This window comes from Tauraco erythrolophus, chromosome 5 (genome assembly GCF_009769465.1).
Source record: "Tauraco erythrolophus isolate bTauEry1 chromosome 5, bTauEry1.pri, whole genome shotgun sequence".
In the NCBI taxonomy this organism is placed as follows: domain Eukaryota; kingdom Metazoa; phylum Chordata; class Aves; order Musophagiformes; family Musophagidae; genus Tauraco; species Tauraco erythrolophus.
Window position 1 is genome coordinate 72,363,361 of NC_141469.1, and position 56,436 is coordinate 72,419,796.

The window sequence follows — 56,436 nt, forward strand, 5'->3', positions numbered from 1 at the left end:
CAAAAAGAAGGCTGAGCGCCTTTCCTGTCACTGTGCTCAGGGTCCTGGGCTCCTATGCTGCTCTACTCCAAGGTCGAGGGCTGGGCAGAATAACCTTGATGGTTTGAGGACTTTTTTTTTTTTTTTTCTTTTTCTCTTCTTTCTTGATCTGCTGCTGGCTGGTGAGGCTGGACTGGGGACCTGAGGCACAGGATAATTCAAAGATGTGGCCACAGCCACACCGGGGCACCCAATATGTGGCATGGGACATTACCACCAACTCATCCTCAACAGCTGCTGGTCAAGAATTCTCCCCGGTGTTTCAGGTCGCTGCGAGCTGACCTGCACGGACACAACTCTCCTCTGCCACCGGAGGAACTGCCAGGACAGGTCAGGTCAATGCACCACCAGGACACAGACTCACCATCAAGTTTCTGCTCCAGCGCCAGTCATTCCAGGCAACCCTCAGCAGTTTATCTACAAGATCAGTTAAGACAGTTGCTGGTGAGGGGAGTTAATGGGCAATTATGAGCTGTGAATCACAGGAAAATCAGCAGGAAGCAGATGCTCAAAAACTTCTGGTCCATTAGCCCTGCTCCTGGCCCAATGCACCTCTCCCCACCTTACGGGCTATTTTGGGAACATTAACAGTGGGGAAAATTTCAAACTTTACATGGGACTTGTTCTGCTCTTGCCATGAAAAACAGTGGCCATTTTCCTAGTCTGGAAAGTCCCCGGCCATGAGCAGCTCCGAAAAGGGAATAGCCACTGGGCAGGGAAGGAAGCCGCTTTTTTTTAATAGCGTGAGCTGGCGCCGCATGGAACGAGTGCCAAAGCAAACCAGCCCACGGGCTCCCAGCCGCGGCGGCACGTCCCTGCTTGCATGGTGACGGGGAGATGCAGCTCTCCCTTGCCTGGCCCAGTTCTGCATGCTGCACTGTTCTGTGCTTTGCTGGGAAGTTTGGGAGCACCCCTGTCCAGGTAAACAAACACCCCCGGATGATGCAAACCCCCGCCAGCTCAAAGGCATTGCCAGCCGGCTGTAGCTGTTATACGTTTAAATCTGTCCTGTAGGATTTTACCTGTATTTTAACTACCCCATCCTAAGCCATGAGCTATTTTTTTTGTGCAGTTCTCCAGCAAACTGAGTGGGTCTGCTGAATACACCCTTCTGGAGCAGCTATAAATGATTGCACCCAGCTAGTGCACACTGGGACACCCATGAAAAGCAGACCTTCCCAGCAGACCAGCCCTCTCCTTGTGCCTCATTTTTTTCACACAGACTCAAATCACCTTTGCTTTTGTGCTAAAATGAAAACAGCCGTCGTCCACAGGCATGGTAAAAATTGTCTTACCTCTCAGGCTGTCTGGCATAAATCAGACACAAACCCTCCCTTCAGAGAAGCATTTCAGAGCAGGTCTTCAGCTCCGGTGTAATTCAGCCCTGGGAGCTCATAAAAGGCCTGTCTATGCTTTCATTGAGGCACTAATTGCTTCCACATTACAACCTCCTGCGTGCCAGGGTTCAGCATCCCTCAGGAGCACCCATTTTTGTTCCCAGCTGGGGCTGTTGCTAGCTGGCTGCTGCTCTGGTGGCACAGCGTGGCTTTTGCAAAAGCTGCTCAGCACCCACACACCTCAAGCCTCTGCGCTGCCCCAACCCACCACTTGCACCTCAAAGTTGGACACAGAAGGATGCTGAGCACAGGAGCTGTGCGTGCCTCCTCCCTGCATGTCCCCACGATGGCAGCAAGCCTTTCCTCCTTTCCCGACACAAGAAGGACATGCAGCTGCTGGAGCGGGTCCAGAGGAGGGCCATGAAGATAATCTGAGGGCTGGAACACCTCTGCTATGAAGACAGGCTAAAAGAGTTGGGGCTGTTCAGCCTGGAGAAGAGAAGGCTCCGGGCTGATCTTATAGCAGCTTTCCAGTACCTAAAGGGGGCCTACAGGAAAGCTGGAGAGGGACTTTTTACAAGGGCGTGTAGTGACAGGACAAGGGGCAATGGATTTAAACTGAAAGAGGGTAGATTTAGATTAGATATAAGGAAGAAATTTTTCACTCAGAGGGTGGTGAGGCACTGGAACAGGTTGCCCAGAGAAGTTGTGGATGCCCCATCCCTGGAAGTGTTCAAGGCCAGGTTGGATGAGGCTTTGGGCAACCTGGTGTATTGGAGGGTTTCCCTGCCCATGGCAGGGGGGTTGGAACTAGATGATCTTTGAGGTCCCTTCCAACCCTAACCATTCTATGATTCTATGATTCCTCCCCTCCAGCACTCCCTGAACCCACACACACCCACCCGTCCTTGTCAAAAGGCTTTTTTTTTTTTTTAATTTCCAAAACCGGGGGACCTACTACACCAATCACTTCCCTTGGCTGCAATTTGTCTTGTCCAGCCCTGGGCTGAGGACCACCGCTGTAACAGACGCAGGTCTTCCATTCTCTTTCTGCTTGTGGAGCAGTTTGCCTTTCATGCTGTGCCTTTCCCAGATGTACAGCAGCCGAGGAATGTTACGGGGGATGCCTGGTTTGGATTTGTCAAGCTGGTTTGAACACACTGCAGCTAGACCATTTTCCTGCCTCCTGGTTCGGCTGAGCACCCTGTGCCTTTTTCCATGCCAGCTTTCCCGGGGCTGCCCCGCGCAGGCCCCCCAAAACGACGAGGTGCAAGCTTCTGCTTTCCATTGTTTTCTCCTACCCCCTCTGTTAAAGCAAGTGTGTTACTGGCATGAGACAGGGTCTCCTCAAGGCACAAAACGTTGTCTGTGTGATGGTGTAAGTAAAAACCGATGCCCGTGATTAGCTCTGGCTGGAAACGTTGTTGTAGGCAGCCAGACGGGGCTGGTGCCGGGTTTCTGCAGGCTGGCCCCGCGGACTTGCCTAAACATAGCTGCAGTGCAGGCCAGTGAAGAGGCATCTTTAAGCATCATCCAAACTAAAACAACTTCTCCAGTCCAGGCTGCGCATCCACAAAGGAGCACACAGAGACAGTTGCAGGAGGGGAAACCCAAATAATGCCCTGACAGGTTAGTCCCAGGCCTATCACTGGGGCCATCAGCCCATCGGCACAAGCCTAGAGCAGCACAGGGGCACAACGGCAGACAGGAACCCAACTGAAGGACTCCTGAGGAATGAGCACCCTGTCTGGATCCCTTTCAGGGCTGTTCTTGCAGAGCCATCAGCCCCTCTGTCCAGGAGTGAAACCCATCACTGTAAGTCTTCGTCTTGAGGGTGTCTTATCAATGTATATAAACACCTGAAGGGAGGGTGCAAAGAGGACATAGCCAGACTCTTTTCAGTGGTGTCCAGTGATGGGTCTGGAGGCAATGGGTACACACAGAAACACAGCAGGTTCTCACTCTGAGGGTGACAGAGCACTAGCACAGCTTGCCCAGGGAGGTCATGGGGTCTCCGTCCTTGGAGATAATGAAAAACCATCTAGACACATCACTGGGCAGTGGGCTCTAGGTGGCCCTGCTTGAGCAAGGGGGTTGGACCAGATGACCTCCAGAGACCCCTTCAACCTCAACCATGCTGCAAGTCTGTGTGTCATGGAGCTCTTCAGGTCACGTTTTAGGCTAAGGGGTAGTGCTCTCTGGGGGTGTGGGACACATTAGAGGATGCAGAGTGAGAACATTTTGAAATTGCACAGGACTTGCTCAGGGGAGGAATCAAAGGTAGGAGAAGGGAGGGATTTAGGTAATTTGGGGAAAAAGTGTGGGAAATAGAGGAGTAAGAGGCTAAAGGGGGCTAGTTGTGTGTAAATAGTTGGCTAGCTGGAATGCTTCTCTGGCGATGCTCTGCACCTGATCAGCACCATCTGTGTCCTTATTTTCTAACTTTCCAGGGTGAGGGCTGTGTATTGTGTCCTTTTGTGCATACAGAGACGTGAGGGCAGCAACTGGAGTCAGATGGTGGGTCAGAGGAGCTGCATGTCCATGGTGCAGCAATTGAAGCGAGGACTGCTGTGTGATCGCCAGTGAAGATCAAGCTGGACTGGCTGGACAGCAGGTGAAATGGCCTGGCAGAAAAGGGGTGTGGGGGTCTCTAAGGGCCAGCTCAAGGTGTCCAGAGCACTTGGATGGCTCTAAGAGCAAGAGCACAAGGTTATGTACGGGACTAGAGGAGTCCTGGCCAGTTGTGTGTCAGTGAGCAAGACCACTTGTACCAGTAACTAATGGGGCTGCAGTGTTCAGGTGCCAGCAACTGGGAAAGTGGTGTCACCGAGTGTCTAGCTGAGCAGCTGGAGGGATCTACCACATGCATCTGTGTGCCCATGTGATACAGACCCCCAGCACTGTCTGCGTTTGCAATAAGTACTGTGTGTCTGTCTGTGATCTGCGTGGCCAGATGTGTTAGGTGCTCTGTACCTACTGGGAATACATCTTTAGCCTCACGAGTGCCTGGACCTAGCAAGACAGAGCTGCAGCAGCCTCACCTCTCTTCAGCTCTCAGATCCAGCATGATACACTTTCCTCCAACACTGGTCTTCCCGCTGGAGCTTTCGTGCAGTTAGCAGGATGCTTACACCCACACGAGTGTGCTTTGTCAGCGATTTGAAAAGGATACAAAAGGACTGTCTTTGAAAAGTTTTATTCTACACTCAGTTTTAGAAACCTTTACACAAGCTACAGAAACCAAATCAAAGCAGTGACTTGCGTAAGTTTCCTCTTCAGGCATATGAGCAGACCTGTTTTCTCATTAATTCACCTGTCCTGTGTCCGAAAGCAGGGCGTGGCACTCTCATCTGCCCTAGACGTTGAAGGACTGCAAGGACCTGATTTTTGGTTCATGTTGCTGAATTACTATCAGCCATCAGGAGGGTCATACCCACCCCAGAGCATTCCCTTCTCCTCCCCACTCCCTCCACCTCCTTCAACTTCAGAAACGCCATAAAGCCTCCAAGAACAAGGGGAAGATTTCTGCCCTGCGGGAGCATGTCTGCAAGAGAAGACCTACTCTATGAGCAGCAAAGCCAGCCCAGGGCAAGCAGGTGAGTTTCCATCCTGTATTTCAAGAGAGAACAGGTAAAGGGATTTGCTCATAGATACCAGCAGGTCCCAGGGAGAAGCTGTTTCACCTCTCACAGCGAGGCACCAGCCACTCAGCTCATTCAAAATGGCTGCAGTTCAGCAGCTGGATCAGGTGCGGACTTGTGGAGTTCCTCCAAGTCCTCCCAGGCTTTCAAAAATGTGCCTGTCTGCCTTTATAAAAGCAGTCCAAGCTCTCCTGAATATCAATAAGCAACAAGGTTCTCCAGAGGCTGTTGTGTCTTCTGTCTTGCTCAGATGATGAGAAGTGCTATCTCCTCGTGTTTTTCAGGTTTTCCACCAGGGACGGAGGTTTTTTTGGTCCTATAGGCAGCAGTGCCTGCAATCCGGGGCCCTCTGATGGCACTGATGTATGGCAAAAGGGGAGGCTCCCGCACCACCAATGCGGTGCCCTGGGGAGTATAGGCTCGGAGCAGCAAGTTCTCTTCTGCGTGAGCTGTCACTGCCACCCAGCCTGCACAGCCAAAAAAAATACGGACAGTCAGCGAGACGAGTCACTAGGATCAGAACGAGGGTTCTGACACAAACTCAGTGTCTTCCATGTTGGCTAAGAACCTGAGCTACCCAGGTGTGATTTCTTTGAGAAACCACACTCAAAGGTAATATCCAGCCCTTTCACAATAGAAAGCAAGAACCTAAAGCCACATCTTCCTCTCCCAGACACAGCTCTTTCCTGGTGAACTTAAGAGGGATGGTGGGAACTACCAAAACCACAACAATAAAGCTTTCCAGTCCATGGCCTTTTCCCTCTCACCTGGACAGCCAAACAGTGTCACAGCCATCCCTGATGCTGTGGAACCTGTATGGCAGCCAGAGCATAAAGTAGTCCAATGTCATCATGCTGTACAAGCATGGCTGTCAATCTCCATTCTTGGAGGTTGCCAAGCCTCATCTGGACAAAGTCATAGCTGCCCTGATTTTGTGTTGGTGACAGTCCTGCTCTGAGCAGGTAAATATGGCTTCATCCCTTAGAGGCCTCTTCCCATCAATTGTTTCTCGGATGTTGACCCTGCAAAGCAAACTAATGAAGAAATACTAAATTACCTGCAGAGGAAAGCTTGATATCTGCAACTGCCTCAGTGGTACCAATTCCTTTCAGTGTAATGTCCTGAGAGACAAGTGGAGGGAACTCCTTCATTCGCTCTTCCCCGCCCATGGGAACCTGAGATCAAAACATGCAGAAAGATTTAACAGTCAAGAGATGTTTCAGCACTCCTACCTTAAACTGGCGAGCAAGGCACAAGTGGGAATAAAGATATCAGACCATTGTTAGCCAAGTAGAGCTGGCTTGAATACCCTACAGGAGTACTTCAGGTTTGCCAAGAACTGAATCAGGATCATATCCAGAGCAACCCAGTGGGAGCTCAGAGGTGAGCAAAGATGGAGTGCTCACTGCAGGATCCAGCTGGTGCTCCAGCCAGCCTCTTTGATATGAGCAAGAGCACTTGTTCTTGATGTGCACAGGAATGGAGCTGCCAGGACAAGAAGAGCTCACCCCGTGCTGCCTCAATCTGCAAGTGCTACACAGTATGTGGTAATATCAAGGAAAAAGCCAGACCACCAAAGATGAAGGGACATGCAGAGGATCCAGAGAGGGGAAGAATAAGAAAGATACATTTTCAACTGCAATCCGTTCTGAAACCCAGTCTGAAGTTTGCCATGGAAAGTATCCCTGTTGCTGGCTGGACTTTAAGGCTTTTCACAAAAAGCCAAGCATCAGAGAACAGAGTGCTGCAAATCTTATTAGCTTGAAGCTCTGCTGAAAATGCATCCTCTTGGTGCTCTCTCCTATCACAGCTGCCATGCAGTCTGTGCAAGACTGCTCCACACTGCAGATCTCCACTCACCCACTGCAGGTTTCCACTTACCCACTGCATAAGTCCCAACTCCTGACACGTGCTGGTCTTCCCATCAATTGTGCCCCAGACTGGGCACTTCACCAGGTGAGACAGCCTGCCTATCTGCAATCAAGAGCCCACAACAGCACCTCTTCTTACCTTTAGTAATTCTTGGCCAGCATGCTGCTCGTAGAGGGCATCTGCATTACTCAGGGTAGCAATGCGGACTGGCAACAGGTTAGAAGCCACAACAGAAAACCAGGCAGGTTTTTCTCCCTGAAAAAAATAACAAGAAGAGGATGTTACTTATTATAACAGAAAAGCACCCTGAATTGCTCTCCTCCTCTGTTTCTTTCCTACATGTTGAAAACCTGTTTGACTTATGTCCCCTCCTTGTTTGAGGGTCCTTGCCTTTGTCACTGTAGAGCAGCCAGGGTTTATATAAACAGAGGAGCTGAGCTTCCAAGAGAGAAGCCCACGATGGAGCAGAGAAGCCTGTGGAGAACCTCATGCCAGAGTGGGTGGCAGCTCCCTAAGAAGCCATGACTCTGTGGGGAAGAAGCTCACGCTGGAGCGAGGGTAAGGATTGCATCCTGCGGGAAGGACTCATGTTGGAGAAGTCTGTGGACTGTCCCGTGAGGAGAGGATCCATTGGAACAGGGAAAAGAGTGTAAGATGTTCTCCTCTTTTAAGAAAGGAGCGGCAGAAAACAATGTGTGATCAACTGACTTGCAACCCACTTCCCTTCCCTGTCCCCCTGAGCCACTAGGGGAGGAGGTAGAGGCCGGGAAAAAGGGAGGGGTGTGGGGAAGGTGGTGGTGGCATTTTTTTTTTGAGATCTGGCTTTGTTTCTTGTTATCCTCTCTGAATGAGCCATTAACAAATTAAATTGATTTGTCCCCAAACTGAGTCCGTTTTGCCCGGGGCCATGGTTGGTGGGTGATCTCTCCCTGTTCTTTTCTTGACCCTCAGGCCTTTTCTCCTCCTCAGCAAGCACCCTCATGGTAGCTTAGCTGCCAGCTGGGCTAAACCACTGACACTCAGGCAAATCATCCAAGAGGTATCTTTGCTCTTGTTGATTCCAAGATCAAGCTCAGCATGGTTATTTAGCATGAAAGGTGATGAACACCTCCTGTCTGGTGCTTCTTCTCCTATCACTTCACATTTGTAACATGCACCTCTCATTGAACCATACTTGGTTCCAATCTGCTCTCAAGCTATGCAAAGACTGAATGTGGAGCAATTTCAGCAGGCACTATCATAACTTGTGCATGCAGAGAAAACAGGATTAGAGAGAGGAGAGACCTCTACAAACACTGCCGGCAGCCTGAAATACGGAAACCCAAGTGCAGCAATTCCTTCAAGTTCATCGAAGCTCTAATCTGAGGCAGGGGCTCCTTTGTGACGATCTGAGCACAGCTGTCTTCCTTAAAGGCTTCTGGAGGATGTAGACACACAAGACTGACATAGCAATGTGCTGAGGTATATACCGAGGACCTGTGGGGCTCTGAACACACACAGCTCAGCTTGCCAGGAGCACCATTACATGGAGAATGGGCTTATAGCATGAAGCCCTGCTGCACTGGACATGTCTATGAGTCTGATTCTCTCCTCAGGAGATGATGTGACACTTCTTTACCCTGACCTCAGGTTCCCCAGGCTGCCAACACCAGCTGCATTCTCCACAACTCCCAAGAACAAAAATCGTCCCTTATGACAAAACCACCCCTCAGGCAGCCCTGTAGCTGCCTGATTTCACAGCATTTCTGCAGAGGGTGTTTACTGCAAGCAAGACGTCTCCTCTGTCACTGTCCTGCTTTGTCAGGGATGCAAATCCAGGCACTTTCTCGAGTCCCTGATAGCATCCAACCAATACACCTAGGAAGTTCTTTTCTGAGAGCTTTGCCCAAGACAGTATAGATAAAGACAGTTTTTCTTCTGCTGGGTTGCTCTCCTCACAAACAACATTTTTTCCTAAGTGAGCCACTACTCCTCTGTACTGCCAAGATCTTTTTCAGGATGGGGCTCTGGATTCTCACCTTAACTACGATGGAGCTATCGTGCTATACTAGTACATTCACTTACAGAATCCTGCTCCCTCCACCTTTCTGGTTTTCTTCCAGCAGGTCAAGAGTGTCCTTGGCAAAGTACCAACTCAACATTTCTATGATGATCTTGGAAAGCTGACTGAAACAAAGGAAGAGCCATACACACAGAACCTTCCCAAAATGGGGCAAGCTACTGAGAAAGGCATTATTATAAGTGCTAGACCCATATCTGGAAGAAATCACTCTTTTCAGAGGAAGTATCACGGGAGGTCAGCTCCATGCAGTTCAATAAAGGTGTACGGCATGGGATTTCTAATAAATGGAAGAAACTGGCAGGGGGGACACACAGCGCCTTTTAAAAATATTTTTACAGAAGCTAAAATACATGTACGTTTAATTGCTTCTTCAGACGAATTCTTCAGAGAGGTCTGTGTCAGGAAAGAAAAATGTCCATGCTTTTCTCTTTGGCAGACAGCTTTCACGAAACACAGAAATGAGGAAACCCACCTATTTTCTCAGTTAATTCTGGCACTTTCCTTCCTCCCTCGTGCCTTTGTACATTATGGGAAGCACATTAAGCTGAAGGCGTTCGTCAGCATTCAAAAGCAGTTACTGTTATACAATAAAAAATATTGCACGCTGGTAACAAGTATCAAACCTTCCAACTGCAACTCCCCATGCCAAGGCATTTGGCTCTATGTGGTGCTTTACTAACAGATTCATAACCTCAAAAATTAGCAAAGAAATGGTCTGGGAAAGCTATCCAGGAAGCCTTTTATCATCTGGTACTATGAGAGACGAAGCAGCTGCTGACAAAATCCTTTCTTCCCTTACCTGTAAGTAGTCTACACGTCCCAAGGCTGCTAAAAACAAGACCATTCCTGGCTTGAGAATGAAGGTCCGTGGAATGATGGCATGTGTTGGCAAAACCAGCTTTACTTCTTTCTCTGTCAGGAGATTTAAAACCTGCAAAATAAATTGTACTGCTGTAACTCATTCCAGATGTTTCAATGGGGACAACAAAATCAATATTAGCATTACATTGATACAGGAAAAAGATTAAGTAGAGCAGTGTGAAGAATGTCTAACAAAAACAGTTCAGTTCTGATCCACACCATGAGAAACAGGAGGAGGTAGGGATGTCAGTAATCTCCATGGCAATGCAGGGTCCATAACAAAGTGTAGCAGCTGCCAGCAGCCTGTTGGACCATAGATTCAGGAATATTGAGTCTGGCTGGAATAAACTCACCCACGATTTACTGTACTGTAGCATGAGTGCAGCCATATGCAGAACTGGAGATCACCTTCAGCTATAACATTTGAGTTACTCCACTTACAAATGCCAACTCAACACTAGTAGCAAAGCATCTCACTGAGAGAAAAGTGCTTGATCACACTGTGAAACAACTCAAACTATAGGTTGACCAGCCTGCCACACAACATGGATGTCTACCCTGAGCACAATGAAACAAGGTCTTCCCGGTGCAAGGGCTCCCTAAGGCTCCTGCTGCCTGTTTTCCTCTCCTCCCTCTTCATTTCCATCTCCTTGCTGAACTGGCTCCTCTGTTTAGCTGCTAACCTGTTTCAGTGAAATGATCTACCCCAAAGTCTACTTAAAAGCCAGCAACTTAACTAGCAGTGCTGCAGCCATAGTGGTCTGATCGCTTTCTACAGAAGCGCTGTTCAAACCCAGCTACGAAATGTGCAGGCACAAAAGTTCAGGAAGCAGCACCTTGAAGGAAACAACTAGTCTCCAGGTTGATGGTGTCTCTTTCCCAAACACAGGGAACTGACAGCAGAAATGCTTCCATTTGTGCCCGCCCCACAGGCCAGAGTCATGCAAACGCACGTTTGTAGCAGTCTGGTTATGAGGATTAACCTCAATTCAGCACTGAAAGACTGAACTAACATGGGTTGTGGTGCAGTCAGAACCCCTAATGCTATTACTATGTTCACAAGCAGACAATCTTTAGCTTGAAAGTCAGGACAGCCTTCAACACCGATTCTGAAAGACAAGGAGGCTTTGCCCTGCTAGCTGCAGGTTTTCTGATGTGTTTGGCAATGCTTAAACCAAAATCTGAGTTATCAGTAATCCTTTTCTAGGCTTTCTAGAAGTTCAGCTTTGGTAAGAGTCATGAGGAAGCAGATAAAAACAAACTTCCAAGGAATAAGGACAAAAAATTAATTCCACCATATGCTAACAGCCATTTTCCTTCCCTCTTCTTCTTCTTCAAAAAAAAATCTGCTCATAACTCAAAACCTTCCTTGCCAAAACCTGCCACATAGTCAATCTGCTTGTCCTCCAGTGAGATTGAACACCGACTGCAGGACAAAATTCATCTGAAACTTGGCATGCAGCTCTCCAAAGGCACAGCAAGGATAATCAAAATCAGAAATGGCAGCAAGTACTTCTGGATGCAGGAAAGCCCACTAGTTTTCCACACTTACTCAGCTCCAGAGGAGGGCAAGAATATATTCAATCCCCAGTTACCAGACCAGGTCTCTAAGCTGATGACTGTCTTTACACTGGCTATCAGAGAGCAAAGTGCCACAGGAAACTGGGTTACAGTCTGGCAAACATAACTACCAGAAAACTACTAGTTTTCATGAAAGCAGCATCTACGCTTAAGCCGTGCAGTCTCAGTACAGTTCTTGCACTTCATTCTCTTCAGAACTTCCCTATCTCCTTGTACTTTTTAATTTTCCTCAAAAGGCGACCCTCAGCTCTGCACAGATATCAAAGTAATCAAAAATCAAAACACGACTGTTTTGGATGTGTGCACTACATCAGCACTGGCTTCAGAGCCACTGCTCTACGAAAAGCAGGCTTGAGGTACTGGAGCTATTAACAGAAACACTGCACATCCTGTTCGCCTCAGGAGAATGCTTCTTCAAAGATACGTTTCAGTCGCACAACACTGGTTATCCTCCTAAGTTCCACCTTTTTCAGTAGGCTGGCAGAGCTAAAAAAAGTGCAAACTTCTTTGGGTGATGCTGGTATAAACTTGCTTACAGCACTATTGCTTACTTCCCTTCATTCAGATGTTAAGAAAGTTTGCTGTCGCAGTCACACAGTTCCTTTGCAAACATCACAGTACGTACTATGCAGAAATGCAACAGCGTCAACACAACGAACCCTTCCCAACTAAATACAAACCATATTTTAACACAATTGTCCAAACCAAAAGAATCCTAACCCCAGGACTGCAGCAGAAATACTCTCCCATGTGCACACCTACAGCAGAACAGTCCTCCCAAACCCTGACCTCCCGAAACACAGCATAACAGAGTACCTACACAGTTTTCCTTTACAATCCCTGGAGTGTCAAAACACCAGCGAGCATCCTTCACTTCGTTGTGTGTGAACTCTTCCCTTTTCTCATGCTTCCTAGGGGAAGGTCTGGGATCTTCATCTATGCTGTACGAGAGCATGTCAGGGTCAAAGTCAACCACAGTGCTAGCCTTCTGCCGTTTAAATGTTCTTCCAATTCTTCCTGGATTAAAATGAAAGGTTTCCTGGTAATTAATTTGCCTTTCCTTCAACTGGACATCTGTCCCTTCTCTTGCTTAAAAAACAGACGTGTATGGGTAATATAAAGGCGACAAAGATGCTATGTGGCTAGAAATTTATGTGTTCAAAAGCCAAAATATGAAGAAATTCCTTCCATAATTATTGCTTAGCACTCCTCAAGCCCAAAAGCCTTAGCACGGAACAGATCACAGATACCCCATTATTTCTGTTTTACAGTAAAGCAGGCTGACCTCTTTTTTCAGTGCCTTAGACTGTCAAACATAGAATTATTTGAAAATCAGAGCTATCTTCTGGCAACCTCCTCTTCTGGATACATACTAAACCAATGCACAACCACTGTGGCCTGCAACCAAAACGTTGACTATTTAAAAGTGAAACTTGTTTTCTTCCTTTGGGAATGAGAGATGGCCTATAATGCAGTATCATTTTAAACTACTAAGTTATCTGAAAAGGGTTAGCAAATCCTGACGAAACCTCTGAAATGCTACTACAACAGCTGAAAAATAAGTACTCAAAAGAAACACTCATGATGTTACTTACAGAGGAGCTAGAGGTCTGGCACTCATTACTCAGGAAACAAAAACTGGTCAAAATAACTTGAATGCAAGTTGGAAATTTTTTATTGCTACTACAGTTCTTCCCATAATTAAATGGAAATATGTTTTTTTCAGAGTGGGAAGAAATTACTTGTCAAAACCAGCTGGATTCTACATTAAATTAAGGAGGTAAGAGTCCTCTCTGTAACGCAATATTTTCATCAGGGCAGAGGGCAATACTCAAGCAATACTTACCCACTAAGTACCCTTGCTTTTTAAGGTGATTAAGGTACTTTTTTTCTTCACTGCTTAGCTCATTTTCTGTTTTTGTCGCCTCCTCTTTCAGCCTCTCCTCTCTTCGGAATATCCTGTCACATGTAGGATTAATAATTGGAAATTTCAACAGGTTCAGTGTTGTTCCTGGAAAAATAGAGGGCATGTTTGGGCCTCTTGAGTGCCTGACACACTTAAGCTCTGAGGAACAAGAGGAAAATATAAATTGCTTCTCCAACTTTTGGGCGAAACCCAGTAACACAAAGTGGAACTACAGCTGCTCCCATAAAGTACTAGCCCCACTGGCCAAGGCAGCGGAAATGAGGCATCCATCCGCTTAAGAGTTGCTCTCACCTACGGTTTGATGAAAATGAGTCTCAAAGCCGAGCGGTGCGAGACTGACTTAATATACCCATGGCAAGTCCCACCTCCACGTAGCTTGCTTAGGCCTACGATTTTTTTACAGGTGGCCACCTGTCCACCTCCCGATCTCTCTCTGGACTGGACAGCACCCCTCATTTATAGGAAGACAGCAAGGCACACAGATGGGGTACCATGCCGACTGGCAGGGCAGCACGCGGGCCGGCTCTAGTTTACCAGCCCCCTTAGTGCTAAGAGACACGCAGCACCCTCTGCGCACACCTGCCACCCTCGCTGCCCTAAGGAAGGTGACGACTTGAAGCATGGCGCGGCACTGGATCTCACTGCCCACAACGGTGACGCTTCAGGGTGGTGGGCACCCGTTTGGTGGCAGGTCTCCCTGCCCCGGAGGTGGCTGCAGGTAGCCTGACAGGAGGTCCAGGGCTAGCTGGACTCTGAGTGCCCAGCACCACGCATCGACCGCCACCACGACGGGCAGAGCGGTGCCTCTGACCTGGCCAGGGGGAGACGGTGGCCCTGTCGATGGCATCGGGGGCACGGGACTTGCAGTAGTCAGAGCGCAGCAGGGTGTTGAAGAGCGTTGACTTGCCGGAGTTGGTGGCGCCCAGCAGGTAGACGTCACCGGCGCACCTCCAGGAGCGCTGCAGCCGGCTGACCAGCCCCTCCAGGCCGAAGCCCGTCTTGGCGCTCACCAGGCGGACGTCCACCAGCGGGGCTCCGCGCAGCCCGGCCTGCTCGCAGGCTGCCGTCACCCGCTGCCGCAGCCGCCCCAGGTGCCCGCGGGAGTCGGCGGGCAGCAGGTCCACCTTGTTGCCCACGACCAGCAGCCCAGCGGCGGGGGACGTCGGGGCCCAGCAGGCCCGGCAGCTGGGGCAGCACCGGGTCGGGCAGCTCCAGCACGTCGAGGATGTAGAGGAGGAGCGGGCCGCGGCCGTGGCGCGGGGGGCTGCGCAGGGCGGCGCTCACCACCAGGCGGTGCTGCTCGGGCGGCAGCTCCACCCGCAGGGCGCGGCCGTGGTGGGCCAGCAGCCAGCACCGCTGGCACACGGCGCCCCGCAGCCCCTCCGCGCCGGCCGGGCCCTCCGACAGGCTCCGGTACTTCTCTGCCGGCACGAAGCCCGGCGCCGCGCCGTTGCAGCACTGCAGCTCGGCCCCGCAGCCCGAGCAGCTCACGCCGCTCGGCGGCACCGACGGGTCGGGCCGCCCGACCGGGACCCACTCCCGCCGCTTCCTGCCCAGCTCCTGCTCCCGCTCCCGCTCCCGGCGGGGCAACGCTGCTGCTGCTGCCGCTGCCACCGCCGCCGTCTCACTCTGCTCCGGCTCATACTCGGGGAAAACAAACTGCTCCTCCTCGCCGCTGGCTGCCGCGCCGCGCCGCAGCACCGGGGCCCAGGGCCGGGCGCGGGCCAGGCGGGCCAGGAGCGGCGGGGCCAGCCGGTGCATGGCAGGGCCGGTGCCGCCGCCGCGGGGCAGCGAAGGGCGGGGCGGAGCAGCCGCGCGTGCGCGCGCCCCTCCCGCGGCCTCCCGGCAGGCGGCGCGCGCAGCCGCTCCGCCCGCGCGTGACGCGAGCAGCGCGCGCAGGCGCCGCTCCGCCGCCTTCCCGCCGTCGCTCGCACGGGCGCTCGGTGCTGGGCCCCGCTGCCCTTCTCGCTTCTCGCTCCCCGCTAGGCCGCCGCCGGCCGCGGCTCTCCCGCCGCCACCATGTACGACGCGGACGAAGGTGAGGGCGCTGCGGCTGCCGGCCGTTCCCCGCTGGGCCTTTTCCCCGATTCAGCTGGGCGAGGGGGCGGCAGGGCCCGCGGGAGGTGGGGGCGGGGTGTGCTCCGGGCGCGGTGGCGTCTCCCGCAGGCTTCTGCGGCCCTCGGGCGGCCAGGGGCGCCGCTGGGGTCCCTCAGCGTCCCTCAGCCCGCCGTGTGCCGGCCCTCCCCCTCAGCAGGCGGGGAGAGGCACCGAGGTGGTTGGAGCCTGACTTAACCGTTGTGCTTCCTCGGCAGATATGCAGTATGATGAAGACGATGATGAAATCACCCCCGACTTGTGGCAAGAAGCCTGCTGGATTGTTATTAGGTGACTTTTTAAAACTCGCTGTTCTTAATGCTTTGGTGTACGTGCTCTTGGTCTTACAGGTAGCATCCGGTTCGCTAGCAGCGTTGTCATGGAAGTTGCAGGCTTTGTTGTGCTAAATTGTGTGGTTTAGCACTTTCAGAGGAGAAGAGCTTTAAGAGAGACAGCAGGGTTGTCATTAGGGACTAAGAAGCCCTACTGACCCCCTGTGGGGTACACTGTGCTGGATGAAGTAAGAAGTGATTTTGATTCCGTATCCAACACGTGATTTTGCCCACTTATCTGACGGCTGATGCTGGCATTAGGAAATCAGTACTTGGCTATTTCGCCACGTTAATGTTTTTCTAGCCAGACACAAACATTGAGGATCTGCAGCTTCTTGTGACTGTTAAGGAGTGGGATGCTGTGTGGGACTGAGTAAAAAGTGTTTCTCTTGGTAATCGCATCATTCATAATATGTATATGACTGATGTCTTAGGGCAGTAATTGCAAACAAACCAGTACATCTGCACGGGTGGTTCCACAGGCAGCCTGGATGGAGAGCAGAGATGAGAAACTTTGGAGGCAGGAGGAGGTCCTTTCTCTTACAGCCCAGTAAAGAGTACTACCTTTGCTTTCAGTCAGGTGGGAGGTAACTTGAGGCAAGTCCTTCAGCTGAGGCTACACCTCCATGAGGGTGACTGAGCACTGGCACAGGTTGCCCAGAGAGGTTATAGAGTCTCCATCCTTGATGATATTCAAAAGCTATCTGGAGATGGTCTTGGACAGTCATCTCTGGGTGTCCCTGCTTCAGCACGGTGATAGGACAAGATGACCTGCAGAGGTTCCTTCCAGTCTCGACCGTTCTGTGATACAGGTTGCCCTTTACCTTCCTTCTTCCCCTCGTGCAATAGCAGACCATGCTGGCAAGATTCACTCTGGCAACAGCCCGATATCCAAGAGTGTGTTCCCTTTCTTGGGGAAGCCTGAGGTTATTGGTAGGGAGATAGTTCTTACCAGTTTTCTCTAGAGATCTTGGCAGCAACAGGGCAGCAGCTGAGGTAGTGTGGGTTCCCTGGCTGGTTTCAGGAATGTGAGGTAGAGGAGCCTGCTGGCAGGAGCTCATGCAGCAGACATGTTTAGGTCATCTCATTAAAAGTTAGGATGTGGGGCTTCGAATTTGGGCTTTGATTTTTTTACAGTTAGGTTGTGCTGGATTGAAGCTAGGTGATACAAAGGCTAGGGGAAATCTGAGAAGGAGTGAAGCTGGGAATCCCTGTGTGGCTGGAACAGAGGGTATCCAAGCTAAGAAAAGTTCTGAGAACTGTTACCTTGACTTGAGGGCATGCACTCAGTTTACTGCAGCTTGGAAAATTAGTTGAAGTGAAGTAATTTACATACATTGTGGAAACTTTAGCTGAAGCCACTTTTACTGAGGTTTCAGTCATCATGTTTCCCTATTAATTTAAGGTAAACTATGTGTACAGTCATGGCTTAGCCAAGAGGTGGCAGCAAGTCTGTCACTTTGTGGTGTCTGTGCCCTCAAACACTGAGAGATAATTGTTTAGTGGTTTTGAGCATCTGTGTTTGAAACTCATGCCTTGGGAGAAGTGAATGTGTTTGATTCTGTACTATATTTCATGGCTTTTGAAGGATTTGTAATAAATACCTCTTAAGCTTGTTGATTTATAAAGTACATGAATTGAGATCTCTTGTTCATTAAGGCACTTTTTTTTTTTTAGCTCCTATTTTGATGAAAAGGGTTTAGTCAGACAGCAGTTGGATTCTTTTGATGAGTTTATTCAGATGTCTGTGCAGAGAATTGTTGAAGATGCTCCACCAATTGATTTACAAGCTGAAGCCCAGCATGCCACAGGAGAAGTGGAAGAGCCGGTAAGTGGAGACCCCCAGCAGAGGTGACGTGTTTTTACAATGCAAAATGATTTTAGCTGGGTTTTATTCAGCCTCCATCTCAAGAGATGGAAATATATGTGAGTTATGACACTGCTTATGCAGTCAATAGGACAGAAGCGTGAACTCATTGGAGTCTATGAGGTACCTGCAAGAGTTTTGTTATCCATGGAATCGAATTTCCTTCTCCTATAGAGTTACTCACTCCTACTGGTTGAATTTTTGATTGAGAAATGACCAAGAACAATTGACTGCTGCAACTCATGTTGTCAGTTACTGTACGAAACCGCACTAACAGATGTAGTAGAGCAAGTCAGGTAGCCAAAAGCAAACCATGTTTTGGTGGGATTTTGATTTTTCAGTAGCTTTACCATGGCAAGAAAGATTTATGGCTGGAAAGTTCTCTGCTAGGTTTCTTTGGCCGAAGTTATGTCCAGGTTTTCAAAAGGTGCCATAGCTCATCATCTTCCATTGGCACCATGTTCCAAAGGAGAACAAATTGTCTACATTCTGCACTGTGTGATGGCTCTTCTGCAATGAGGGCCTATCTTCTACAGTGGCTGTGGTGCCTTTATCCTTGTCCCTCATGTCTAGTCCCTGTTCCAGAAGTGATCCGTTCCCTTGCTGTCAGTCACAACCTTGCTGCTTACCTGTAGAGATTTAAAGGAGCTTTAGGACACCTGAGCATTGAATTTTTACGCGTTTTGACTATTCCTTTGCGTTTTTTTATTCAGGCAAACAACTATCCTGTAGAGAGAATAACAGATTACTTTTAGTTTCTTTTTTAGACAAGCAGTTCGTAAGCATTTATCTCACTGTAATTCTTTTCAATGTTTCTTCTGTTATTCTATGTGTATTACTGTGAAATTCTTTAGCTGTGCAGTTCTGCAGTTGCTGTATGCACTGTAGGTAGTTAAGGTTCAGATCACAAGAATATGTGCCTGGCTTCATTTTGCCCAAAAGCTAGTATTTCACTTTTTCAAATCAGAGAGGTTGGTTTCTTACTCTTATCAAATTGAAGTTTGAGGAATAGGTCTAGATATGAGAAAAACGAAACTTCCTTTTTCCTTCAGAGTCGCTTGCAGGCAAACTCTTGCCTTGTTTGAAGATACTGGATTAATTTAAGGGGACTGAATATATTGGACTAATTTGACTTCTTGTTTCTTTCTCCCTCCACTTCTCAGCCTCAAATTTTGCAGGCAATTTATAGCATATCGGAGGGCTTAACCCTACTCAGAGATAGGAATTACGGTAAATGTGCTTTCCTTGAGAGCACTTGCATGAGAACCTGGGAAACTTGGTACTATACATGGCCGCTGCTGCAAACCCAGGAAAAAGGTGTTTCTTTGGGTAGGAATAAAGAGAATTTTTTTGGCCTACAAAATGTTTGACAATGAGTCTCTGTCACCTACTGCTGTAAGAAGCTTTTGTGCCTTTTTGAAATCAGATTGTTTTCCAATAATTCAAGTCTTACTTTGTTTACTGATCCTATAGAATCATCCTAGAAACTAGTGTTACACAGCTTGCTGTGTTTTCAGTTATTGGTGATGGTTATCCTTCTCCAGTAGCAGTTTTGGTTAGTAATAAGTAAGAGAGAATATCTTGAATACAGAAGGCTAGTTGTTAGTATATCTTGTAAACAGAGCAGCAGTGGCACTTCAGTTTGTCTGAAAACAGTTTTTTGATAAATTGATGCAATAATCTGTTTAATCTCTAGTAGAAACAAAACCACTGCAGCGCAGATGTTGAAAAGGTGGTTTCTGTGGCTCTCTGTGAGACAAAATGTATGGGATGGGTAATTTGCACCTTTGCCTTTAATGAGTCATGGAAAGGGATGAATATGAGGACTACGAAAATATATTTTAGAAAGCCTAAAACCACTTGCAACATAAATCATTAACTTTTTTTTTTTCTCTACATTGGAGCTTGTTCTGCTAGAGCAAGTGTTGCTTTGCTGGTGTGCTACAGCAGAGTCCTTATGGCTGAGATATGGTAGAATGCCTACATGGAATTCAAGTTGTGTTTTATTAATAGATAATCTCAGCTGGCTTCTAGGCAAATGCTTACTTGGAGTGGCAGCACCGTAGTTCTTTGGGTTAGGTTCTGTTCTGCAAAGGAACATGGTGGGAAATAGCAACTTGAGGCAAAGGCGGTGAAGCAGCAAGCCTTTCAAATTGTATGCATGCAGGTCTGATTTCCTTATGTTTCCCTACCCCTTTGATTTTGTTCTGTGAAGGAACGCTTTGTGAGTACAGCAGCATCTCTCTAGGTCCTTCGCATGCAAGGAGGCCAAGAGCCAAGTTGCCTCAGCATGGTTGTGCACCACACACACACGATATGAAACACTTGAACAAAGCTACTGTTGTGTAACTGCTTGCTTGCTTTTAAGTTCTGGCTCCCCCTACCAGATACACAAACGCACTTTGATAAGAGCACTGTTCTAAAACTTTTATCCTTTTCTTTTAAATACAAGGCTTTTGATTTAAGTGAACTGAATGCTCTAAATCTCATTGCAGTAGGATTCGGAGGGATGAGTGGCTTTCGGAGCAAAATGAAGATCCTGAGAATCGTTCTGTTGCTGAACGATATCTGTCCTTTCATGCCCATTGTTTCATTGTAACACGTGGAAGGATTTCTGTGGAACTAAACCAAAGCTATTAAATTCAATGTTTTATGCATGGGAGCGAAGTCTTACAAAAACTCGCACCTTTTTTGATACGTCAGTTATCTCATTGTGAGTGTTGAAGCAGATTCACCTTTTTGCATCATAAAACTAGCAGTTTTATCTAAAGTTACGTAAGTGATAAATATCTAAATAGGTATATGTAAGGCATATTCTGTCTGCTAATATATTCACTGACTTGGCAGATCTTGAATTTGTTAGCTATTTTATAGGGAGACGACCTATTTGGATACTTTATTCTTCTCTTACAAATAGCTTTGACCCGTTAGCTTCCTCTGTTTTTTTTTTGTTAATGAGATGTTCAGAAATTATTGGAAGCTTTTGAGTGCTTTTTTGATCTGGTCATCTGAAGCAGGATTGTTTCCATACATTGAGCTGAGGACATGCAGCAACACTGGGTATTTTAAGCTCTAAGGCTGCTTTTGAACAAACAAAAGAGATGTTTCTTCCGTTACAGGTAAATGTCTTCTTGTTTTCCAGCCCCGGTATCTGTTGAAATTTGAACAAATCTATCTCTCCAAACCTACACATTGGGAAAGAGATGGAGCACCCTCACCTATGATGCCCAATGAAGCTAGGCTGAGAAACCTTACGTAAGAATAAACTCTGTAGTGGATAAACACAAGGGAGGACTGGCCCTGCATTATTAATTGTCTTTTTCAATTTAGTAGTGCCTTGAAAATGTAGTAATTACTGCTCTATTTAAGTTGCAATGTCTAGTTGTTAAACCCAGATGGTGATTTGGTAACAATGCTTAGTATTACCAGTGAGTGCTTGAATAACTGCATCCATTGTCCTTGTGTACAACCTGGAGTAGTAACTGATAGATAACACAGTGGTGTTTTTATTCTGTAGGTATTCAGCCCCCTTGTATGTGGATATAACTAAAACAGTTATTAAAGAAGGGGAGGATCAGTTACAGACACAGCATCAGAAAACTTTTATAGGAAAAATTCCTATTATGTTACGTTCAACATACTGTTTATTGAATGGCTTAACTGACCGTGATCTTTGTGAATTGAATGAATGCCCACTTGATCCTGGTGGCTACTTTATCATTAATGGATCAGAAAAGGTAAGGGATTGTACCTTTCACAGCCGTCCTTACAGACACTGAAAGTTCTGTTACTTGTTTCCATATGTTTTGCCAGGAACATAAGCACTTTTATTGCAATATATTATAGTTACTGCATGCACTTGTAATCTTGTAGAAAGATTGGCTTTTAGTCCTCTGTTAGGACTTTCTTGAGCCATCTTTTTTTTTTTTTCCCTAAGGCACGTTCCCCTTCAGTTTCCTAAGCTGCTTCGCATCAAATGCCATTAAGTACTGTAGGTTTGCCTTTCCATTTGCAATGTTGCAGAGCAGCATGCACTCTACAATAAGGCACTTCTTCACTTAAGAGTCTCTTCCATTTTGTTCCCAGCTGTATAGATGCATTTTATTATAAGATTAGGTTCTTCCCTCTGTTGCTGTGGATTCAGCTTTAGCAGATCATGTTGTCTCCACGCTTGTGCCTCACCAATGAAACTGCTGTTTTTTTGTAATGTACACCTGAGCAAACGCAGCAAAAGAAATAGAATTGTGTTTTTCTTCTTGAGGGGGGGGAAGAAAAAAAATTAAATCTGGCCTTGACCATCAGAGCTGGCATTTAAATTTAAATGCCTGTGTACTGTGTTGGCCTTAGAAGTAGATAGTGAAATACTTTCTTTATCAGTGTTGTGCCTAAAGCTAATGCAAATGTCTCTGCACAACTAGCAGATGCAGTAAGTAAATCACAGAGAACAGTGTTCTTGGAGTCTTTTGGTTTGGTTATTTTGTCTTAACTAGGTGTATGTTTTGCTTACTCTATGTTTTAAAAATATAGTATTGTAATCCAGCTGAGTTTGGCAAACTGACTTCATGCTGTGCAGTGCTCTTAAAGTTAAGGCACCTGAAGGAATAGTAGAAGCACACTGTGCTTGTTAATTTCAGCATGCCCTTTTGTCAGTTATTTACTAGTGTTCTTGTTTCTAACACAGGTTCTGATTGCTCAAGAGAAAATGGCTACAAACACAGTATATGTTTTTGCAAAGAAGGATTCAAAATATGCCTACACAGGAGAGTGTAGATCTTGTCTGGAAAATTCCTCTCGACCGACAAGTACTATATGGGTTAGCATGCTGGCCAGAGGTGGGCAGGTATGCCTAAGCAGTAATAACCCCTGCCCTGGGGCTTACATTAAAGATTGTTTTAGGATTTTTATTGCTGCCCTGTCTCTTCATGTCACTTAATTTTGGGATTTTTGAGAAGAAATTTATTCTGGGTTTTTTGAGAAGAAATTTATTCTGATGCTAAGTTATAGAGAAGATAAGATTAAATGAAAATGTATTCTGTCTGTCATAGATTATGCCTGTCTCTGGGACAGACAATTTGAGGAAGACTCAATTTGTGGCAGGCTGTACAACGAGGCTAAAAAATAATTTTAAAATTACTGTAAATGAGTTTTCAGAAAATCCAAACAAGCTGCTTCCTGTTTTTTTGACAAAGAACAAGAATAGGAGCAGGGACCCTGTCTTTGATGACAGCCAAGGTTTAGATACGTTTTGCAGAACACACAGTAATTCATATTTAACATCTAATTGTGCCACCTGTGAGGGAAAAAAGTGCAATTCATAACTTCAAAAGCAGGAGGTGTCAGTACTTGTTTATGATTGCATTGATATTTGGGAACTCCCAAACGTGTTCAAAGAGTAACTTCAATAGCACCCTTATGCCATTCCCGCTCCTGATGGCTGGGGCACTCTTGAGTGGTTGTCCCTCTGCATCCCAAACAATGTCTGTTTCCTTCTGGGAGAGGGGAGCAGCTTCTTGAATGATGGGGAGAGTGAGTGTCTTACACAGTGGATTAGAAAAGCTGGACTTAAGCTGACAGAAGGAAAGCTGAAGGTGGATAGGATTGCTCTGCGAATGCACAAGGGGAGAGAAAGGATGCATACGAGTGAATGAATTATATTATTTAAATTCCTTCGTATCAGCAAAAACCTTCCAAGGTTTTGCAGACTTCTAAAGTCTGAAATATTTTTAAAATAAAACAGTCACTGCTGGAGTAAGGTTTCAGAATAGCTCCTCAGTTGGCCTGCTGAGAAGTCATGGTTTCCTGTAGTGCTTGAATAAATATGCTTATGCTGTATTGTCCAAGTCCAGAGAGATATTTTTATTTAAAGGCAAGATCATTTAGGACTAATGTATGTTTTTCCCCATCTTTTCAGGGTGCGAAGAAGAGCGCTATTGGTCAGCGCATTGTAGCGACTTTGCCATATATCAAACAAGAAGTTCCCATCATAATTGTCTTCCGTGCACTAGGCTTTGTGTCTGACAGGGACATTTTAGAGCACATCATATATGACTTCGAAGATCCAGAAATGATGGAAATGGTAATATATGTTAAATAAGTTATTTCCTGGCTTGACATTTGGTGATGCTCAAGGGGAGGGCCTGTGCAAACCTCATGAAGTTCAACAAGGCCAAGTGCAAGGTCCTGCATGTGAGTTGGGGCAAGCCTAAGCATAAGTACAGGCTGGGTGGAGAATGGATTGAGAGCAGCCCTGAGGAGAAGGACTTGGGAGTGCTGGTTGATGAGAAGATGAACATGAGCTGGCAATGTGCGCTTGCAGCCCAGAAAGCCAACCGTATCCTGGGCTGCATCCAAAGAAGCGTGGCCAGCAGGTCGAAGTAGGTGATTCTGCCCCTCTGCTCAGCTCTCGTGAGACCCCACTTGGAATACTGCGTTCAGCTCTGGGGCCCCCAGCACAAGAAGGACATGGACCTGCTGGAGTGAGTCCAGAGAAGGGCCATGAAGATGATCCGAGGGCTGGAGCACCTCTGCTATGAAGACAGGCTGAGAGAGTTGGGGTTTTTCAGCCTGGAGAAGAAAAGGCTCCAGGGGGACCTTCTAGCAGCCTTCCAGTACTTAAAGAGGGCCTACAAGAAAGCTGGAGATTGACTTTTTGCAAAGGCCTGTAGTGATAGGACAAGGGAGCTTTAAACTGAAAGAGGGTACATTTCAATTAGAGCTAAGGAAAAAATTTTTTACGATGAGGGTGATGAAACACTACAACAGGTTGCCCAGAGAAGTTGTGGATGCCCCATCCCTGGAAGTGTTCAAGACCAGGTTGGATGAGGCTTTGAGCAACCTGGTCTAGCGGAGGGTTTCTCTGTCCAAGGCAGGGGGTTTGGAACTAGATGATCTTTAAGGTCCCTTCCAACCCAAACCATTCTATGATTCTGTGTGTGGGTGTGGCTAATTGTCATTCAGAGTATTGTTCATTTTCCAATTGCAATTTATTACTTTATTATTTTTGTGCATTGTCTATTAGAAATGTCAAAAGTTACCTGCCTAAACCTATTCTAATGAGTATTTTAAGTGAATGAAGTGCAACGGATTGAGTGTCTTATCCTGCTGCCATTGACTTTAATTGTAAAATCCCAATTTATACCTGAAACAGCAACAGGCCTAGAATGTACTTGAATGAGAACTATTTCCTGAAGTCTAAACTATTTTTTGTGTGGTTCCTGCATGCTCCATTAGTGATTGCTGCTGCTCTTGAGAAAGCTGCTACTGTGTCATGGTTTAACCTGGCCAGCAACCAAACACCCAGCAGCCACTTGCTTATCCTCCCCCACCCCCTGGGGAATGGGGAAGGGTGAGAGAGCGGCTGCGTGGTGTTTAGTTTTCAGCTGTGTTAAACCATGAGATACAGTAAAGCCAGAAAAAAATGGATCAGTAGTTAGTAGTTCCTGAAAAGAATTATCAGTGAACTACTGAGTAGTTTCCATTAACCCCAGCAGGCACTGGATGCTACAGGATTTTGCTGTATTTTGTGCATTAGGTCAAACCTTCTCTGGATGAAGCGTTTGTCATTCAGGAGCAAAATGTTGCTCTAAACTTCATTGGATCAAGAGGTGCAAAGCCAGGTGTCACCAAAGAAAAGAGAATCAAGTACGCTAAAGAAGTCTTGCAGAAAGAAATGCTCCCGCATGTTGGTGTCAGTGACTTCTGTGAAACCAAAAAGGCCTATTTTCTAGGGTATGTCAGTATTTTCTGTCACACATCTGCAAACGGACACTGAATACAGATTTTATTCACATATATGTATTATGATTGGGAGAATGCACTGAAGAGGAGTTTGTTTTTAACCTCAGTCTTCTGGATACTCAGTGATAAACTTTAGGGCACTTATCTTTTCCTAGCTAAGAAAATGCAAATGCTGATAAAATAGGAAAAAAAAAAAAAAGAAATAAAACTCCAATGCATTCTAGATCTTAAGTTAGATGTTACAATAGTGATAAATTACTCTTTTTGACGTGGTGTTGCATGGACAACATATAGAGGTTGGTAACTAATATGTAGATAACTACTGATAAGCTGTTTGTAATGTAAACCCACTCTTTAGAGCTATTAGCACATCCTCTTGATCACTGCTTATTGGTATGCAAATGAACCATAGCATCTGGAGACACCATATTACTCCTGATTCCATGTGCTTAAACATAGTCCATATTACAGTACAGGACAGACATAGCAGAAGACACATTGCCATCATGATGTAAATATTACCTTATCTGTGTAGTTATCTGAACTTTCAGTGAGTCGTGCACCTCCACATGTAGGTGTGTTTTAGATTTAGAATAGCAGTATCCAAAAGATCTAGAATGGACAACCTTTAGGAAACAGCTCACTGATTTATCTATGGAAGTGTGTAATCTTTGTGATTGTCTGCTCTGTTTAAAACACAAAATGTCTTATTTGCTTAGGTATATGGTTCATAGATTGTTGCTAGCAGCACTGGGAAGAAGAGAGCTTGACGACAGAGATCATTATGGCAACAAAAGACTGGATCTTGCTGGGCCACTGTTAGCTTTCCTCTTCAGAGGGTAACTATAATATATACATTTTCTTTGGAGATAATTAATGGTAGAGGCATTGCCAACTCTGTGCTTCTAACTCTGTTCTGTTGTGTCTGATACCCGGCCTTGGGCAAAACAGTCTGTATCTGATTCTGACTTTTTCATGGAGTGGGTAAGTTTCCTCTAATAGTAGGTGGCTAGCATCAGCTTCTTTTGAAGCATATTTTGTGAATGTTCGCAAACAGGTTAGTTTGTTTTGTTTTTTTTTCCCCCTTCCTCCTCTAGTTACAAATTACCTGCTTCTGTTCAGGAGGCCAGTGACGTTTTTTCCAAATAGTGCTGGGTAGGCTGAATTGCTGCAGTACTGTTTAATCATGTTTCTTGGCATCTTCTTCTACAGAATGTTTAAGAATTTGCTGAAGGAAGTGAGAATATATGCACAAAAGTTTATTGACAGAGGGAAAGATTTCAACTTGGAACTGGCAATTAAAACAAGAATTATTTCAGATGGTTTGAAGTATTCATTGGCAACTGGAAACTGGGGTGACCAGAAGAAAGCTCATCAGGCCAGAGCAGGAGTGTCTCAGGTACAGTAGCTCAATAAGGCATGGTAGCATTTGCCAGGTTTACCTAATAGAATCATAGAATGGCATGGGCTGGAAGGGACCTTAGAGGTAACCTAATCCAACCTCCCTGTCATGGGCAGGGAGTAGTAAAACTATGTAAAAATAGTATAGCTGTCATGGCAGAGTTAAACATTGCTTGACAGCCATACATGTTATATGTTAAAGAGAACCATTTTTAAAAGGAAACTTCCATAACTGAAACAGAAGATCCAAATAGCTGAGTCTGGTGTGGGTTTGGGGTTTTTTTGTTGTTGTTTGATTTTAGCTATTGTGTTCACTGCGAAACAGTTGGTGCAACTCTTGTAAAAGACTTTTTGTGTTAGAGCGTATGCCTTAGTGTCTGGTCACGTCCTAGTCCCAAGGAATCTTTAGGGGGAGGATGGATTTCTTTCCTTTAGTTTCTTCCAGTGCTTCACAGGTGGTTAAAGAAACCTGAGGTACACCTTGTAATATAACATATTCCACAGCTAACAATGAGGAGCACTGACTTTATTAGCCTAGAGCCGTGCTTAGTTGGCTTGTTTCCCATAAAGATGGGAACAGAAAAATGGTGAGAGTTTTTAAATGCCTGCGCATTTTGTTGTCTGGAGCCGTGGTGAGATCATAATTTGGCGTAAGCAAAGTTAGGAAAGGGGCAAAGATGGTAGCTGTCCCTGGTTGTTGTGGTGTTGATGTATGTGTATGAGGGGGTTATTTGCTTTTTAAATAAACACGTTTCAGGCTGTAAAGTTACGTTTTCTTAAATTTTTGAGAAGCCTTGAGCAGACTCTGAAAAGAATGTAAATGCTTATTTGCTCCTAATAACTGAGTCGTCTTAGTTTTTCAAATCAAGTTTGAAAAGATCTCTGTGTTGTTGTACTGGCAAACTCTCCTGGTGAAAATGCATCTTAAAAAGTACTTTTACGAGTATTGCTCATTCTAGTTACCTGATCAGAGTTAAGTATAGTACAAACCCCAGATTTTAAGGGTAAACTTAGTCTAATATTAATGGAGGTGAACTAAAAAGTGTGCTAACAAAAATCAGAGCTATTCTAGTTCTTTTGAAGTACGTAATTTCTAGAGAGCATTGATCCTTTGCTCTAATGTGTCATGATGCCTGTCAACCACACACTCGAGGAGGTTTGACTAACTGAATTCCTGGCTCTGTGCAGGTGTTGAACCGCCTGACTTTTGCATCTACACTTTCCCATCTGAGACGCTTGAATTCTCCAATTGGTAGAGATGGTAAACTAGCAAAGCCCAGACAGCTGCACAATACGCTGTGGGGAATGGTTTGCCCAGCTGAGACTCCAGAGGTAATGAAAGCAGCATTTATGTTGGTACTTACTCATGCCTAATTGGTTTTTTCTGCTAGTTGTTGGCACTTGTCATGATCACTTGTACTTTTTTTTTTTAAATGTTGACATGGATATTTAATTAACAAAGGAAACAGCATGTTTGTGTCCGGTTCCTTGAGAAGTTGAAGTTCAAATTTGCAGATCTTCTTGGAGGAATCCCTTGATTTGGAAATGCAAATTAACTTTGTGTTTCTACTAGGGTCATGCAGTAGGACTTGTGAAGAACTTAGCCTTGATGGCTTACATTTCTGTGGGGTCTCAGCCATCTCCAATTTTGGAATTCTTGGAAGAGTGGAGTATGGAAAACCTGGAAGAAATATCTCCAGCAGCAATAGCTGAGTATGTGCAAATGAAACTATTTAAATAGACTTAAGATTTTTTTTTTATCCTGCACAATACTTCAAGGGTTTGTTTTTTTTTGTGGGTTTTTTATTTGTTTGGTTTTCCCTCTTTCTAGTGCTACTAAGATCTTTGTTAATGGCTGCTGGGTAGGAATACACAAAGATCCAGAGCAGCTCATGAATACCTTAAGGAAGCTCCGTCGTCAGATGGACATTATTGTGTCAGAGGTATAAATTTTACATCTAGAGTTTGGGTGCCTTTTTAGATGAGAGAGGATAAGGACTTGATGCTACTTTGCAAGCTCCAAATAGCATTATTTGCAAGTCTCTTTCTGAACATACTTCACATTGTTTGTTTTGGGGGGGGTGTTTTTTGTTATTTTGGGAGTTTTGGTGCTTTTGGGGATTTTTTTGTTGTTTTGTGGTTTGTTGTTTGGTTATAGGTTTTTTTGGTTTGTTTTGATTTCTGTTGTGTTTGTAGGAGTGTTAATGTTTATTTCGTGCTGCTGATAGCTTCTGTAAGGTTTTGCTTTAGGGAACTTTGTTACCCTGTTTCGTGTTCTGTAGTTCTGATTCCAGGCTGACACTTTGTACTCCTGGGATGCTGCTTTCTTGTACAGGTCTCAATGATTAGGGATATTCGTGAGCGAGAAATCCGCATCTATACTGATGCAGGCAGAATTTGTCGACCTCTTTTAATTGTGGAAAAACAGAAGTTGCTGTTGAAGAAAAGACATATTGACCAACTGAAGGAACGAGAGTATAACAATTACAGGTGAGAGATGTTCCTGAAATTCAACTGAATGTCTAATTTTCCATCTTGGAGCTGCAAGTTCCTCCATATCAGAGAGAGAAATGTTTAAAGCTTTATTGTGCAACACAAAAATGCTTTCCCTGCCTGGTAGCTTAATTTTTTTTTTTTTTTTTTTTTTTTATCACACTGAGGCGGTGGTAGTAATAATCCAGGGAAGTCCTTGTTCTTGTTACTGCTGAAGAGACCCATTTTATGTTAGTTGAGTGTTTCAGACATTGGTTGTTCAGTTGGCAGGATCTCGTGGCCAGCGGTGTAGTAGAGTACATTGATACGCTGGAAGAAGAGACTGTGATGCTGGCAATGACTCCAGATGACTTGCAAGAGAAAGGTGTGGCCTATTGTTCAACATACACGCACTGTGAGATTCATCCATCTATGATCCTGGGAGTATGTGCATCTATTATCCCTTTCCCTGATCACAACCAGGTCAGTGCATCACTTCTAACATCCTGCTTTTAAAGTTGATAGAAAACTCGCAGGTGTATGCATAAAGAGCTTTATGTACATATATACCGGTCTTTCCTTGTCTGTCTAGTCTCCCAGGAACACATACCAGTCTGCTATGGGTAAACAGGCTATGGGAGTTTACATTACAAACTTTCATGTTCGTATGGATACGCTGGCCCATGTGTTGTATTATCCTCAGAAGCCTCTTGTAACCACACGCTCCATGGAGTACTTGCGATTTAGAGAGTTACCAGCAGGTATGTTGTCAGTGAATGTTTATTAAACAAAAATACTACTGTTTTGTTTAAACCATGTCATAAATATTGCATGTATAATACTTGAATATTTAGCAAATGTATGTAATTTAAAAACAATTATAGGTTAAATGTTGAATTGTAGCTTGACACCTAGACTGCAAAAAATACATTGCTAGTGTTCAGCAGAAACTACTTTATCCATATAGTCTGCTAAAATTTTAACAGAAAAAATGCATTTTCTGTATTGATATTTGCTAGGTTCTTCACAAGGGGTCGCTCTTGACTCTCTTTTCTACCTAAAGTTGCATCTGCTGATACCACAACATTTTTGTGTGTGAAACATTGAGATTTTATCTCAGAAAGGGTAGAATAGCTTCATTGTAGAGAATACAGCTTGTTTTGAGTTTTAAGTAATGCCTGTCTGGTGTGTGCACAGCCTTTCAAAGTATTTGGTCTATATATTATAGGTATCAACTCGATTGTAGCCATTGCATCATACACAGGCTATAACCAGGAAGACTCTGTCATCATGAACCGTTCTGCTGTAGACAGAGGCTTTTTCAGGTGAGACTTTTAACTGTTTGAAAGAAAAAAAAAAAGTATTCTTTGTTGTTCAGAGGCTCAAGGAAAGGTCATCTGACGCTGGAGGACACCATTCTCCAAATCTTTTCAACCTGAGAAGCTTTTAAATTTTTTTTTTTTTAAATGGGTGGAGGCAGCAGCACAATGAAAATGGTGAATGTATATTTTAGCAAAACACAGTGAGTAATGGTTCATCCTTTGTGTAACCTGACTTCCCACTCTGTCTTCCCAGCTCTTTCATTTTGGTCTTATTTACAATGTTTACTGTTCTTTGTATGGTGGTTAAATGAAAAAAATACTTGGACTTTTTGCTATTATATTTTCATATAGCTCTTGCCAGTTACATGAGCTCCTTAATGCCAATATCACAGCTTTGTAATACAGTCTTGTCTTCAGTAGCCTAAGAGTTGCTACCGGAGAGGATTGGCATGTTTGTCTGCTTGGTAGGAACAGCTTTTGGGACAACTGGCAGCTGATGTGACTTTGTGCATTGTAATTTTTAGATGGCTGTGCCTAGCTGTGTAGTGGGTCAGTGGGTTTCTTGTTTTGTTCACTTTCTTGTGTCCAAGTTGAGCCCAAGAAGTGTGTGCTTGGTGTCTCAGGCCTGCTGCCTTCCCATGTAGAGTAAGTATGAGACTATTAGACTTCTATGGCTCATGTGAAGCTTTTGTAGAATCTCCTGTGTGCGCGGGAGTAGTTAATTATTAATAATAATTAATATAAAATTACCAGATAATATTTATCTGAAAAGCTGTGGCTTTGGTGTGCTGGCAAATGAGGCAGCAAATAAAACCCTTAAAGTCCCAGAAAGAAGCCTATATAAATTGAAAGTTTTCCACTGCATCTCAGTTGTACTGAGTGTAGCACTGCAAGGTAGCAGCAGAAGCCTAAAAACGCTTGCAAGATGGCAGATGTAAGGAGAAAAGTAATAGGAGAACAATAGGATGAAGATGTGAATAATCTTCAGGAATAATAACTAATTCTGAGATGTCAAGCGGATCTGAAGGTTCCTGTAGTTCATCAAAAATTAGCATGTTCTAGGTGTTTTGTCAATATCTGAAAAATGACCATCAAAATGCTATCTGAAACTGTTGTTTGGTGAAGTGGTTTTTGGTTTTGTTTTCCCTTCCTTAGTGATGGACAGATTAATAAGACTTCAGAGGAAAGGTTATGTGGCATGTGAACATTATTTGTTTTGGTTGTCATTAGTAACAGTAGCCATAATATGTGATAAAAGGGTGCTTATAGTGAAACTGAGAGGTACAGATGACAAAAACCAATGCTGGTTTCACTGGAGAAGGCTTTATAATGTTGTTTCAGATCTGTCTTCTATCGCTCATACAAAGAGCAAGAGTCTAAAAAAGGGTATGACCAAGAGGAAGTTTTTGAAAAGCCTACGCGGGAGACTTGCCAAGGTAAGATGTAGGAGTGTACAAAGACTGAGTTTTTAAATTAATTTTTTGTTGGCAAGGTTGTTAATGTTGTTGGACTGATTTAGTCTTTATTTGGGATCATGTAAAATAGCAGCAATGTCTGTATTAATAGCAAAATACATCAGTTGATATATTTGCATAAAATTATACATTTCAGCAGTAGGCTGAAGTTGCAAGCAGACTTGTTGAATTTCTACCAGACATCAAAGTCAGTATGTGGAAAAATGTGGGAGTCTACTTTTTTTTTCTTTTTTCTCAAGGTATGAGACATGCAATCTATGACAAACTTGATGATGACGGTTTGATAGCACCTGGGGTACGTGTGTCTGGGGATGATGTCATCATTGGCAAAACAGTAACACTGCCAGAAAATGAAGATGAACTGGAAAGCACCAACAGACGTTTCACGAAGAGAGACTGTAGCACTTTTCTGCGAACTAGTGAGACTGGTATTGTGGATCAGGTCATGGTAACCCTTAACCAGGAAGGATACAAGTTCTGCAAGATTAGGGTGAGCACTGACATGCGTGCTTTCTGCTTTTAATAATTTTTGTTCTGTATTTAATTTACCAATTGAATGTTTTCTTATGGCTTACAGGTACGCTCTGTAAGAATCCCACAAATTGGAGACAAATTTGCCAGCAGACATGGGCAGAAAGGAACCTGTGGTATCCAGTACAGGCAAGAGGTAGTGATTTATTTTTATTTTTCCTTTTTCCTTCTTAACATTTTATCTCTGATTTTCTCAGCATTGTAACTGCCTCAAGTGAGTTGTCTGTGAAATGTCTACTAGAGTGCAATATTTGACTTACATTAAGCTAAAATATGTTTAGAAAGGGACACAGCTGCTTCTTACATGGTACTTCAGTGCCTTTGAAATGCTTTAAAAGGTTTAATTTGGATCCATGGAACTGCTTTTCTTAAAGCTGATATTCTGGGCAGAACTGACTCTCTGTTTCCCTGCTCTAGGATATGCCCTTCACCTGTGAAGGCATCACACCTGATATCATTATCAACCCTCATGCCATCCCCTCCCGGATGACCATTGGTCACTTGATTGAGTGTCTTCAGGGGAAGGTAAGAAGAATCTTTTATGCTGCAGGTCTGAGCAGTATATGAATTAAAATAAGGATTGTTCTCCAGTCACTTGATAGTAAAAGCGGGTTTCTTGGGGAGGACCTACAGTCCTGTAAATTTTGTTTGGCAAGTCAGTCAACAGTGTACTCTATCATCTGTTGCTTTTATTCCAGACATTTCCTGGAATAGAAACAGGAGTAGCAAGATTGTTGATACGGTGTATTTTTTAAAATCTCACTATAAATTGTGTAGCCGATTAAACAAAGCAAGATAGGCTGCTATCATGGGCATGGAATCTCAAGTTCTGGCATTAAGAGTTAAAACTTCAATATAGCTTAATGTTGTATAGTCCTTCAGAAATCTGACAAGCTTTTGCAAATCTCTTCTCTGTAGGTGTCTGCAAACAAGGGAGAAATTGGTGATGCTACACCTTTTAATGATGCTGTCAACGTGCAGAAGATTTCCAATCTTTTATCAGATTATGGCTATCATCTAAGAGGAAATGAGGTATAATCAAAATATCGATTCACTGGATGTTTTTAATATACATTTTATAGATCATAAGGCTTATGATTCAGTGATTGCATTGACTACTTCAGGTCCTCTACAATGGCTTCACTGGTCGAAAAATCACGTCACAGATCTTCATTGGTCCTACATATTATCAGCGGCTGAAGCACATGGTAGATGACAAAATCCATTCTCGTGCAAGAGGGCCAATCCAGATACTTAACAGGCAGCCCATGGAAGGTAGATCTCGGTAAGGATGTTTCTATACAGTTCTTTTTTTTCCTTTGAAGTTTTTAGCCCTGAAAATCAGCTGTCTCAACTTTGCAGCTTAAGATGAGGTATTGAGTGCAGGTGTGAAGGTTTTGGTAGCAGGGGCCACGGCTGAGGTTCTCCGAGAAAGGACCAGTGCTGGACACAGCCACTTACAGCTGACTCCAGCAGACCTGCCACTGGCCGCAGCTGAGCCCATCAGCGATGCTGATGGTGTGTCTGTGATAACGTATTTAAGAAAGGGTAAAAAATGCTGCACAGCAGCTGTGAGACAAGTGAGAAAATGTGAAAGGAACAGCCCTGCAGACACCAGGGTCAGAAGGAGGGGAGGTGGTGCTCCAGGTGCTGGAGCAGAGATCCCCCTGCAGCCCTTGGAGAGACCATGGTGAGGCAGATTGTCTGCCCAGAGCCCATGGAGGACCACCGCGGTGCAGAAGTCCGCCTGGAGCCTGTGGAAAGCCCATGCTGGATCAGGCTCCTGGCAGGAGCTGTGATCTGTGGGGGACTCACGCTGCAGCAATCTGTTCCTGAAGGATTGTACCCTGTGGGAAGTGCCTATGCTGTAGCAGTTTGTGCAAAACTATCCTGTGGGAGAGAGACCCCACACTGGAGCAGAGAAAAAGTGTGAGGAGAAAGGAGTGGCAGAGAGGAACTCTTACATACTGACTGCAGCCCCCATTCCCGCTTTGACCACGGGGAGGGGAGGAAGGAGTTGGGAATGAAGGAGTGAAGTTAAGCCTGGGAAGGATAAAGGAGAGAGTATGTTTTTAGCTTTGTCTTTGTTTCTCACCATCCTACTCCATTTTTAATGGGCAATAAATGAAACTAATTTTCCCCATGCTGAGTCTGTTTTGCCCGTGATGGTAATTGGTAAGTGATCTCCCTTTTTTTTTATCTCAACCCACGAGCTTTTCCATCTTATTTTCTCCCTGTCCTGTCGACATGGGGGAGTGAGGGACCTGCTTGGTGGGCATCTGGCAGCCAGCCAAGGTTAAACCCATCATAGATAAGTAGAGAGTGGTTTAATTGTTTACCTCATTTTGCTGTACGGTTGTGCTGTGGCTGTTGGCTGTCTCACATCTGCTTTAGAAATGCTCAGTAGCCGTTAAAAATTATTGCATTCGCATTCTCCCTAACAGTTTTATTCTGAGGTGTTAGAGGAAAATACCCATTTTTTTTGTTAAAAAAAAATTTGCGCATTAGCACAGCTTTACTTCTGCCTTGTAATACTGCTATTGTGTTTCTGATAAGTTACTTGTTCCACCAATGAGACCTGATGTATTTTGCCAATGAACTCAAAAGTTGAGTGGGTTTTTTTTTCAGTGATGGTGGCCTTCGTTTTGGAGAAATGGAACGAGACTGCCAGATTGCTCATGGAGCAGCACAGTTCTTGAGAGAAAGATTGTTTGAAGCTTCAGACCCCTACCAAGTCCATGTCTGTAACCTCTGTGGAATCATGGCGATTGCAAACACAAGGACTCACACCTACGAATGCCGGGGATGCCGCAATAAAACTCAGGTACGTGTGGTTTCTGTCAGCCAGTGTTTCTCTTTGTGGGTAAGAGGAAATACCACCCGGGTGAACAGGAGGATAGGGAAGTAAATATTTAAAGAAGCACCAGAACAATTGCTATTTTAGTTTTGTAACTGTTTTAAGTGTTTATAGTGTCCTAGTTAATTTGGATGTTTTCATATTAGTTGTACAGTGTTGGCCTGTCACTTGGCAGGAAACACTGTTCAAGTATTTTGCAGTGCAGAGTTTTCAGAGACGTTAAAAGTAAACGCTTTAGAGCTTATTTTAAGAAGTAAAACTCAGAATCAGGAATTTAGAGCCATTACCCTTGTGTCTGTCCCCATGAAGATTTTACGCTTGTGGAGCTGGGTTCCCGTGGGATGTCTTGTGTTGTGCTTTTTTTTTTTTTTAATAGAAAAAGCGCTCTGTAGTGTGTGCATGGTTACCGAGCTGTGTCAAGGGAGAGTGGCAGCACTAAAAACAGTTGCCTTAAACAGGCCTGTTCTTGTGCTAGGGACCGACTGCTGCAACTCTTAACAATGGCATTGGGGTTACTGAAGAGATGTGTGCTGGAAATCTTAACTGCGTTTACTGCACATCAGGCACCCTTTGCTATGCACATGTTCCCTTCTTAAATGGCTCTTGTTTAGGATAAGATCCCTTGGCTGCAAGTTTTACTAAAAATGTGTTCTGGATAGCTGCTGTGTAGCCTCTACAGACAGTCTCAGCTTCTGTCTTGCTTTGTTAACTGCCTGTGAGCAATTCTTGTTGAATGCTTTCATGCATAACTTCAGATTCACTTTTGAGCCAAAAACTTGACAAGTTATTTGTGTAGAGGGTGGTGGAAGTTGATGCTTTTGGAGTGCTTATCACAAGCCTTTTGAAATCTCTTTCCAGATATCTTTGGTTCGGATGCCCTATGCCTGCAAACTGCTCTTCCAAGAACTGATGTCTATGAGTATTGCACCTCGTATGATGAGTGTTTAGCCTTTAAAAGGGGTTGGTTTGTTTATTTTGTGTTTGTTGTGTTTTGTTTTTTGAAACAATGAGACCAAAGTGCTCAGGTTTTGTTTCATTTTGTGTAGGTTGCATTTAAAATAGTTTTACTCATCTGCTATGTGCTGTCCAAAGTATGTTTATTTCCTGTAAATAGAATTAAAATTTGTAATCAAAGTTGTGAATCTCTTTATTTGTGTATCTGTGAAAGAAGTGTGCAAGCAAATTGGTAATCAAAGATGAGGGAGTTAAGAGGGAATGATTAGTGAGCTAGAAAAAGCCAGAGGTTGCAGCTTTTCAAAATACTGATTTAAAACTGTGCGTAAGTGAAAGTCCTCACATCACATCACAGCTCTGCACCATCATCTGTGGAAAAACAAAAACATGTTACACTCTGTACTGTACCAAGGGGCAGTATCACAACTCGGGCAGTAGCGCAGAGAGTTGAGTGAGCTGATGGTGTAACTGAGGGTGAGACCTGACAACTCGGTCCTGACCCCCTCCTTCCTTCCTTTCTTTCTTTCTTTCTTTCTTTCTTTCCTTCCTTCCTTCCCTACTGCAGGACTCCAGCAGCAGGGGGATGGTAATAGATGGCATTTTTCTGTGCTGAGATCACCTGGACATGGGACACAGACTCCCTAGCGTGTAGTGTGTAGCTATGGAGGAGCCTGTTACATCTGACAGTTTGTTCCATTAATGTTATCAATTCCTTTGAGTAATTGTGGACTGCCAGCTATTGCTTAGCTACAGCATGCTGACTTGACAGCTTTCCTGCAGCTGAAAAGAAACAGCTGTAACGTGTGGTGTGTGTGTTAGAAATAAACTATGAGGCAATGAACGCGGTACTACAGCCTTGCAGCAGAGTTACTGCAAGAGAGGGAGTGAACATCTATTCTGGGGTGTAAGTGTGCTGCTCATGGCACAACTTAGTAAAACTCAGTTTCATTCACATCCATAAATAAGATGTTTGAAAAGGGATTAGAGACTAGCTAAAAACCTTTAGCAAGGTTCCTACGCATAACTGATACTGAGATTCATTTGATGTTCTTTTTTCAATGCCAGGTGCTGTTAGTATTCTCCTAAAGGAAGTCTTTCAGCTATTCAGGGATATAAGGATACAAAAAGGCAAGACTATATCATTTGGACAAAGTTACTGGGATTAAAACTAAGGATTATGTCTAAAAGTGGATTTGGGCATCACATTTTTTCTTAAGTGGATGCCTATTTCCCAGTGCCTCTGCCTTTTGCACTGTTAAAATTACTGTTACCATTCTCCAGGTTTATTGTGGAGCACATGTGGCTGTGGTACTAAGCCATCCTCTTCGCAGCTGGACTAAGGGTCGTTGGTTTGCCATCAGCTTTGCACGCAGCCTGACCAAGAGGACCTGGATTTGAAAACTGGCTGGAGGGGAAAAGCTTCACGTCTTGCCTAAAGGCCTGCTGTGCTGTCCCCTGCCAGGTTTTATACTCCAGCATGCAGAGAGTACCAGGGACTAGGATGTTTCCAGGATGGGGAAGAATAAGGAGATGCAGGGACTTGGCAGGAATTTCAGTGCTTGAAGTTCCCCCTCTGTCCTGGGGCTTGTTGTGCCAATACAGCTCCTAGGAGAGATGGGCAGGTTTGGAAGTGTCCCGAGAACACTGAAAGGAGGACACAAATTTAGGGCTGGAAAACCACTGACGGTTCCTTCATAAAAACCCCAAAAGGTGGTTTTAATTTGGTATCTTAATCTCCAGTACTTTAGAGCACTTGGGGAGGTTATTTAACAGTCCTGTGAGAACTCTAGCAGCTGAGATTTGCTGGGAATGTTTTGCCAAAGCCAGTAAAAGCTGGATGTTAAACTGGTATTTCTAGTGTGCATTTTTCTTCAGAAAGCATTAAACAGAGGTGGTCCTTCTGTATCAAGTAACTGAGTAAACTGTCAGAGGAAAGAGCTGCTGGGTGTTCAACCACACTACTTACCTTTGGTCAGAGCTATTTCATGCAGAGTTTCCACAACATGGATTTTCGCAGAGGCTGTTGCCTCTCCTTTGGCATTTGATGCGTGACACTCATATTCTCCAGCATCCTCTTTGCTCAGAGGAGATATCTAAGGGAACAAACACACCCACCATCCCCTGGTAAGTATCCTGTGCATAGGTAGAGGTGATACTGTTTTAAGGTATCTTAATATAACTTGTTAATTGCTCGAGACATAAACGAGATGAACAGGTGCATGAAGTAGCAGTTAACCCTCTGGACCACACTGACTGCATGATTTCTTCTGTCTGCTCTGGTTCAGATTGTGGTGCTCTCTCCAGTGAGGTTTCGGTACAAGCACCCACTTCCTGTGATCAGCTAGCTTTCTTCTCTGCTAGATCAGATTATGTGTGCTGTAACACTCCCTCCTTGTCTTTTATTGTTTACCTAGTTTGGAGATGTGTCAGAGCACTGCATGCTTGGTAAAGGGAGGGAAGCAGGAAGCAAAAGCTTTCCTACAAAATGCTGCATCCAGTGGTTCAGCAAAATTACCAGGCTCAAGCCTCTCCTCTCCTTGTTTTCACACCTGCTTTTGCCGTTGGTGTGGGAACCAACACCCTAAGCTGTGCCACCAGCTTCTCTGCAGCTGGGAGCCATCATACTTGCAATTCTCTTACTGGGAGGCAGATAAGATGATGTGTGCCAATCGCTGATTAGCCTGCGGGTGCTCCTGTAGCTCACCGAGGCTGTTGGGTGAGAGCTGATGGCTTCTGCACTGTGCTGTTCTCAGACCGGTGATGTGTTTCACTGAGGAAAGGGCAGTTCTGCCGGAGGTATAAGGGCTCCTCAGCTGTGGGTGGTTCTTAGGGATGCCTTGCCTCTCTACTGATTCCTTCCTAGACAGGGTGAGGGTCTTCTTCCCACTATGGCAGCAGGAAAGTAAGGATGTACAGAAAGGAGATCTTTATTTAAGTCTAGCCTTCTCTGATCATAGAACGCATGCTTCTGCTGCATGCCAGACAGAGGTGAAAAACTGCAACGGGTGAGACCGGATCCAGCAGCCACCCGTACCCTCATGTGTGATTCACACAGGTTGTTTGCCTCGAAATGCCCTGTCTGCTGCCATGTGTCTTGTAGGGTTCTTTGCTCATGAGCTGTTTGTAAACTGCACTGTACTGCTTGTGCAGCTCTGTGCATACACCAAGTACTTACGAGCACCCAGCCAGTCACTTCGTGTTTCTCAGGGCCCCCTCGGGTCTGGATAGCCAAGTTTCCCGGTCCCCCGGCAGAAGCTCCATCCTCTGGACACCATACTGTCCTCGAATGATCTGAACAGAAGGGAGAAAGGGATGAGAATTGGGGGTTATTTATGCTAGAACTGTTAGGACCATACCTGCACACAGACAAGAGCAACACTACTTTTACATGAATGTGTTCCTGTGCAGTAGCAATGGTTTTTCTAGTGCCAGCATTTCACCTTATCCTCCATGTACTGCAGCCCCACACCTCAATGCCTCGGCACCTGCAACTGAGGCTGGGTTCCCCTTGCTTCAGCAGGGACAGATAGAGCAGCACAGCTTTCTGGCATGGACAAGTGCTGGGCAGTGGGTGTGAAAATGTGCCCTGCACCGATGGTCTCACAAAACTCGTGTGTGTGTGTTCCAAGGGTGTGTTTAGCCCATCAAATGATGCCTGTGCTGAACAAGGAGGATTGACTGCTTGCAGCTGCTGGTAGCCACGTATCAATCCAGTTCAGCAGGCTAGAGCAGCTGCCTTCTGGCTTGGGACTGGGGGGAACAGCAGGAACTGACTGTTGTCCTAGTTTGGGGAGGCTGCCCTGCAACTTTCCTGATGATCAGGCCCTTTAGCGTGGCAGTAGCAGAGAACCGAGTATCTGCATGTAGCTCCTGGAATGGGCTCTCCCTGCATGACCTATCCTCTTCCCAACAGGCCGGCAACAGCCCTGTATGTTTGTGCTGCAGCAAGCCAGGCAGTCCCTCCAGGTGGGCACAGCATTGACGAGAGAGCAGCAGGGCAGTCGCTCCGCAGTGCTGCATATCCGAGCCCAGGATAAGGGATGTTCAGCCCTCGTTATCACCAGGTCAAGCCGTCTCTCGGCCATGAGGAAAAGGCACGAAAAGCAGAGCAGCGCTGACAGTCAGTGTAAACACAGCATCTTCTTGTAAACAAGCAGAAAATGCTGCCTGGGTCAACATGCCTACATAGTACGCTCACCCAACAGTTTGCTCGGGGACCCCTGTGAGTAGTTTGCTGCCTCAGAACAGAGCAATCTTTTGGGACAATCCAGTTTTTTTTCTCCGTAGTATTCTCAATCTAGTATTGTTTCAGCTTAATTTTAACACCCCTCCCAAGAGTCCACAAACCTGTGGCATTTGAAGAGGCTACAGGGACCATGCAGTGGCTCTCAGCCCTACGGCTGGGATCCTCTCTGCTCAGGACTGGCTCCTGCCCTAAGCCAGGTGTAACCAGCATGCTGCCAAAATCAGCACGCTGACAGCTACCGGAGATAACGGCTACCGGAGATGACAGCCCCGTGTGGCTCCTATGCCTGGCGTGGGCAAGCTGTGTCCAGCCACCTCAGAGTTACTGCGCCAGCAGAGTGACAACAGGTCAGGGGACATTCCCTGCATGCTCTGAATACCAGGCGGGGTACCAAGAGAAACATGAGTCCTGTTCTGCCTCGGGATCAACAAGAGTTTAGAAAAAGCAATGACTAAACATTAAACAAAGCCAGATGTTGGAGGGCAGACGGAGCTGCACAGATGGGAGAACTCATCATAGACGTGTGTTTCTAAGGAGGGATCTGCTGTGGCCTTTATGCTCACCAGGCATTTCAGCTGCCTGAGGTTTGCTATGTCCCAAGAGCTCCTAGTAGGGCCCTTACCTTGTTCCAGATGAGGACAGGGGTTGGGATTCCCATGACTTCACAGCTCAGGTAGATCTGTGCTCCTGTCACATTCCAGATGTCCTTAGGAGGGGTCACAATGGAGGGTCCTGCAAAGAGAAATGTTTTAAGCACCAAGTAACTGCATGCCTGTCTCCTTGCTAGCCTTTTAAGTGGGACCAGTCACTTCTGATGGGCTTTGAGGATAAGGTGAAGGAGGGACCCTGCTTGGAGCAAAGCTTGCTGGACTGATCCCACAGCACTTCCCTCTCCAAAGCTACACAGGCATCTGACCTTAAACTGCTCAGGCTGATGGGCACTTGCCCCAGATGGAAACTCAACTGTCGAGTGGCTCCAATGATCAGTTCACCTACTTGCAAGACTGAGGCCAGAGGTAGGACAGTGTTTGTCTTCTGTTATCTTTGGGTCTGAGCAGGACTTTACGAGCTGCTGCCTTTGCTCACCCTGCAGCCACCAAGTGCATCGTTGACAATCATCTGGCATGGAGGAAAGGAGACAGGGTGGTCCCACTCACTCTCCCATGCCACAGAGAGCTTGGCCAGCCTTGCCACATCCTTTTTTCCTTTTTCCCAGCATGATTTTAATCTGCTGCAAAGCCCGTGGCAGCTGGCTAGCAGAACTCAGTGTCGTGCTGCTCTGGTTTTACTTGTGTGCAATATTCAGCCAGAGGCTGGCTGGAGGGTGGCAGAGCTCTCCTTTGGGGGGAGGGTCCGTGAAGGGACCAGGTGAAGGTAGAGCTCCAATCCTGGGTTAAACTGGGAGTTGCTACCAAGGCCAGATAGGAACAGAGTTGTTTTGCAGATCTGGCTGGAGATGTTTATCCCTCAGCTGGGAAATGTTGGAGAAGTGACCCATATCCCAGGAAGGGAAGAAAGGCCCTTTTTCTGTTCAATCCCTCTTTAGTGGGGTTGGTTTTGCAAAATGCAGCTATTAATTCCCCACAATAGGAAGTGCAGACCAAAGGAGCACATAGTGTTTATTTCCACTTATTGAGAGCTTGAAGAATACAGCATATTTTCCCCTTCTGCTCTGAAGATGCAGGCAGCGACAGGAAAACTGAAGCTCCCATTAGGCTCCACCAGCAGAAGCATTTCCTATGTGAACAAGTACTACCAGAGCCGCCTGACTGAAGCCCCTGGGTGTGCTGGGGCTTGGCTCATTCCATGCGCTGAAAAGAGGGGCAGATTTGGGTCCTGATGCTCCTTCTGGGGTCCTGAGCATGCACTGACCTCAGCCCTGCACAGCACTCTGCTCTGCAGCCCTCTTGCAGGCAGTGGGGACTATTTCAGGTGCATCCCACTGCACCGACTTCTTCCAGCAGAAAGCTGGCGTCTTGGTTTTTTTTTTTCTTCATTGGGATCAGGTAGGCAGATCCACACCGGTATCACCAGCCAGAGGACATCAGCCACCCCTCTGTCTTAGCCTAAGGGATGCCGAGGTGGCTCCCCGCTCCTGAGCAGCTGGTGTGATCCCAGAGAAGTGTTTTGCTCTTCTCTTCTGAGACTTCCCCGTCCAGGAATGACTGTACATGGCTTGCTGGTGGGAAGCCACGGAGAGACCAGGGGCGGCTACAACCAAATTCTCCATTACAGAGGTATCCCAGTCCTGCTTTTACTAGGTAGCTGCAGAGAAGCAGGTAAGTTTTATGTGTAGCCCCAGGTGATGGGTTAAACCCACACCTCATGATCAGTTCAGTATGGGCTGGTGTCCTGGCAGACAGCACAACCCAGATGCTCCTCACCTGCACAGAACTGTTGGCTGAGAAAATTATTTCAGTAGCATTAAGCAACACCACCTAACCTGTTGTTGGTGCTGCTGCGTGGACTGACTCCTGTGCACTGGGCAGGAGAGGGCTGCATCAGAGTCACAGCACCCTCTCCTGTACGGAAGGGTGCTGGAGTCATCCTTGCTCCAGGCAGTCTGGAGCAGATCTGTATCTCCAGCAGTGCCCAGCTCTGTACCCTCAGCAACACTCTGCTGGAGTTTGTTCCCCCCAAGTCCAACTGTAGCATAGTACGGGGGTGATCTGTGGGGCCAGCACCCCCAGCACGCCCCTGCCCAAAGCGCTGCCTGGCCCCTGCACAGCAAGCAGGGCTGTGGCCAGCCCAGGGTACCACCATCTTTGCGACGTGGCCACCTCAGCTCACGCACTCTGCTCCCTTCCCCAGCACGGCTGTGTCCTGAACAACAGAGCTCTTGGCAGCTCCGGTGGGAGCAGATGTCCCCAGGCTGCTTAGCTCACCCCATGCTCTGCAATGACCTCCTGCTGATGTGCACCCAGCACAGCCTGCTGCTGCTGACGATAATGATGATGAGGATGAGGATGATGATGCCTTCTGCTCTGGCCATGTGAAACCCTCCACGTGCAAGGTGGCTTCCTAGGGCAGAGCTCGAGGCCTGTCCCTAGAGGCAGGGCTACTTTCGCCCCTGTATGACACTGTCCTCCTTAACACCAGTCACTAGTTCTCCATGAGGCTGGAGAAACAGCTGCCCCAAATGACCAACATCTCCCACTGCAGAAAAGGAGAGATCTTGATTCTCACATTAAAGCTGGGTGGATTTTAAGGCACTGTTACGCTCTTCCACGATCTGGCTAAATTCTTCCCTGGTTGGGAACTGGCAGCATTCAGGCACCATGACATCCACTGCCCGAGGTGTCTCGGTCTTGGCTGTGACCGAATTTCACCCACAACCAAGAGCCTGGACACCCTCTGCCTGTGGATGTTTGCTCGCCCTGCTAGGAGCAGATCACAGCAGGATTTTTTTTCTGCAGCAATTACTGACAGGCGAAAAGAGAGGGAATTTCTACCCATCTCCTGGGTGAGGAGAAATTCCCTTCCCTGGAAAGGGAGTTGCCTGCACAGCTTCACAGCAGAGCCCCGGCTGGCTCCGCACGGCATCTGCAGCACAGCGAGAGTCTGGCCGTTAACGAGGCAGCCCCGAGCTTGAGCTCGGGATGTACATCCTGATCCGACCAGGAGGAATGTGAGGCTCTGCCTTTGGCTGCAAAATGAACCAGGAGTGTTCGCAGGCCTCTGCCTCCATCAGCACAGCCCTGAGGCTGGGAGGGAACACTCATCCCGAGAGACGCAACAGTGTCATGGGAAGAGTCAGCATGGTCCCTCGGGATATCCACTTAAATCCAGACAGCCAAAACTCCAGAGCTGGGCTTCTTCCTCCACTAAAAATAAATGAGAAAGGCCAAGAAGTCAGCAGATCTAAAGTCACAACAGGCCACAGCAGCAGCTGGTCTCCCACCACAGTGAGCTGACACCCAGGGGCACGGCTAGCCACCTGCTCACTGCCTCCGTGGGTGCCGCAGAGAGAGCCGCGTGCTCTCTCCCACAGTCCCTGAAGCAGCCAGCAATGGGCAGGGGACATGGCAACCTGCCACGGCAGAGAGGCAGGGGATGCCTGCGACTTATAGAATCATAGAATCATAGAATGGTTAGGGTTGGAAGGGACTTAAAGATTATCTAGTTCCAATCCCCCTGCCATGGCAGAGAAATCCTCCACTACACCAGGTTGCCCAAAGCCTCATCCAACCTGGTCTTGAACACTTCCAGGATGGGGCATCCACAACTTCTCTGGCAACCTGCTTCAGTGCCTCACCGCCCTCAATGTAAAAATTCTTTCTTATATATAATCGAAATCTGCCCTCTTTCAGTTTAAATCCATTGCCCCTTGTCCTATCACTACACGCCCTTGTAAAAAGTCCCTCTCCAGCTTTCTGTAGGCCCCCTTTAGGTACTGGAAAGCTGCTATAAGATCACCCTGGAGCCTTCTCTTCTCCAGGCTGAACAGCCCCAACTCTCTCAGCCTGTCTTCATAGCGAGGTGCTCCAGCCCTCGGATCATCTTCGTGGCCCTCCTCTGACTCGCTCCAGTAGTTCCATGTCCTTCTTGTGTTGGGGACTCCAGAGCTGAACACAGTATTCCAGGTGGGGTCTCACGAGAGCTGAGTAGAGGGGCAGAATCACTTCCCTCGACCTGCTGGCCACGCTCCTTTTGATACAGTCCAGGATACGGTTGGCTTTCTGGGCTGCCAGCGCACATTGCCGGCTCATGTTGAGCTTCTCATCCACCAGCACTCCCAAGTCCTTTTCCTCAGGGCTGCTTTCAATCCATTCTCCACCCAGCCTGTAGGGCTCTGGCCCTGACTTGCAGGGACTTCAGAGGGCATGAGGACATCCTCTCCTGCTAGTCACTCCTCTCCCTTCAGGGCTCCTGATGAAGGGAGCGAAGCCACCACGCGCTCAGCAGGACTGGAAACAAGCCCACCTCGTGCTGAGCAGGTGACTTGATTCCTGGCAGCAAGGAGCCCCACAGCCCTCATCCTACAGCCTGCATCTCAGAGGCCTTGCTGCTCTACTTGCAGCCCTGCCCACAAAAGGGAATGCTTCTTCATTCGTTTCCTTCAGGCTGGGAACTCGCGGCTTGCACCTGCTGATGGAAATGGTCACCAAGACCAGAGACAACCCCCCCTCCCCGAGATGGCGGAGACATAAACGTGGCTGAGTGGTCTCTGGTCCCCACCAGGGACATACCGGATGCTCTCTGCCGCCAGTACGTGCCCTGGCTGCAGGAGATCCTTGGCCAGGAGGACATCTCGGGCTGTTGATGGGGATCAGCTGCTCTCCGCAGGCACTTGAGGCATTTCCTCCCTGCTTTGCCCATTGTTCGTAAGACAAACAGCTCTCCCTGGCCCGAGAAGGGGCTTATTTGCAGAGCCAGCGAGCTCATTCACCCCGGGAGAGGAGCCTGAAATCGCAGGGATTGTTTTTTCTGCAGATCACAGGGAGCTGACAGCCTGTGTTATGTCAAGAGCAGCAGCCGGAGAGGAGTTCCCGCTGCTGTTCTGTAGCTGGATTTTTTTTTGGCCGCACCAGCACGCGGCAGAGCCGGTGACTTCCTCGATGAGGCTATCATTTGGCATCTATTCCCGACACTCATCCCACACTGGATGCCTCTTCTCTGCTCGGCCACAGCAGGCAGAGATCCGGCACCTTCCAATCCTGCCACCTGCCCCTCCCTGGTACCAGGATGGTCTATCACAGCTCAGGGTAAGCTGGTCCTCGTTCATCTTCCTGCGGTGCCCACACACATATAAAAATAAATTGCACCACAGCAAGCAGAGCAGTAACTTTTTTGCTAAAATCAAGGGGGCTACAGGTATGTTGCTAAAGGCAAAAATCAGCTCGACATGAAGCGCCGTGGGGTATGTATGCCCCAGTGCTCGGGTGTGCGTGGGAAGTCCCAACCATGAACATACGAAGCTGGGTACTGCGCACTGAAGCTCGCGTGGGCACCGGCTTGGTTCCCAGCCAGCCCTCCGGAGCACTGCACCGCCGTGCTACAGCCCTGCGGAACATACAGGCTGGGAACCCTCCCCGTGAGACAGCAAACGAAAGCAAAAGCTTGGCGTTGTTCACCCTCACGAGCTCTTGCGAGTCTGAAAATAGACCCACTCCAGTCTCCAAAGTTGATGGGAAAGTATTTTCCCTTCAAAATTACTTTATATGGAGAAGGGGAAACCTTCCATAAGCAGCGTCTGCTCATTCTTGCCGGCGTGGGCTCTGTGGCTTCTGGCCTTCCCCATTCCCAAAGCTGCCTGCTCGGCTTTCTGGCAGATTTACAAGCCTCCTTCTTTACCTCTTTCTGCAGGCATTTCTCCCTCTCCTTTAACCTGGCCTTGAAGAAGTTAGAGGAGGAAGCTCCAAGACATCCAGACTAAAGGAGATGCCAGATGCCAAGGCTGTTCAGATGGTCCCTCTCAGACTTGAGCAGCCCAGTGACCCTGGAAAGGCTGCAGACGTGAATGCAGCTTTACCGCAAGCCCTGGAGACTTGAGACTGAGCCAGCATGAAGTAGGGCCCTGGGCCACCATCTATCTGCCATGGATCTCCTTCTGCTTCCCACTCCACCAGGCTCAGCGTGGAGCAGAGCGGTACAGCTGGAAATCCACCCCTGCTGTTTTACCATGGTTTGGGAACACTGCCTTCAGGCACCTTGGGCATGACCTTATATGGCTACTTATCAGTCCTCTGAGGGGTTTGCTCATAGCTGGGAGGGAGAACGAGGTGGCCTTGCAATGAACGAAACCTCAAGCTCTTTCCATGTGAGATGGGTCTATGCTGGCCCCAGCGCTGCTCCCGGAGAAAAGGCTGCGCCTCTGCACACCTCTCACCCAGCCCAGCGCTTTGCCATGTCCAGCAGCGTCCTCAACGCAATCTGAACTTCAAAGTTGGGGCAACAACGGGGAGGCCAATGCGGCTGAGGCTGCTCCAAAGCTCAACTGCGAGCTTAGAACCATGCTTGGCCCTGGAAACACCCAAATGGGGAAAGGGGAAGCCCTCTGAGCGGAGGTGGCGCTGCCCTTGCTAGCGGCCTTCCAAAACCCAACTTCTCTCCTGCCTTTTTCCTTTGTCCTGCCCTTTTTTCCCACCTTCCCTTCCTGTTGCCAGTCTCCGCAGTATGCTGTCCCCAGGGTCAAGCAGGCAGCAGCTTTCTGCAAACACACTTGCTGCTTCCCAGCCATATCTGGATGCGTATTTGGGTTTTTTTTGTCCCAGACATCCCAAATAAGCTCTATCAAGAAACTTCTCTCCTGCTGGCTGCCACCTCCCCTCTTCTCTTCATGTGACCTTGGCTCAGTTTTACTAAGAAAACCGTCTTTATGGCACAAGGACGACCATGAGCTAAAGCCTGGAAAGAATGTGAAAAGCTTGCTGTGGGTGACACGGAAACAAGGCATGGCAGCGTTTCTGCATGGAAAAGCAAGCGGGGCTTTCAAAAGTCCGACCTGATTAGACTTGTTACGTGGTAATCTCCTATTTAGTATGAACCTCAATCAACCTCGGCCCAACAAAGGATTAAACACATTTTTTTTTAAACACAGCATGCCTTTCCAGCAATAGAAAAAACAAATAGGGGCAGGAATTTGCTGATCTGTAATCATTCCTTCCTAATGATTTTGGATATGCTATGATGATTGAGAATGAAGGCACAGGTGAAATATGGGATCCTCTCGGGCGGTGGAGGTCTTTGGTGCTCTCCAAGACTCTGAGCTGCTGAGTAATACATTAAACAGCTTCCCTAATAAGATTTTAGCACAGTAACCATAAAAACTCAAGCTCCAATGAACCAAAACCTTTTCAAATAACTGAATGCCTTTTAAGGAGGAATTTATGGCCTATCCTACAACAGTGGAAAAACCCAAAGTTACAGACAAATTTTGAAAATACCAGCATAAAGCTTCAACCCTAGAAACTGTTTCAAAATCCCAATGCACTGTGTGCTGAGAAAGCAAGCACCACACTGAAAAATATCACATCTCCACGCCACGCTCCATCCAAAAGGACCCCGTGGTACAAAACGAAAGGTGTAACCCCACCATGCACCTGCACATCTCTGCTCTGCCACAGACTCTCTGGACACAGCAAAAAAACGCTGGCAAGATCCACCTGCAAATGCAACACACTTTCCTTTGCAGTGGGAGAGAAAGCAGGCAACAGGCCACTGCTGCAAGACCCCCACTCCCAGCTAATCAGAAACTCAAACCAGCTTCCCAGGGGAATCAGGGAATTCAGTTCATTTCCAGCCACAGATGACTTAGCAAAAACTCATCTAAATCTCTCTTTCACCAGCAAAGAAGAAAGCACTCCTAAAATGTGGCTATTCTTTTTAAGTCCCTTAAAATCCAGGAAAAGAAGAACAGAAGGAAAGAACTGATGCAATCTAAACCACTTGTTAAATAAAAAGCACAAATCCAGAAGGGCTTCTTGCAAAATGTGATCAGGTATGAAAGATGCTCACTGGCGTGTAAAGGAGTTGGGAGCCTTTGAGTTTAAGGCAGCTGTATCAGGAGAAGACGAGCCAACATCAGCAATAACAGCAGTCTGCCCTCTCCCAGAAGGTTTTCCCCTAAACCCCCGTTTCTGCTCTATTCTGGTAGTGTATTAAAAAAACAAACAAACCTGGTAGTGTATTAAAAAAACAAACAAACCTGGTAGTGTATTAAAAAAACAAACAAACAACAAACCACCCTCAAAACTGAAATATTTCTGGCAAAGCCTCATCAGCTGAATTTGGATGGAATGAGCCAACAGATGTGATCTATGCTTCTTGTTTTAAAGTTGACCTGAGAAAGCTCCACACTTCGTTTGCAGCATAGATGTAGCTTTACGGGATGCTGAGGCACCAGCAAAGCAAAATGACTGCTGGCATAAAGTGGTGGGAATTTGAGGGGGTGCGCTTGCCCCTGGGGCTGTCAGTCTCCATGACAGCCTGGCAGCCACGATCCTACAGCCATCAGCCCATTTTTTAAGCCCTGAGGACAGCCAAGAAACTCATCGCCCACCTCTTCCCGAGCCCCAGAGCTGGCAGGTGGCACCTTGGCAAAAAAACCCTTCTAGGAGGGGTGCTGCCTGGGCTTCTGCAAGCCAAAACGACCTCCCTTTGGGAGGACAGCTCAGCTCTGGTGACCGAGATCAATTTGGTGATGAAAGGGAGATTTGGGCAAGTTTAGTGCCGGTTACAGTCAGCTTTAAAAGAATCTCTCCTCTGGTCCCGCTGTTCACAAGCTCTGCAGCCTGTGGGATGGATCCTGCAAAGTGCTGAGCCCTCGTCACCATAGGGCAAACCCCTGCACGTTCCCAATGCTGGGAAACGACTTTCATGGAGCCACAGAGATTCAAGCCATGTTCAGATCGACAGAAATAAAGCAGGCTGCTTGGCGAGCCAGCAAATCTACCCTCCACCTAGGGAGGCCCGGAGTTTCTCCCTCCAGGAGGGCTCTCTAGGTAGGTACAAAGCAGCACCAGTGTCCTGGAGGGTGAAACACTGTCCTCTGAAGTTTGCCAAGAGCTGCTTTGTGGTTTGCTGCATTTGGGCAAGAACAAGCGCTTGGCTTCCACCGAGAGAGAAGTGAGCACAAAATACAAAACCTTGACTGACAACAGCAAAACGACCTGGAGACCCCAACCCTGCTGGAACAAGTATCAGGGACTTCAAATGATAAGGCCTTTGGGCTGTAATGAGGCAACTCCAGCAGTTTTTCCAGCAGTCCTGACCTGTCCCTTGAAGCAGGCATTTGCTGGTAGGTGATGATAAGAGAGACCTGAGGGGATTTGTTTCTTCTTGCACTGGTTAGGCAACAAGTCCGTGCCTGGTATTTTTCAGCTCAGAGAGATTGTCATGCCAAAAATCCTGCTAGCTTTTTGATGAGGGCTGGTGCTTTGAGGTTGTTTTTCTGCCTGGCTTGAGCTGAGCCACGCAACTCTAATTCTTTATGCCAGCTGGCTTTGCATGGCAGTGGGCATCATGGTCCTCCCGCCCCAGGTCCCAGCTGGCCGTGAACAGCCTCAGTGCATGCACTGCAAAATGAATTTCAGCCTGAATTACTGAAGCCACCAACTCTGTAAGAGGTTCTTCTGAACATCTGCGCACAGCTGGGTGATGGCAGCAGCAGAAGGCTGTTACAGCAGCTTTCCCTCCTGTCCCTGCCCCAAGGCTTCTGCTTTGTGTCCGGGCCTGCCCTGCCGCAAGAGCTGGCAGCAGACCTGAGCATAGCTATGCATGTTCGTAGGCAGAGAGCAAAGGGCCAATCCATTTAAAGGCAATGCTGGAAAGCAGCTGGAAAACTTCACAGCATCCATCTCCTGCAGGGCCTTGGCACCGGGATTAGCTACAAAGAGGCTGCTGGGGTGTGAGGGCAGAGATGGAATGCAGGTAGTGGCTCTCTGGCAGGGAGTGGGGCAAACCCAGAGCCCGCTGTGAGGTCATAGCACGAGCCCAGCGGGAGAGACCATCACGGCATCGCTGCCCGCTCCCCCAGAGCAAATGCAGGCAGCTCTTGTGTCCCGCTGACATGGCACCAACAGGAGCCAGACAGCCTCTTGGAGTTGGGGATCAAGCAGAGTGCCTTTTTCCAGCCGTTCCCAACAGTCCTGCCCACATGCAACCGACTCCAGAAAGGACTAGCTGTATCCCCGCACCTGCCAAGTGCAGGCATAGCAAGGGTTATTTCCATCCTCTCACACTCTTCTCAACTGTGTCTTCCTTTGCCCCCCAGCAGGAAGTTTTGGCAGCAGCGGAAATACCTTTTTCTGCACGGCTTCACTATTTTTGTACAAAGAACACAGGCATCAGATCCGAGAGGTCTGGGAAACAAGTAACGGAAAGAGAATCCTGAGGACAAGGTCAAGGCAAATTATGTAGGGCCAAGAATTGGTTCCTTCCTTTTGCTATTTAAGAGAAAGAAACATCGACGTTTTTCCCAGTCGGTGGGCAGTGTCTCTTAGCAAGCAAAAACTGCCAAGCATTGCATGGAAAACCCTGTGATAGGCACCATGATGAATATGGAAAGCTCAATGGGACACGCATTGGGTCAGCTCTGTCAAATACATTTTTAATGAACTTTTATCCCCTTGGAAAGTTGATAATCAACAATATCATAGCTGATATCTATGGTGGAAAAAGATGTGTGACTCAAGGAGCAGTTTGCATGTTAAGCCTTATGTAGCTGAGTGCTTTGTTTCCAAGTGGCATTACTCGTGCCCACATGGTGTTGCCTATGACAGATGAGTAGGACTGCTCCTCCCAGCAGGTACAGCTCCTTCAGACCCTTTGAATACCTGGTACACATGGGACAGAAAGTGAGACAAGGTGACAGAGAGGGTATGAAATGCACCCCCAGTTAACCAAGGAATAGGAGCCAAAGTCTTTTAATTGCCTGTGCCCGATCTCTGTTTCAAGCATGAATTTCATGAATCATAGAATGGTTTGGGTAGGAAATGACTTTAAAGATCATCTAGTTCCAACCCCCCTGCCACAGGCAGGGACACCTTCCACTAGACCAGGTTGCTTAAAGTCTCGTCCAACCTGGCCTTGAAAAATTCCAGGGATGGGGCATCCACAACTTCTCTGGGCAACCTTCACTCTGATTAGTGAAGAATTTCTTCCTTACATCTAATCAAAATCTCCTCTCTTTCAGTTTAAAGCCATTGCCGCTTGTCCTATCACTCCATGCCCTTGTCAAAGTCCCTCTCCAGCTTTCTTGTAGGCCCCCTTCAGGTACTGGAAGGGTGCTAAAAGATCTCCCCAGAGCCTTCTCTTCTCCAGGCTGAACAAACCCAACTCTCTCAGCCTGTCTTCATAGGAGAGGTGCTCCAACGCTCTGATCACCTTTGTGGCCCTCCTCTGGACCCGCTCCAACAGACAAGGCAGAAGAAGAGGAGGTGACTGCAGTAAGCCTCATTCCCACCTTGCCTGGGAGGTGAGATTTGAGCAAACAGTGTCGGGAATCAAGAAAGGGATAAACCAGCAGTGTTTGCCCCATTTGCATCTGTCTGTGTCCTGTCTCCTGCCCTGCCACCACAACATGCTGCAGAACTAGGGTGGGTGAGGACGAGCATCTACCAATAATCCATTCCCAGATGCGTTCCCTTCTTCCACTAGATGCCCCATCTCCAGCTGCCGCCCTTCCTGCTGACAACAGCAAAGGCCAACGGCAGCTGCAGCTCTCCATTTCCTCCTTCCGAGCACCAGCTTTCAAATAGGGTGTGCAAAACAAGCCCACCATCTCCAGCTCCACTTAGGAAAAAAAAAAAAAAAAAAGAGCAATCAAACACAGTTAGGACCCACTGCTGGAAACATGTTTTTCTGGATCTCTTCTCAGACTTGAAAGGCTGCTTGCTCTCGGACCCGAAGGATGCGATCCTGATAGTCCAGCGAGTGCACATAGACACCTCAGAGCCCATCTGCCACGAGCAGGAAGCCCAAGGCCCCTAAGGACTTCTTTCTGTGTGAAAGCTGTCACACAAATGACTGATGCAGGCAGGATCCTGCCTGTTTGTGGTCTCCCTGTGCAGGATCCCACCCCAGACAGTGCCTTAAGGAGATCATGTCCATTTGGGGTGGGAAATGGCAAATGCCAGAACTTCCACTCTTTGACTCCCACAGCATCTCGGTTCTTTGAGAAACCCAGAAAAGTGCTGTCTCCTATCTGGAAAAGTACTGAAACAGGCTCTGCCCTGCGGGGCTGATGGGATGGATGTCCTCTCCTGCATTGTTTCAAAATCCGTGTGGAGACTACAACTCCCCTCCCCACCCAACAGTCCTAACTGCCAGGAGGGCCTGAGGGCTACAGAAATACTTCCAGATGTCTACCACGTGTGTGGGCTGAGTCCCTGCCTCAGCTGCAAGCCACAGAGCGATGCCTATCACCAGAAGAGGGTCCACAGAACAAGGAAGGTTCATGCAGCCGAGGGAAGTCTCAGAAGAGTCAGTTGCGACACCGTGAGCAGCCCACGTCCCTCCTGTTCCCTTCCCTTAGGTGCTGGGTCAGAGCTCTTCCAGCAGCAGGAGCCAAAAGAAGAGTGTCTCCCCAGAGCAACAGAGGAGGGGACATTTTGCCAGTAGCTTGGCACCACATGCTCCAGTGAAGTTCTTAAACAACAGATAACAGCCTGCAAAGGTGTCTTGCTGCACATGTGCACACCCAAAGGGACCTTCTCCAAGGAAGGGATGCAGTTTGTGCATGGAGTGGCTGTCCCGCACTGTGACCCCCTTCAGGGAAGCTGCCACTGTGATGACCAGAGGACGGAGAAAGTCTCACAGGAGCTGTGTGAGGCTGGTGGATTGGTGGCCTCTCACTATCCTGCCTAGAGGCTTGTGTTTGCATTGATCTCATCAAACTCTGTCTCCACAGTCTGGGTTAAAGTCCCATCAGGCCAAGCCAGCATTCAGTCTGGGACAGACACAGGGAAGTGCAGCCAAGGGCGGAGGCAGTAGCTTACAATATGAGTATCAATACCTGTTTTGCCACAAACTCCCAGGTGACTTTGGGCAAGACAAGTGAGGATAGAGCCCTCTCCTCAAGTACACACCTGAAGCAGACATCTTTCAAACACATCTGCTCACTTGGTCTGGGCTGCCAGGGCTAAAAAGCAGCACAATTTTTAGGACTGCTGTGATCGTCGCCCAAGTACACTGGGCAGGAAAGGCCCCTTCCAACTGCTAGACAGAGGCCCGGACAGACGCAGCCCTCGTCTCATTCCACATTAGCCTGAGGGCTAAAGCTCCTTCCCTCCAAGAGTTAATACTGAACCACAATGTTTCTGGCTAATATATCTTTGAGGTCCCTTCCAATCCCCAGCATTCTGTGATTCTGTGATAAGCCTGATGTTCTGCGCAAGGTTTGTGAAAAGCCACCCAGGGTATTTAATGGGCAACATCAAAGTGCCTAACCCAATCTTTACCCAGCCTTTCATGCTTTCCTTGGGAGTTTCAGAAACATTTTTTTGCAAGACATACTTGGCCTCAGTTATGGGAAGAAAGAGAAGGAGGAGGTGGAGGCTGTGACCCTACACATACTGTGTTTATGAAAACACTCCTCCACCAAAACGGCATTGGCGCTGCAATATTGTCCTTGAGACACTGAGTAAATGACTTGCGTGCTGTGTCCCACCCCTCCCTCCCTCTGAGCAAAACTCACTCTCAGAAGCCAGGATTTCTAGTAGAGGCTCCACAGCAGAACAATTTCTTCCTTGAGCACTGTCCCTAAGCAAAAGCTTGGGAAGAATCAAGCTTCTGGCTGTAAATGCTGCAAGTGCAAACTGCTATGTGCAGCTCACAGGGAAGTCACTGCTTTTTGCATCTCGAACCAAAGCAAGCCAGTGAACGCTGGCTCTGAATTTCTATGCCTTTCACATCCATTTAATCATTTCCTTTTCTCGCCATTTGCAATCTTCCTGTGCCGAACCCTCCCCTGGATAGCTCAACCCTTTTGTCCTGCGTCACAGCATCCCAAATTGCAAGCTGCAGGCAAAGTAAGAAAAGCAGGGCAGTGTAGTTCCAGCACAGCTGGAAGCCAGGACAGAGTGGCTAAGTTTCTCTGTATTTCTGGGGCCAGTCTAAAGCCCTACTCCGAGTTTAGGCAGCATCATCCGACTGGGACCCTCAAGTCCTTATAAGGGGGTTTCGAATTCCTCTTGACTTGACCAATAATCATCCCGATGGGACAAAACAGTACGAGGGGCACTTGGGAGCAGCTTTTTCACCGTCCAGTCGGGCAGCACAGCGGCACACCGACCCTCCCGAGCCGCGCCAGCGCCCGCCGCCCGCCGGGCCCCGCTCCGCTCCCTTCCCCGAGCGCTCCGTCCCCGGCGGCCGCCCCCGCCGCCGCCCCGCACCTTGCTCGCAGGCTCCCTTGCTGCGCTGGCTGATGGCGGGCTCGCCGCGGCTCTGGGCGCGCAGGCTGGCGGCGCGGAGCTGGCAGCCGCTGCCGTAGGTGAGCCCGTCGCTGCCGCACACCGGGTAGCGGCTCTTGCAGAGGCACACGCCGGGCGGGCCGGCGGCGGCGGCGGCTGCGGCGGGTCCCGGGGCCGGGCCGCCCTTGGCCTTGCGGCGCTGGCGGCTCTTCACGCACTCGAGGCCGGGGGCGCAGCGCCCGCCCGCAGCCCCGCCGCCGCCGCACGCCTCACCCTCGCCGCGGCCGCACTGCCAGCAGCAGCCGCAGGCGTCCCGCACCCGGCCCAGCGGGCAGCCCCGCGGCGGCAGCGCCGGGCACCGCGCCGCCTCGCAGGGCCCGCAGCCCCCCGCCAGCGCCGCCGGAGCGGGCACCGCCAGCGCCGCCAGTAGCGGCAGCAGCAGCATGAGGAGCGCGGAGGGCGGCATGGCAGCACGGCGCCGCCCGCCCCCGGCAGGCCCTTAAGCCGCGGCGGGGGAAACCCCTCCCCGGCGGCGCCGGCCCGGCCCCGGCCGCGGTCACGGCCACGGCCCCCGCCGCGGCGGCGCTGCGCTGCCGCCCGCCGCCCTCCCGTGGCCGCCGGACCCTCCGCACCGCCGGCCTCGGCCCGTTCGTGTGGTGTCCCGGCTGCCCCTCGGCTCTGGCGTCGTGTTGGTCCCCGCTCTTCTCGCCGCCCGCCCGTGCTCAGCTCGCAGCCATCAGCTGCGAGGGGCTGCGGAGGACCCGGTGAGCCCCAGAGGAGGGTCGGTTTCCTGCGGGAGCCGGGACGAGAGAGAAAGAGGGCTGTCGGGTTTCTTTTGTACATTTTTGGGACAAAGTTGTTGCACACTGCCGTCTTTCACCTTGGCTTGTGGCACCTGTCCCAGGATGGCTCCCGAGGGGCTGAGGACGAGGGGCTGTTGCCACCAGCAGAAACCGGGAATATTCTTTGGGCAGCG

General features: G+C 47.6%; 3 protein-coding genes across 4 annotated transcripts; 1 reads left to right on the plus strand and 2 right to left on the minus strand.

Annotated features, from left to right (window-relative positions):
- Positions 1–4,630: 4,630 nt before the first annotated feature.
- On the minus strand, positions 4,631–15,081 carry NOA1 (nitric oxide associated 1). Its single transcript, XM_009980805.2, is given in 9 exon segments — positions 4,631–5,328; positions 5,330–5,484; positions 6,075–6,192; positions 7,028–7,144; positions 9,751–9,882; positions 12,214–12,410; positions 13,240–13,404; positions 14,132–14,477; positions 14,479–15,081. Coding segments are annotated over 9 exon segments (1,881 nt in total). The 3' UTR covers positions 4,631–5,280.
- A 199-nt stretch (positions 15,082–15,280) lies between these two features.
- POLR2B (RNA polymerase II subunit B) lies at positions 15,281–36,542 on the plus strand. Of its 2 annotated transcripts, XM_086611336.1 has the most exons (25): positions 15,281–15,358; positions 15,633–15,705; positions 17,424–17,574; positions 20,756–20,868; positions 21,131–21,350; positions 22,295–22,453; positions 23,525–23,689; positions 25,145–25,341; positions 26,070–26,189; positions 26,563–26,749; positions 27,940–28,083; positions 28,325–28,464; positions 28,583–28,694; positions 29,087–29,241; positions 29,508–29,706; positions 29,816–29,984; positions 30,452–30,548; positions 31,887–31,981; positions 32,260–32,510; positions 32,598–32,687; positions 32,969–33,076; positions 33,470–33,583; positions 33,676–33,836; positions 35,180–35,375; positions 36,267–36,542. In XM_086611336.1, the coding sequence occupies exons 1-25, from the start codon at positions 15,340–15,342 to the stop codon at positions 36,354–36,356; spliced, it is 3,525 nt and encodes a 1,174-aa protein (XP_086467462.1). In that variant the 5' UTR covers positions 15,281–15,339; the 3' UTR covers positions 36,357–36,542. The 2 variants fall into 2 exon arrangements, with proteins under 2 accessions (XP_086467462.1, XP_086467463.1); XM_086611337.1 differs by lacking the exons at positions 20,756–20,868; positions 21,131–21,350; positions 22,295–22,453.
- A 151-nt stretch (positions 36,543–36,693) lies between these two features.
- Positions 36,694–55,926, minus strand: IGFBP7 (insulin like growth factor binding protein 7). Its single transcript, XM_086612192.1, is given in 6 exon segments — positions 36,694–36,731; positions 38,329–38,455; positions 39,538–39,599; positions 39,602–39,653; positions 41,231–41,340; positions 55,443–55,926. Coding segments are annotated over 6 exon segments (855 nt in total). The 3' UTR covers positions 36,694–36,711.
- Positions 55,927–56,436: the final 510 nt, after the last annotated feature.

Excerpts from the sequence above, each read along its gene's own strand:
- POLR2B (XM_086611336.1), top strand. Across the intron at positions 33,584-33,675 it reads ATCATCTAAGAGGAAATGAG|GTCCTCTACAATGGCTTCAC; the intron begins GTATAATCAAAA and ends TGACTACTTCAG. Across the intron at positions 35,376-36,266 it reads GATGCCGCAATAAAACTCAG|ATATCTTTGGTTCGGATGCC; the intron begins GTACGTGTGGTT and ends ATCTCTTTCCAG.